The 72,089-nt window shown below is 43.4% G+C and overlaps 1 protein-coding gene and 2 long non-coding RNA genes across 7 annotated transcripts; 2 read left to right on the forward strand and 1 right to left on the reverse strand.

Annotated features, from left to right (window-relative positions):
• Window positions 1-35,548: 35,548 nt before the first annotated feature.
• Window positions 35,549-38,061, forward strand: LOC139062136 (uncharacterized). Of its 5 annotated transcripts, none has more exons than XR_011515723.1 (6): window positions 35,554-36,029; window positions 36,557-36,649; window positions 36,782-36,945; window positions 37,020-37,091; window positions 37,166-37,235; window positions 37,374-38,061. It is a non-coding gene; the product is annotated as an uncharacterized lncRNA (long non-coding RNA). The 5 variants fall into 5 exon arrangements; XR_011515722.1 differs by having other exon boundaries at window positions 35,556-36,029; window positions 37,331-38,061; XR_011515720.1 differs by having other exon boundaries at window positions 35,556-36,029; window positions 37,020-37,235; window positions 37,331-38,061.
• LOC139062139 (uncharacterized) lies at window positions 37,759-38,534 on the reverse strand. The gene is made up of 2 exons (XR_011515726.1): window positions 38,232-38,534; window positions 37,759-37,889 (listed from the first exon to the last, which is right to left on the reverse strand). It is a non-coding gene; the product is annotated as an uncharacterized lncRNA (long non-coding RNA).
• Window positions 38,535-42,999: 4,465 nt separating this feature from the next.
• On the forward strand, window positions 43,000-45,439 carry LOC139061530 (uncharacterized). The gene is made up of 8 exons (XM_070542623.1): window positions 43,000-43,049; window positions 43,131-43,175; window positions 43,311-43,375; window positions 43,461-43,566; window positions 43,672-43,710; window positions 44,695-44,848; window positions 44,925-45,035; window positions 45,148-45,439. The coding sequence occupies exons 1-8, from the start codon at window positions 43,041-43,043 to the stop codon at window positions 45,243-45,245; spliced, it is 627 nt and encodes a 208-aa protein (XP_070398724.1). The 5' UTR covers window positions 43,000-43,040; the 3' UTR covers window positions 45,246-45,439.
• Window positions 45,440-72,089: the final 26,650 nt, after the last annotated feature.

A 72,089-nucleotide genomic window follows, 5' to 3' on the forward strand; every position in this document is an offset into this window, starting at 1 on the left:
ATTTGTTCTCATATCCAGAGAAAATGATTGTTCCTGATTAAAAAGTAAAAGCACAAGGAAAAGCAATTAATATGAAGCCAAGATTCTATTATTATCCAGTTTTCTCTGTGGTCTCCTGGCTGGTTGTGATCCATAATTAACAGTGAAGAGATCCCATTTTCACCTCGTGCTCTGGTTACTCTGTAGACCCGCTCTCTGGAGATTCCATCAGCAAACTTTACACCAACACAGCAGAAAACTTTAGTTTTTTTCTGCTGTGTTCCAATTGTGTTAGCACCATTATTTTTACACCATGCCACAGCAAAAAGATATTTGATAAACCCTCGTGACTTGAACAGGTGGATCTCACAGAAATGCTGTCTGAATGAGTGAGAAGCAACCTGAGAAACCTCACCCCTAAACTGAATTAGATCATCTCCAGAGCTTTGCTTAATCCTGTCAAAACTCATTTTTCACAGCTTCGCTTTGGTCCTGAATTTGTGCAGCTGGGTGTGAAAATCTTAAAATTCAGAGATCAATAAGCATTGTTTCAGACTCAACAGTCCTCAGGGCTTAAATAAACACTTCCTCTTAAAAAAAGCTTCAGTTTTGAATTTTACCTGTATTTTAGGTAGCTGTGCTATGAATGAGTATTGTTTTTCTTCTATTACCACATCTAAATGTGTCAGATCAGCAAGGGTTAGGGTCACGGAGCAGCAAAACAACCCCAAACCATCACACTACCACCCCCATGCTTGACTGCTGCCATGATGCAGAGCCCTGCGCAGGACTTTTCTTTTAATCTTGCACCTTGCCATTCCTGCTGAATTTCTTATCACCCATTGCCATTGAGACCAGTGGAGCTTTGGTGATTTAGTTCTGAGTTCTTTTGTTTTTGAACACCTTTAGAGTGGAGTGTGATATGTAGCTTTAAACATCTCTGAACCAGATGTCACAGATGGAAATGCCGACTGTAGTAGTGATCATGTCTGGGTGTGGCTAATAAAATTGAACACAGTTGTAATTAATGTGGTTATAATCTATGACTCAACAATAGCGTGCCTCACAAAGTACCAGGTTGCTTTATCTATTATTGTTTTAATACTGATTATTTAAACCAAAGTGATAAAGTAGCAGTTTGCTTGATTAATTTGGCTGCAGTGACCATTCCTCCCTGAAAAGCCCAGACAACAGCAGTTTATCTCCATTATAATCAGTTCAGAGCCATACATCAACACCAGGAGATGATAAAACCTCAAAATCCAGCTCTATTGATCAGGGCTGGTAATTTCTTGCTTGATGATGCGGGTTAAATTGAAGCAGATGATGGTTGATGAAGCTGGACACTGCAGAGCGTACGGGAGCGGCGACAAAGTTCCGTTTCATTATTGATTATTTCTGAGCATGTTTCTGACTCATCTTATGAGTCTTTCAACACAGATGATATAGAGATTAATCAGATTAAATAAAGTTTCTGTTGATTTGGTGTTTAGGTGTCCTGAAACTATTTCCTCCCTTCACAACAAATGGTCAAAGCTGATATCAGGAGAATTTGCAACTACAAGGACAGTCATTAAGCTAAAGAGGTTTTGTAGTTTTATGGCCAGTGGGGCTTTGTTAGGAAGAAAGTGACATTCAGTTTTCGCCTGTTGTGAAAAGGTTACACAGAATTTTAAAATTTAGCTCTGAAACATTTCCATGAACACCATGAACAGGTTTGTTTTTCCTCCTGGTTTTACCGTTTAATGATCTTGTCTTGTAGTTACGGCTCTAGAGCTCGGGACACCTGTTGTTTGTCTCAATGAGCCAACCTGGTACCTAATTACATCAAATACTGGATATAGACAAGAATACATTTGCATTGTAATTTCTGCAAAATCAGTTAGATATAATTTGGAAGAAACCCCCACTGAAGGCATTGGTTGTCCTGTTTCCTGACCTGGATAATCATAAAACTGGCCTTTTATTTAGTTTTGCATGGAACAGGGATCAAGATCTCTTCAAAGAAAGCTAGAATAAATTTAAAAAGTTTAAATTAGAGACTGAGAGCAGAGATTATTTAGTTTTACTCAATGGTCTGTTACAGCGTAGATTCCTGTCTTAACCACAATGAAATCAACATAAAGTCACAACTCCATAATGGTGAAGTTACAATGTCTAAAGCCAGCCTCCAGCTTTTGAAAGGGCATCAGTTTTTAATTTTTAAGAATTTTTGTGTATTGTTTTTACTTTGATAAATTCAAATTGTCATCAAGTTTTGAGTCGGAAAAGTATTTTAAAACATTTGACAAATCTTAAGGTGACTTCCAAAGTCCTCTCTGGTTGCATTCTGCTCTGAAACACTTCTGTATTCTGGCAATAAATATGTACAAACTCATGCATACACATACTGGGACAGTTCATTCTTTTTCCAGAAAACTAACTGTATATAATTTGGCCACAAATTTGCTTCATGATGCTGATCCTCCTTGAACCGTCACCTTATCGTGGTGGAGGAGTTTGAGTGCCCTAATGATCCTAGGAGCTATGTTGTCTGGGGCACTTAGTGCCCCTGGTAGGGTCTCCCATGACAAATTGGTCTTAGGTGAAGGGTGAGACAAAGAACGGTTCGAAGGATCTTTCATGGCGGTGAAAACGAAGAGTCGGAGTACCCGGCCCGGAGGGTTACCGGGGTCCCACCCTGGAGCCAGGCCTGGGGTTGGGGCCCGTGAGCGAGCGCCTGGTGGCCGGGCTTTCGCCCATGGGGCCCGGCCGGGCCCAGCCCGAACCGGATACATGGGCTCGTCCAACTGTGGACCCACCACCTGCAGGAGGAACATGAAGGGTCCGGTGCAATGTGAATCGGGTGGCAGACCAAGGCGGGAGCCTTGGCGGTCCAATCCCCGGACAAGAAAACTAGTTTTTGGGACATGGAACGTCACCTCGCTGGCGGGGAAGGAGCCGGAGCTTGTGGCAGAGGTTGAGCGGTACCGGCTAGATATAGTCGGACTCACCTCGACACATTGCATTGGCTCTGGAACCCGAGACCTGGAGAGGGGTTGGACACTCTACTTTGCTGGAGTTGCTCCGGGTGAGAGGCGGAGGGCTGGGGTTGGCTTTTTGTTAGCCCCGAGACTCTCTGCCTGTGTGTTGGGGTTTACCCCGGGGGACAAGAGGGTAGCTTCCTTGCGCCTTCGGGTCGGGGAACGGGTCCTGACTGTTGTTTGTGCTTATGGGCCAAATATCAGTTCAGAGTACCCACCCTTTTTGGAGTCCCTGGGACGAGTGCTAGATAGTGCTCCATCAGGGGACTCCATTGTCCTGCTGGGGGACTTCAATGCTCACGTGGGCAATGACAGCTTGACCTGGAGGGGTGTGATTGGGAGGAACGGCCCACCTGATCAGAACTCGAGCGGTGTTTTGTTATTGGACTTCTGTGCAAGCCGCAGTTTGGCCATAACGAACACCATGTTCGAACATAAGGATGCCCACCGGTACACTTGGTACCAGGGCAGCCTAGGTCACAGGTCGATGATAGATTTTGTAGTCGTATCATCTGACCTGCGGCCGTATGTTTTGGACACCCGAGTGAAGAGGGGCGGAGCTGTCAACTGATCACCACCTGGTGGTGAGTTGGATCAGATGGCAAGGGAACATGCCGCGTAGACCTGGCAGACCCAAACGCATAGTGAGGGTCTGCTGGGAACGCCTGGCAGAAGAACCTGTCAAGACGGTCTTCAACTCCCACCTCCGGCAGAGCTTTGACCACGTCCCGAGAGCAGTGGGGGACATTGAGTCCGAGTGGGCCTTGTTCCACTCTGCGATTGTCGAGGCGGCTGTTGCTAGCTGTGGTCGTAAGGTGGCCGGTGCCAGTCGTGGTGGCAACCCCCGTACCCGCTGGTGGACACCAGAGGTTCGGGGAGCCGTCAGGCTGAAGAAGGAGGCCTACAGGGCGTGGCTGGTCTGTGGGTCTCCGGAGGCAGCAGACAGGTACCGGATAGCCAAGCGGGGTGCAGCAGTGGCAGTTGCCGAGGCAAAATCTCGGGCGTGGGAGGAGTTTGGTGAGGCCATGGAGAAAGACTATCGATCGGCTCCAAAGAGGTTCTGGCAAACTGTCCGGCGCCTCAGGAGAGGAAGGCAGCAACTCGCTCACACTGTTTACAGTGGGGATGGGGAGCTGCTGACGTCAACTGAGGCTATAGTCGGACGGTGGAAGGAATACTTTGAGGAGCTCCTCAATCCCACCAATGTGCATTCCGAGGAGGAACCAGAGCTGGGAGGCCTGGGGATGGACTGTCCGATCTCGGGGGCAGAAGTTGCTGAGGTAGTCAAACAACTACACAGCGGCGGAGCCCCGGGGGCGGATGAGGTTCGTCCTGGGTATCTCAAGGCTATGGATGTTGTAGGGCTGTCATGGTTGACACGTCTCTACAACATTGCGTGGTCATCGGGGGCAGTTCCTAGGGAGTGGCAGACCGGGGTGGTGGTCCCCATCTTTAAGAAGGGTGACCTGAGGGTGTGTTCCAACTATAGGGGGATCACACTCCTCAGCCTCCCTGGAAAGGTCTACGCCAAGGTACTGGAGAGGAGGGTCCGATCGATAGTTGAATCTCAGATAGAGGAGGAGCAATGTGGTTTTCGTCCTGGCCGTGGAACTGTGGACCAGCTCTATACCCTTGCAAGGGTGATGGAGGGGGCATGGGAGTTTGCCCAACCAATCCACATGTGCTTTGTGGATTTGGAAAAGGCTTATGACCGTGTCCCCAGGGGCACCCTGTGGGGGACGCTCCAGGAGTATGGGGTGGGTGGCTTTCTGTTAAGGGCCATTCAGTCCCTTTACCAGAGGAGCGTGAGTTTGGTCCGCATAGCCGGTAGTAAGTCGGACCTGTTCCCAGTGAGGGTTGGACTCCGCCAGGGCTGCCCTTTGTCACCGGTTCTGTTCATCACTTTTATGGACAGAATTTCTAGACGCAGCCGTGGTGTGGAGTGTGTCGAGTTTGGTGGCAGGAGAATCTCGTCTCTGCTTTTTGCGGATGATGTGGTCCTCCTAGCTTCATCCAGCTCTGACCTTCAGCTCTTGCTGGGTAGGTTCGCGGCCGAATGTGAAGCGGCTGGGATGAGGATCAGCACCTCCAAATCTGAGACCATGGTTCTCGACCGGAAAAGGGTGGCTTGCCACCTCCGGGTCGGGGGAGAGGTCCTACCTCAAGTGGAGGAGTTTAAGTATCTCGGGGTCTTGTTCACGAGTGAGGGTAGGAGGGATCGGGAGATCGACAGGCGGATTGGTTCGGCATCTGCAGTGATGCGGACGCTGAGCCGATCTGTCGTGGGGAAGAGGGAGCTGAGCCAGAAAGCCAGGCTCTCGATTTACCGGTCGATCTACGTCCCAATCCTCACCTATGGTCATGAGCTTTGGGTAATGACCGAAAGAACGAGATCGCGGATACAAGCGGCCGAAATGAGTTTCCTCCGTAGGGTGGCCGGGCTCAGCCTTAGAGATAGGGTGAGGAGCTCGGACATTCGGGAGGGACTCGGAGTAGAACCGCTGCTCCTCCGGATCGAAAGGAGCCAGTTGAGGTGGTTTGGGCATCTGGTCAGGATGCCTCCTGGACGCCTCCCCGGGGAGGTGTTTCGGGCATGTCCTGCCGGCAGAAGGCCCCCGGGTCGACCCAGGACACGTTGGAGAGGTTACATCTCCAATCTGGTCCGGGAACGCCTTGGGGTCCTGCCGGAGGAGCTGGTGGACAAGGCCGGGGAGAGGACGGCCTGGAGCTCCCTAGTTGGGATGCTGCCCCCGCGACCCGGACCCGGATAAGCGGAGGAAGACGAGACGAGAGAGACGAGACGAGACATTTGGGGTAGTATTTAGTAGTATGGTATCTCATAGAAAATGACGATTCTGAAAGGAAACTAAAGGTTTTCTGAAAAAAATGTACTCTTTTACGCTGAGCATTGTATGCATCTTCAGAGCTCGCTGCTGCAATCAATGAGTTGCTTTTTCAGTGTGAAAAATTGGAAGTGTGGCGTGAAAGCGTATGAGGACAGTCAAATGCATGTCTCACGCTCGATGTATGAGAGTTGGCAGCATCGGTTGTATGTAAAAAATAGAGCTCAATGACGGCTTCATTAATTCTGAGTCTCACTAAGGATGTAACATTTTACCAGAGCTTCACTAATGCAAATAAAATTACCAAACATCAATGGTAAAATGGACCTCTGATCACATAATTTTAGTTCTCTTGGAAAATGTTTATCATACTTTTATTGCATTTATACAGCATTGCTCTACAAACAACATAAAATTGCAAATAGCTTCAATGTTCTGCTTTTAGCTTTTTACAGAAAAAAATCAAAGCTGTACAATCACAGAGCCTGTTGCTCAGTAAACTTTACTGCCCACCAGTTTCCAGTGAGCAGAAACATGGATGAAATTCCTCAGAAAACCGCAGCGACCGCGGGCCTTTAGGGGGTTTTAGCACAGTAAAGAGCAGCAAGAGGTCAAAAAGAAACAAGATGCTCCTCCACAAAGAATCAGCTCTCCTGTACACACCCACTGATTTAAAGTTCAATGTCTGCGGGGCCAAGTCTTCTGGCCAAACAAAGCTCCTCTCTGAACGACAGCTTCTGACAAAAACTCAAAGCAAGTGTACCCAAAGACCTAACAACAGGAAGCACAGAGGAAAGCGCTGAGAACAGCAGCTCCGAACAATCCTTCTCTTCATCCGTCAGTGGGAGTGTTCTTCCTCCCATGTCTCTGGGTTTCTGATCTGTAATGAGCATGACATTTTTAAAGCTAGAGCGCTGAAGCAGCAGCATTCAGGGATTCTTCAATCCAGTGTCAACCTCTGACCTCCGTTTAGAAACGTTACTACCAGGAAACCCCCTCCAGAAACCAGCTCCCACTGCAGCTGGACACGGTTCCGAGATGCCTGGTGCAGATTTTCTTTTTACTTCTGGATGCGAAATATTCTTGATTCATTTGTTAGTTATGGATCTATATATATATATTTTTTTTTGAGCTGTCCACTGTAGTGACCATTATGCATGAAAGGGTTAATTCCTTTTTCAGCGTTACCCCAGACATATTGTTTGTAAAAGACAACAATATTGTTCAAATATAGGAACTATATGAACTACTAAAGTATTGCGTTAAAACATGATATAACTCTAATTTTATCTTGCACGGATAGCAGATCTACATTTCTGAATATTGAAAATGCTTTTAAAAACCTTTCAGCTGATCATTAAATCTTGTCTGAGCTTAAAAGGATGTTGCAAATAATTCCTTTCTTACCTGCAGTAGGTTCCTGAACAGCCTCTGCTCTGAGAAAGAGTGCACATGCTTCACTGATGACCTAAGGCTAAAACCAGAGTGCTGCTGCCATCTTAGACTCCTAAACCTCACAGAGGCTCATGGAACATTTTATCAAACCTCTGTAGCTTGGACACCATCGCCTTGCAGAGGTGTCTCACTAGAGCAAGGACCATCTCCAGGTACATTTACCACCCAAACCACTACCTTGTTGCCATGCTGCCCTCTGGGAAAAGGTTCAGATCCCTCAGCTGCAGGACCAACAGACTGAGGAATAGTTTCTTTCCTTGGGCTGTTAGAACCCTGAATGGACAGAAAAATTAACTACATTGATACGATTTTGTACTGTCCTTGTTTTTATTGCATGGTGCATATTGTACTTGTTTTAACTATTTTTCTTAGCATTTTTTTGGGGACACCTAATGTGAAGAGCTATGAAATTTAATTGAATGGACAATCATAAAATGACAATAAAGGAGATCTATCTATCTATCTGTCTGTCTGTCTGTCTAGCACAACACATTTCGTGGTCATTTTTACAGAAATGTTTAGAAAGTCCTGCCGTACTCAACCCTGCTCTGAGTGCACTAGAAAGACTGTGTTTAGTTTCTGATGATATTTAAGTTTTTGGTTAAATATATAATAACTGATAAATAATACCAGATTTTCACGTGAATAACAGAAAAATGTGAAACTGATCCCAGTATAAGGGATTTATGAAAGCACAAGCAGAACAAGCAATAACAAAGTCATCATTAAGATGTTTCGAATTATGTACAGTGGGGTGTGATAGTTTGGGCAGACTTGTTGATCTTCATGATTTTCCTGTATAACTCATTGGTTGTTACAACAAAAAAGGTCCAGTTGAATATATCATACAGGAGACCAGGGGCGGATTAAGGACTGAAGAAGATCCGGGGCTTAACACACGCGCGCGCGCACACACACACACACTCGTGCAAACGCACACACACACACGTGACACGCACTATTAGGGTTGCCAACCGTCCCTTGAAAAACGGAATTGTCCCGTATTTAGAAACAAAAGTGCACGTCCCGTATTGAACTCAAAAGGGACGCACTTTGTCCCGTAATATAGTATGGATCAAAATTAGTCTGTAGTCTATTACCGGAATTAACGCTTTGTTTGAAAGCCAGCCCTTCGCCTGCTCTGTGACCAATGAACTGACCGCATGCTTATACACGAATATGACGATACAGATTACCGCTTATTTCATTGGTCGAGGAACGGTCGCTTGGGAAGAAGATACCGGAAGAAAACAGACGACAGCAAACAGCACGGCCAACAGGGAAACTAACGCCGACACTGCTGTACAAGTCTCGAATGACAGTACCCCTCCGAGAAAGAAGAAAAAAGGCTTCAAAAATACAGGGAGGAATGGGAAAAGGAAAATTCCTGGCTGGAAAAACTGCGCGATAACACCTATAAAGCGCACTGCACCGTGTACCGGCGCAGTTTTTCCATAGGGCATGGTGGACTGACTGACCTCAAGCAACGATGCTTCTAGTAGTAGCCACATGAAAAACATAAAGGACGTGAAAGCACAGGGAACCCTCGATCCGTTTGTCGTCCACAAGGCCACGGCAGAAGCAGATATGGTAAGTAAACATTGCTTTTTTAAACCCTCTGGTTAAAGTGAAGGTTTTTAGTGTTCTATGTGGTGCTTCTAACCCAGGTTTACTTCTTATCTCCATTGGCAGGTTAAACATCTCTATGGATGAGCTTTATGGTGAGTGTGTCACTGCAACCAGCCTTCTGGAGCACCTCACCAAAGGCCCTCAGGAGAAGGAAAAGTGGCAGTCCAAGGGAACAGCAGAGAAGTGTATAGAAATTCTTCAGGCAACTGACCTCTCCAACATCCAGCCTGTTGTATCGTTTGTACTCAGCATCCCATCTTCCACTGGATTGGCAGAGAGGATTTTCTCTCTCATGAAGAATAAGTGGACTGATGTGCGGAACAAATGTTCTACTGAAATAATTAGATGTGAGCTCATTGTCACTCTAAATTGTGACATGTCTTGCTCAGAGTTTTACTCTGCAGTACTGAAAGACAACTCTTAAATGCAGCAAGATCTCAAAAGAAATACAAATGGAGAAAATAGTCTGTTTTCACATAATGTAGCATTGAGCTTTTGAGTTCATGAGTTTGGACTTTTTTTTTTACTTCAACCGTAGGCTACAGTCAAGGCCTTTGAGGCACAAATATGTTTACAGCTTCTCCACAGACTTTCTGTTTGCACTTTTCTAATTGCACTAAATGTGCAGTTACAGTGTTGCTCTTTCTGTTGTTTTCTATTAATTTATACAATTTTAAGTTAAGCAGAACAGAGTTGTTTTAAAGAGAGCTATTTATATTCTAAAATTAAAGCATAACAGGCTACCGTTTAAGAAAGAGACCTACTTTTTTTTTGTCATTTTGCACAAAAAGTTGAGCATAACAGTTTTCTGTTTAAGAAAACTACCTTTGTTACTTATAATAATTTTGTAATTTCACGCCATAAATAAATGGCTAAATGATCATTTGTTTCCCATGTTTTCATATCACAAAGAATATGCATATTCTTAAACCAACTTCAAGTCAAATAGTAAAAAAAAAAAAATCCTTTCACACACACAAAAAGAGCAAAAAAAATCACCACGCTGGGAAGGGTGGCCTGGAGCGGCCAGCCCTGCCCGCGAGGTGTCCCTTATTTATTTTTCAGGGAGTTGGCAACCCTACGCACTAGTCAACATATATATTTGTCTTGTACCACATAATTTTTAATCTGAAGCTACATATTAAGCATATTCAGGGCAGAGTATTGTTCCTGTTAGTTTTTAGTGTGAGATGATAGTAAATATTCCCTTTCTTTCTCCAACAACGTTACCTGATAGTAAGCTAACTTTAGGCAAACCAGCACCACAACAAATATTTTCAAATAAGACTCACAAACCTGAGTCAACACCAGTATCATCAAAGCTGGGGTTCTGTCGCAGTACTTTTGGTCTAAAAAAAACGTCCTTATGTCCATCTTCACACATGCGTTTCAGGCAGAGTGTAGAAAAAAACAGGCACTGCAGAAGAAGCTGGCTGCTGAAGGGCTTCTTCTTCAGTGGTGGAGGCTAAGGCAGGCTATACACAAACTACTGCTAGCTGCTCCCTCTCTGTTGGACTTTGGTACTGCATGTTACTTCCAAGTTTGAGATCCGGGGCTTTTGATTAAAGATCCGGGGCTTCAGCCTAACGCCGCCCCTGCAGGAGACACACACAGTGATCTTCCAGAAGTGAAACAAAGTTTATAGGATTTGCAGAAAGTGTCCAATAATTGTTTAAACTAAATTAGACAGGTGCATACATGTGGCACTGTTGTCATTTTATTGATTCTAAGACCTTTAGAACGAATATCGAAACTCAAAATTGATTTGGTAAGCTCAGTGACCCTTGACCTCCAAATACAGGTGAATCCAATAGGGAGCCTAAAGCCTAATTCATACTTCTCTGCCATTATCCATGCTTGCAAGCCTGCTGGAGAGCCCTCTACTTCCGCACCATGTGGCCCCGGAAGAATGAAAAAATGAATGCAAGTCAACATGGCTAAAAACGCTATTTTCTAATTCCGCTTGTTATGTGCCATGGATTTCACATATGATGTCCGTGAAGTTTAAAGATGCATTTTGATACCAAGAACGCACTTATTTTCGAATGGGGAGAAACATTAGTTTAGGTTTTGTGAGGAAATAAGTCCAGGACTACAAATGCGCTTCACAAAATTGATGTCATCGAACCAGACTCAGAGAAAACTGAGGGAAAATAAATGTCAAAGTATGTGACTGGCATGGTCGAAACACCCATCATTACTTTTCATTTAAATTGCAGTACAACATTTGTGCGATCCAGGGTCTAAGGCAAAGCGGATTAGAAAATAACTATTTTAACTCCATTGACTTGCATTCATTTTTTTCGTTCTTCCGGGAATCCATGAGCCAACCGGAAGGGTAGGAGACTTAGGCTCCCTATCATGAGAAAGAGTATTTAAGGGGCCAATTGTAAGTTTCCCTCCTCTTTGAATATTCTCTGGAGGGTAGTAACATCGGGTCTCAGAACGTTGGTTACGTATTGTAACCCCAGATTCTATGAGTCTAGTCGCAGGCCTTAAGCTAGCTGCTTTTGGAAGGATGATCTCAGCATAAGCCAATCATGAAGAGCTTAAATGTACGCCCACCAATGGTGGGCACTCCTGTGGGTATATAAGTGGAGCGACTCCACTTTTTGCCTCCGATGGCTCTTAGTCCTACAGAACAAGTGGGGCCATTTGCTTAAGGGCTGTGACTAGACTCATAGAATCTGGGGTTACAATACATAACCAACGCTCTATTTCGTCTAGTTTTAGCCCTTAAGCTAGCTGCTATTGGAATAATGCGCAGCTGGATGGGTTTATGCCACACTGGCTAGCTCAACCAATGGACACACCCAACATGTCTCCTTTTAGTGAGGGTCGCTGAGTCTCAGCCCAGGGCTTAAAAGGCTGAGGCAGCCAGAGAGAAGAGAGGGGCTCTCACTAAAAATATCACCCACAAGAGGATGAAATTCATTCAAGTAGGGCTGATGTGGTGCCATAATGCTTTCACTCAGCCTGCTGAGGTCCAAGCACTGAACGAGTGATGGATCCTGAAGACACATCTCGTAAATAATAACGAGTAAAGGAACAGGGTGAAGCCCATGAAGCAGCCTGACAAATGTCTTCCATCGACACACCACTGTGGAGCGCCATGGAAGAGGAAATCCCTCTGGCTGAGTCCCTGAGTGTCTCAGGAGGATTCCGCCCTGATGATGTGTAAGCGAGTGAAATGGCGTCACACAACCAGTGTGAAAGACGCTGGGTCGACAGCGCTTGCCCAAGGGAAGAATCTCTGTAGTGCACAAACAGGCTTTGTGAGCGGCAAATCCCTGAAGTGCGTGACACATATCGTGCGAGCGCGCGCACCGGGCAGAGAAGGTGGGAATCCGCCCCCTCATCAGAATTATGGGGAGGAGGAAAATACCCAGCCAATGAAATTGACCTGGATTTGAAGGAATTATTAATGTTTTTGGGCACAAAGTCTGGGTTGGGGCATAAAACAGCGGACCTGCCATCTTCCCGGATCCTGAGGCATGCAGGAGCCACTGAGAGGGCGGTTAGGTTGCTCACTCTCTTGACTGATGCCAGTGCCAGCAGCAAGGCAGTTTTGAGTGACAGGAACTTGAGTGAGACCTGGTCCAAGGGTTCAAATGGGGCTTCAGACAAGCCGCGCAGAACCACCGTTAGGTCCCACTGGGGAAATAGTGGGCGGGACACAGGTCTGTTCCTTCTGACACCTTTTAGAAAACGTTTTGTGAGGGGATGATTGAAAACAGATCTATCTCCAAAACCCTGGTGACAGGATGAGATAGCTGCAGCATATGTTTTAATAGTGCTAAATGCGAGGCCCCTGTCCATCAGTATCTGCAGAAACGATAGGACATCCGCCAGCTGGCAGGAGAGCGCATGAACATTTCGCTCTGTGCACCATTTCTGGATAGCTGCCCATTTAGCAGATAAGATGTGACTGTAGAAGGCACTCCGAATGGTGGCGACCACATCATGCGGCAGCCCAGAAGCCTCTAAGTGTGACCGCGCAGTGGCCAGACCCACAGCCGTTGGCCTACTTCTGGAGGATGTTTGATCATCCCATCCGCCTGGAGAAGGGCGTCCGCCCTCCACAGGAGCCTCCACGGGAAGCCGGACACTAGCGCTTGCAGGTCTGGAAACCATGACGCGGACAAGCGTCTGGGAGCTACTAGAATTACCAGGAGCTGTTCCGACCGAACTCGGTCCAGGAGACGGGGGATCGGTGGGACTGGCTGAAACGCATACAGGAGCGTCTGAGGCCAGGGCTGGTGTGAGAAGGCGTCCGCTCCGAGTGGGGGGGTGGTCCCGGGGACTCAGGGAAAACCACAGGCGACACTGAGCATTTTCGCGAGCCGCCAACAGATCCACAGAGGGTTCCCCGAACTTGATCCATATCTGTGATATCAGTGCGGGATGCAGACGTCAGTCGGTGTTGCGGGGTCCCCCTCTCGACAGGAGGTCTGCTGCCACATTCAGGACCGCCGGAATGTAGGTGGCTTTGATGGACAGCAGGTGGACATGTGCCCAACACAGTAAATCTGTGGCTACGCGCAATAGGGATCGAACTCCCCCTTGGCGATTTATGTAGGCTGCCACCACCTGGTTGTCTGTGTGAACTTCGACATGACAGCCCTCGAGAAGGGCAGCGAAGTGTCTGATCACATTCCTCACTGTCATAAGCTCCAACACATTAATGTGCTCGTGCGTGTGGGAGGGCCAGCGATCTGCCACCGTATGGGACAAGCACGTGCCCCCCCATCCCAACAGTGACGTATCCGTAAACAAAGATACGTGTGGCGTAGGGCGTCTGATGGGGACCCCGTGTGAGAGGATGCAGGGATTCCCCCAGTGAGCGAGGTCCCTGCCCACTGAAGGGGGAACCCTCAACATACATCTCTTCTGACGTATCGGGTGTACCCGAAGGCGGATGAACCAACGCTACAGGCGCCTCGTGTGCAGTAAACCTAACGGCACCACAGCATGGGCTGCAGCCATCATGCCCAGAAGTTTCATAACTAATAGGGCTCTCACGATCTTGCAGGGTTGCACGCGGGAGATCACCGTGGTGAGATCTGCCGCTCTCGCCGGAGATAAACGTGCTCTCATCAGGGAGTCGTTCAGCTCCACCCCGAGAAACACAATCGACTGGGATGGAAGGATGGAGCTCTTTTCCCAGTTTATGGAAAACCCCAAGGTTGACAGATGCTCTATTAACTTCCTGGTTTGCTCTGACGCCTCGTCCTTGGACCTGGCGCATAGGAGCAGATCGTCCAGGTAAAATAAAACCCTCATTCCCGCCCTGCGCAATGGCTGCAGAGCGGTCTCCAGACATTTGGAGGAGGTGCGCGGGGCTAGCGAGTAGCCGAAAGGGAGACGATTGAACTGGTATTGAACTCCCTTGAATGAAAAGCTCTGGAACTTCCGGTGTTTAGGAATTACTCGGATGTGGAAGTAAGCGTCTTTCAGGTCTATGGACGTGAACCAGTCCCTGGAGCGCACGCATTCTAGGACTTGCCTCATAGTTAACATGCGGAAATGCGCCACTGCTATGGAGTAGTTGAACAGGCACCGGCCACCTTGCGACCACAGCTAGCAACAGCCGGTTCAACAATTGCAGAGTGGAACAAGGCCCACTCGGAGTCAATGCCCCCCACTGCTCTCGGGATGCGGTCAAAACTCTGCCGGAGATGGGAGTTGAAGACCGCCTTGACAGGTTCTTTTGCCAAGCGTTCCCAGCAGACCCTCACTATGCGTTTGGGTCTGCCAGGTCTACGCCTCATCTTCCCCTGCCATCTGATCAGACTCACCACCAGGTGGTGATCAGTTGACAGCTCCGCTCCTCTCTTCACTCGAGTGTCAAACATACGGCCGCAGGTCAGATGATGCAACTACAAAGTCTATCATCGACCTGCGCCCTAGACTGCCCTGGTACCAAGTGTACCGATGGGCATCCTTATGTTCGAACATGGTGTTCGTTATGGCCAAACTGCGGCTTGCACAGAAGTCCAGTAACGAAACACCACTCGAGTTCAGATCAGGCGGGCCATTCTTCCCAATCACACCCCTCCAGGTCATGCTGTCATTGCCCACGTGAGCATTGAAGTCCCCCAGCAGGACAATGGAGTCCCCTGATGGAGCACTATCTAGCACTCGTCCCAGGGACTCCAAAAAGGGTGGGTAATCTGAACTGATATTTGGCGCATAAGCACAAACAACAGTCAGGACCTGTTCCCCGACCTGAAGGCGCAGGGAAGCTACCCTCTCGTCCCTTGGGGTAAACCCCAACACACAGGCAGAGTCTTGAGGCTAACAAAAAGCCAACCCCAGACCTCTGCCTCTCACCAGGAGCAACTCCAGCAAAGGAGAGTGTCCAACCCCCCTCAAGAACTTGGGTTCCAGAGCCAATGCTATGTGTCGAGGTGAGTCAGACTATATCTAGCCGGTACCGCTCAACCTCTGCCACAAGCTCCTGCTCCTTCCCTGCCAGCGAGGTGACATTTCATGTCCCAATAACCAGTTTCCTTGTCCGGGGATCAGACCGCCAAGGCTCCCGCCTCGGTCTGCCACCCGATCCACACTGCACCGGACCCTTCATGTTCCTCCTGTGGGTGGTGGGTCCACAGTTGGACGAGTCCATGTATCCGGTTCGGGCTGGGCCCGGCCGGGCCCTACGGGCGAACCATGGCCACCAGGCGCTTGCTCACGGGCCCCAACCCCAAGCCTGGCTCCAGGGTGGGACTCCGGTAACCCTCCGGGCCAGTTACACCCAACTCTTTGTTTTTACGTCCATGGAAGATCTTCTGATTTTGGTTTTAGTTTAGTTTTGGTAATTTATGCATCACCTGTTTAACTGACATGTTTTCTGTTTAATTTCAGTTTGCAACTTCACCAGGGTCATTCACACACACCCTCACCTGAGTTCATGCTGTGCATTTTTAAAACATTTTTTGTACATTGTTATACATTTTTTTAAACACAAATTTTGTTTGAATGCTATGCATATATAGCTATTTTGTTTCATTCATTGATGAGCTGTGTTACACTTAAATTTCTCATTTGTGGGACAATAAACATTTATTCCATTTCTGTTTACCTATATGTACTCATTTGTAAAATATCCCATGAGCCATTGGATTGATTTTGATTAAAAAGTGAGTCACACAATGGGTGGAGACTTATTTCACGCACCCACACTTCCTGTGGAATGAGAGAGCAGCACTGAGCAGAGTGTAAACCTGAAGATGGATGCATAATTATGGTTTTTGGCTGAAATATTACATTTTAAGTTGAGATGACCCGATCCGATCACGTTGTTTCAGACTCGATCGGAATCAGGGGCGGATTTAGCAATTTGGGGGCCCAAGGCGAACACAGACATGGGGCCCTTTACACTAAATTTTCGACAATCTGACCTTTAACTGGATTTGCGAAACTCTCCCCTCTTCTGACATGAGTTATTTTCACTTTTTATTAGTCCTACTCTTTTTTCCTGTTTTTCTCTCCCTTTGAGTGCCTTCAATATTTGCTCTGCTTTCTTCTTCCTGTCAGTGCTCCTGTGCTTTAGCCTTAGTTATTTTTTTTTCTATTTTCCATTTTGGTCTATGTTTTACTCCCTTGAAACATTTTCTATTGTCTTTCCTTTCTGCTTCCTTTTGATGTTTACAGCGAAAAATGACGTCACTTTCAGAAGTGAAAATAAAAGCTTTTTTGAAGCATGCAGCTTCTTTCTCTTATTGGAGCCACTAGGATAACTCCATGTCATGCTTCATGTTTTGACTATCGCTTTGGGGTTGTTACGAATGCTCCCGCCTCTCTTCTTCTTCGTATTTGTGGTCTTATGGCACTTGGCAAACAACAATTCGGTGCATTACCGCCACCAACTGGATTGGAGTGGAATGACTACCAATCACTTCCTGTTTGTGCATCGCCGTCTTAATAACCCTCTTATGACCATAATTATAACAGGGCCGCCTGTTATTTTTTTAATCTTGTGGCTGTAAAATTTTAATAAAAAGCGCAAAGTGTGTGTAACTCTCTCCTTTTTTCAGAACAACCTCAGCTTTTAGTGTATGGTTTGTATTTAGAATTTATTTAAATTAAAGCCTTTAAAAAATCAGCTTAAAAGTGAAAAAAGCAAAAAACGGATTTGAATTTTTTACATTTATTACTGAACAGGAACTTCAAAATTACTGGGCAAACAATCAAAATTACTGGGCAAACAATTTAAACTTTGAACTGAAATGCATCTAATCTTAAAAAGTTTGAACCTTGGTATCAGTTTTAGCAGTTTTTAAGACCATTTATTTTTGTAAACTTTCAGACATTTTTGTTTGATGTGGTAGACCTTGAAGCAGTTTCTCTCCAGCTGCAGGCAGAGTCCCACTCTGCACACCTCACACTGCCATGGGGTGCTTCTCTTGCACACCGTGCACTGATATACCAAAAACTTTTGTTTTAGCAAAAATAATTATTTATTGTAAAAAGATAAATAATGCTAGAAAGAAGCTGAATCTTACAATTAGCAAATAGTTGAGGGTTGTTCAAATAAAAAAGTAAAATATAAAGACGGAACTATCATTCATACCCTGGTTCACCGGAGATCTGTCCTTCTTCGTGGGCACTGTCTTCAGATATAAGCCTTCTGGGACACCGAATAGATCAAGTAGATTTTCTTTGAGGCATTTACATAATTTCATGCTGGCTTTTTATGCTAATTAGCTTACCCGTTCCATTATCCGCTTTCACCGCGGCGCTGCGCTCCGTTTCAATCAGGCTGTACAGCAAGATTTCCCTTCGTAGCAATATTTTGCCTAACTCTGATTGCTTCATGCTATAGATCGTTGGAAAGCTGCTTTTATGTACTTTTAGGAACCGATGGAATTATTTGAATCTGACCAGCCATTCAAAAGTTATAAAACGGCGCATTTTGGATGACAAACTCAGCACGTCTCCAAATCTGTGTTGTGATTCGGTGCGCTCAAGACAGGGAATCCCGGTGGCTACCGTAATGTTTTGTATATGCACGAAAAGCCCCATTTTTAATCTTTTCAGCACTTTTGGAATTTTAATGATATCTTGAACGGTTCAGGAATTATGGTAATGAGAAGTGCACATGTCCAATCCCGTCTGCGGCCACAGGTTGGTAATAAGAATATTGTGGCATTAACAGAGGGGTGCCGGCGTTCAGGGCTAGGTGGCCCCCCAACACAAGGGGGCCCCAGGCGGCCGCCTACCTATGCCTAATGGTAAAACCGCCTCTGATCGGAATTAGTCGTTACGTCCCGATCTGGACTTGGATCAGTGGTAATTTCGTTGTTTAAATATTTTGCCTAACCCTTTACAAATGCATTTTTGTGGACTGAAATTGAGACTAAATAAAACAGGCCTCTAAAGACTAAATTATGAACATTATCATTGCAAAATTCATGAATACAAAATGACGACTAAAACTGACGGAAACAAAAATCCAATCAGAAAACGGAAAAGATGGGAGATCGGAAAAAAGAACCAATTAGCAAATAGAACAGGCGGGACTAGACGAGAAAAGAACCAATCAGAGTCCAGAGCCAGCTGCTGTTTGAAGAAGCTACCGCTAACCAGACATCATATATTGATGTTTATGCCAGTAGAAGTTATGACTAAAGGGAGAAAATGTCTGCGGCTGGCGGTAAAAACAGTAGATGTGACCGTTTCAAAAGTATTTGCTTGGTGAGTACACATCTGGATTTTAACCTGGTTTAAAAACATTAGGTGTTGTCAGCAGCAAGCGGAGGCCGGAGAGGTCAGAAGTAGATTGCTGCTTGAGCTCAGTTGTTTTCCCTCTTATCTAACTCTGGGAAAAGATGTCAACAGACAAAATCTAAATTTTGGGTGGAATATCCCTTTAAACCTTGGCTTTACCAACAGGACTTAACCAAATTACCTTTGAGTTTCTTCTTATGCAGACATGTGGGAGATGGAAATTTAATATTTTTCCTGACAGTTTTAGCCTCTCTCTTCATGCCTTCGTCAGGAGCTGTGACTTTATTTGCATGAAATGATCTTGAGTAACGGTCTTTCAGGTTTGCTGAAGGTTATCTTGAGTTTTTTTGGGACTAAGGTTGGTGAAACAGAGAAATTTTATCATCACATTGTTTTAGTAGCGGTAGAAGAAGAAGAATAAAAAAAAAACTATCTTTTGTATAGCGCGTCTCTGTCTCATGTTTGGTTTTGGTTTCACAGAATATGTTTATGTGAAGAGATTGGGTTGGAAAATCTACCCACAAGGACAGATCCATCTAACGCACAAATGAAAGCTTCAAAAGACCAAACATGCCAGCTAAGTTTTTCATTTGGTAACTATTTTATTTTTATTTGACCTTTTATTTAACTCAAACACATCATGTTACAGAACAGGGCTGCAAATCTAAATAAATATAGAACATAACCTTTTTCTCACTGAGAATGTAGTGCAGAGTGCAGAAGAGTGCAAACTCAAACAGGAAAGTGAAACACACACACCCTAAACTTCTCCGGTGAAACCTGACACTGTCCCATAGAGATGACAACATCGCTGTGTGCTTGCCTAAAGGCCGCAGATGTCCAGTAGCCAGCTCTGGGCAACGAAATGGCTCGCTCACTCACATAGCTTTACAGTAGCACACAGGCACTAAGGGAAAACAAACAGACTTTGGACACACACACACACACACACACACACACACACACACACACTTGGCAGGTGTTCTAGCTGAGTGGCAGAATTTAGCCTGAAGACAGCAGACGTCCTTCCTGAAAGCTGCTCATTAGATTCAGCAACAGTCTGCAGTAGTGGTGTGCATCTCTACCTGCCTCACGATTCGATCCGATTCCGATTATCTGCCTAAAGATTCGATTTGAGTCTGAAATGCATCACGATTCTTCACACAAAAATTTTCATTACTTAATAAAAGCAGTAGAATAATTTTCAATTTCTTTTTGATTTCGAAATCCCTGAAAAACAGAACATTCATCTATTCACTATAGTGAGCAATAATGTTTCAAGTGTGCTGCCTATAATTACTTAAATAATATAAGAAATAATGTTTTCGGTAGAGCAGCTTTAAGATAGAATATTACTGAACTTAAAAATAGTAAACAAATACTGTGTTAAGTGATTCTTTCACATCCAGGATCCCAAAACCGAAATTAGCCCAGACATCCGATTTAAATGTAACGGGTACATCTTTGATCACTGGTAATGTTGGCCCTGTATCCCTGTCCGCCATTTCTGTTTTAAATTGGCACTAGGGCAATGCAGTGCGCATGTCATTGCAACTCTGCCCCCAGAAGTAATTGTAAAACCTCAAAACTTTATTGTCCTCGCATAGACATAGACAGGGAGAAAATCTCATCATGTCACGTTGCTGCATCGATGCGGAATCATGCACGGCTGAATCGTGATGCATCTTAGAATCGATCATTTTTCCCACCTCTAGTCTGCAGGACAGTGAGCTGTAACCTAATCAAGTCCTATCCCTTTAAAATAAAGCATTACATCTTTCTCTTGGTGTTGGTTTCATTTAGTCCCAACATACATTATTTACATCTTTTTATGTTCCTGTAACTGTTGCAAAATGTTACCATCAAACAGCTGCAGCTGAAGCAGCTCCAAGTCTGGTCAGACTGTTCGGCTGAAGGGCTATATCTTCAGGTTACCCCTGGAATTGAAGTAACATGTTCTGATACTCTGGGGGGGGGGGACCTCTAAATGTCTTGTATAGGTCTTTGAGGGCAGGACTGTGGCCCTTCACACTCACTATTGGACACTCCTGTGGATAAATTTCAAGTACACACGTGCATGTACACACACAGGTGCTCACATGGTGTTCTCGCTAGAATGGACTCTGGTGTTTTTCTAACCTTGGGCTGTGGTTGGCACTAAATATAACATAAATTCATTGTAACCTTGTGCTGTTAAGGAAACTTTGTTACTGTTATAGGAGGATCTTTCGTGAGGTCACTGTTTCTTGCATAGAATCATGGAATTGGTTGCTAAAACAGCATATTTTGCATATAATTATATTTTTTCGCATGTTTAGCAAAATATTTAGTCAAGTAGATATTTCATTCTTTCCGTGTGGTTGATTGCTCAATCCGTTGAGAGCTTGAAAAAATGTTCTCTTGGAATTTCTTCCGTACACGCGAGACATGAACGAGATAGTTGCGAGCGACCCGGACGCTGAAGAAAGCCTGATGTTTTTAAAAACATTCAAGTTAGCATATTTTGAAAACATATTCGTGTTCTGATCATTTCCAAAAATAATGAAATCAATAAATAATTAATGAAGACATTAATCAGTCTTAGTGAGGATTTTGCCATTCTCTTTGGGCAATCAACCACAGCTAATGGGAATAACACAACCACTTATTTCTGTGTTACAGAAGAGATCGGCCCAACTTCCCCTGAAGCAAAGATAATCGTAGGCCACCTTTCAAAAGCCTTTAATTTAATTTTGCTTACAACCATCAACATATATATTGGACAAATAATTTACATAGGCTCCAATTATACATTGTTTCAAGTTGATTTCAAATGGGAGGTTCCCACCAACCACCATTGGGATGGATCGTTGTCGCTGGTTTCATCATCACCCAGTTACCCATCACATTTAGTGAAGTGGACCCAAGCTTTAGCCTGCGTTCTTTCTACCATGCTGCTCTGTTTACAACTGGTTCGCAGCGAGCGACGACAAAATGCTCTTGCGCATGCGCAGCTGTCTTGGCAAGTTCTCGTTATGATGGACGGGTACCGAAACGAGGCACCGTTTGAAATGACGTGAATCGGTGCTCAGTCGGTACTATGGAATTTGGTCGGTACCTTAAAAAGTACCGAATTCAGTACCCATCCCTACCCTTGAGTAGGTCTGGGTGGGGGCCTGGGGGCTCGGGGTGTGGGGTTGGCCGGCCCCATGTGGGGATCTGGGCGGGGCCTTGGGGGTCGGGTCCTGACATGTATGCTCCCGGGAAAAAGGCGAGAACATAAGGCAGTGTGTGGCCCGGGCTCAGGGGCCTCGGGTAGACCTTGGCTCCTCTGCTGTCTATCACGGGGAAGGGGGATGTCCACGAGGGGGAGGATCCAACCTTACCTGGATGTCCTATGTCTCATATATTCTGGAAGCTGTGCAAATGCAGAGATGGGAGTAGATATTCTGCTGGGGTGGAGCTGCGTTGGTTCCCCCGGACTCCGTGGAGCTCTGCAATGCTGCTGCTTTGGGACTTGGCAAAATGGGCTGGGATCTCCATGCCCTGGTCAGCATTTTGGCAACAGGGATGCCTATTGGGGCCAGTGGGAGAGCTGGCTCCCTGGAGGGCTTAGGCCAACCAGCCATTCCTCCCCATCCCCACACATTTTTCTCCTCCTGCTCCCTCACATCATCACACAAACATGCACATAGGACTTTGGGGGGTGGAAAAGTCAGGGGGTGCGGGTATGGCCCCTGTTTCCGCATTCCTGTGGCAGCCTGCCCCCCAATTTTATTTGCACATTAAACACTTCCACCGACAACATTCCATGCAAACACACACTTAGGGCCTTGGGAGTAAGCACATACAATGGCATTTGGCAAGGTGATCTTTCCGCCTCATCCCAGGTGCCGCTGCCCACTTCCAATTTTAAACTGCACTTAGACACAGAGTGCTGTGGGGGGAAGAGGGTGGTGTGGTGGCATCAGCTGGCTTAGGCCAGATGATGCCTGCTCTGCCCGCTCACCACAGCCACAAATACACCTCATCACCAAGCACCAACACTGTATTGGAGCAGGCGGAGGTTGACTAGGGGTCTTAACACACCTCTGTTGTTGCTTGACTTCCCAGGGCTGGAGGCTAGAAGGGGGGCCTGGCCGTCTGGCTGGGGTCTGGGTGGTGGGTCGCTTTGCTCGGTATTGGGTGGGGGAGCGTGCTCATCAGCACCCCAGCAGAAAGGGTTAAACCCTGGGAACCGGTGATACTTGTACCCTTTGTACAGCAGTACTGGGACCAGAGTGAATAGGGTGTGTATGGGGAGTATGAGTGGGTGTCTGGCATGCATTTTTGTGAGTCTTAGGTTGTATGTGTATGTGTGAGCATGAGGGAGGGAGTGTGTGACTGTGTGTATGAGTGTATATGTCAGGTGGGGCCTTTGACTCCTCCCCTCTCCTGGGACTTCTTTTGCTGCTACACATCTTTGCCTGCCCTCCCCCTGTCACACTTGGTGTGAGTGTGGTGCCTTGGTCTGCCTGAGTGTTAGCGGCTCCTGGGTCAGGGGGTTTAAGATCTTTAGCGTCTGCCTGATTAATCCCAGTGGCTGACTGGTGGGATCTGGGTCCCTGGCCTCTGTTGGGTCCCCGGTGGGACTGGTCGCCCCTGGGTCCCGGGTCGCTGGGTTTCGGGCTCGGCCGGCTTGGAGGTGGGAGGCTGCTGGCGGGCCTGTGGGCTTGCCGCTGATAATCCCCGGGACTCTGCTGGCTGCTGCCCTCCGGGGCAATCATCTGCGCCTCTTGAGAAGGGGCTGGGGCTGGGGCTTTTCTGGTTGCAGTCTCCCTGGGGTCCCTGCGCTCTGGGGCAGCTCTCGAGTCTCTGAGACTTGGAGCTCCTTCCACCTCCTACGCATCTTTGGGGGGCAGATCTGTGGCCCCTCACACTCTCTATTGGATGCTCCTATAGAGAAACTTTACATACCGTAAATCCTCTAATACAGGCCCGGGCCTGTATTTGACTCAAGCTCATCAAGCTCCAGGCCTTTATTGGAAGGAGGACCAGAATTAGAGGCAGGCCTCAATTTCTATTCGAGCAAAATGAACTAATGGTTAGCTGGAGTTTTTGACAATTAAAATTGTGCCCACATTTTCAAAGTTAAACACATTTCTTTTAACAACGGTAGTTTCTGCTTCAGCCCTCTCCCCCCTCCCCCTGCGCAGCGGCCTCAAACTCACTGATGCGCCTGCAGCCTCTCAGAGTTCCTGCTGCTCTAACCATTAAAATAATTATTTCATTTTCTGTTCCTCACTGATTACCTTCAATGGTGTCTGTTTGTTGCAACCACCAGGTACAAAAACTAACTTGTTTTTATTTGACTACCGTAAATCCTCTAATACAGGCCGGTATTCAATTAAAGGCCGGGTCTCCAATTTTGGCCGGTGTCGGAGTCAGCGGAGGTAAATAATGGCCGGTCTCTTATTGTGGCCGGGTGGAATGTGATAACAAGCAAGATGAGCGTCTCAGCGGCAGGGTTATGGTCCCCAAATCAACCAGCAAGAGGCAGTAGAGGTTCACGCAGACCTTTATTAGGCTTTTTCTTCCACGCTTTGTAACGCTACAGACACGATCCTCTATCATGCTCCTACCACACAGAGTCACGGTGTCAGTTAACCATGCTAATTCAACCCGCTCCACAGAACACACATCACCTTCCCTGTGGCTTACATAACACTCACACAACACGCAAATCAGCACATAAGAACTAGCAGAACGATAGGAAACACATATAATACAATACCCAGAATGCATCTGGCTTACAACCCCAGCCAGGTCATTACACTATCAAGTTCAAAGAGAACGTGCTGATTATGCTGCAGAACACTCTGGAGAGTGCAGTAGGGGTTGTATGAACTAGTCAACTTCACTATAGTGACTTTTTATGCCTGTCGTCGACTAGTCGCTGTCACGTGATAATAACCGGCAAGATGCAGCCCTCGGAAAAGACAGCAGCCTGCTGTCAGCAGGTGACAAGCTCCTGCGCTCGGTGGGGGTGGGGGTGGGGTGGGGGGGTGGGGGGGGGGGGGGGGGGCAACGCGCTGTGCCAGACCGTAGGTACTGACACGCGATCGTTCATGTCGGTTCATTTCCTTTAATGTTTTCTGTCTTTTATTTGCGCCTGATGTGTATCGCTGTTGTGGAGCGGGGCGCTTCACCTTGTCCTCCGACGCACAGATCATTGATACGGCCGCCAAACAGCGAGCGCTCCGGTCGGTAGATCTGCCTCCTGCGCACGGCCACAGTAACAATTAGGTGTCGCCACCTCAAAAACTAATTTAACACGCGATCGTTCATGTCAGTTCATTTCCTTTAATGTTTTCTGTCTTTTATTTGCGCCTGATGCATTTCGCTGCATGCTGTGGAGCGGGCGCTGCGTGCATCACCTTGTCCTCCGACGCACTGATCACTGATACGGCCGCCAAACAGCGAGCGCTCCGCTGTTTTAGCGGTCGGTAGATCTTTTAGAACTGCAGTTCAAAGGTAACTCATGAGGTGAATATATATGAACCCAGGTAGCAGTTTTTCTTTAGGATTGAGAGGAGATGCAGGAAGATAATAAACAGGCAGGACAGAAAAATAGTCAAATAAAAACAAGTTAGTTTTTGTACCTGCTGTTGCAACAAACAGACACCATTGGAGGTCATCAGAAGTGAGGAACAGAAAATGAAATAATTATTTTAATGTTTAGAGCAGCAGGAACTCCGAGAGGCTGCAGGCGCATCAGTGAGTTTGCGGCCGCTGCGCAGGGGGAGGGGGGAGAGGGCTGAAGCAGGGGGAGGGGGGAGATGGCTGAAGCAGAAACTACCGTTGTTAAAAGAAATGTGTTTAACTTTGAAAATGTGGGCGCAATTTTAATTGTCAAAAACTCCAGCGAACCATTAGTTCATTTTGCTCAAATAGAAATAGAGGCCTGCCTCTAATACTGGCCCTCCTTCCAATAAAGGCCTGGAGCTTGATGAGCTTGAGTCAAATACAGGCCCGGGCCTGTATTAGAGGATTTACGGTATTTTTCTGTCCTGCCCGTTTATTATCTTCCTGCTTCTCCTCTCAATCCTAAAGAAAAACTGCTACCTGGGTTCATATATATTCACCTCATGAGTTACCTTTGAACTGCAGTTCTAAAAGATCTACCGACCGCAAAAACTGCTGAGTGCGCGCTGCTTGCCGGCCACGGGAGGCAACGCACTGTGCCAAAGCGCCGGTGCTGACACCCGCCCTAAAACGGACATTTAACCAAATTGTGACGTTTACCCTCTTGCAATTTAACATTCCCCTCACCCCCATCCTAACCTTAACCAGCTTGCGCATGCAAAGCTCTGATTGTTGACGTGCTCCAGACATCTGCGTCCTGAGCACGACCACAGTAACATTATCAAATCAGGTGTCGCCACCTCAAAAACCAATTTAACACGCGATCGTTCATGTCGGCTCATTTCCTTTTATGTTTTTTGTTTTTTTATTCTTTTATTTCTGCCTGATGCGTTTCGCTGCTGTGGATCGGGGCGCATCACCTGTCACCTGCTGACAGCAGGCTGCTGTCTTTTCCGTGGACTGCATCTTGCCAGTCATTATCACGTGACAGCGACTAGTCGATGACAGGCATACAAAGTCACTATAGAGCGGTGAAGTCGACTAGTGACTAGTTCATACAACCCCTGCTACTGCTCCCCAGAGTGTTCTGCAGCATAATCAGCACGTTCTCTTTGGACTTGATATCAAATTTTCGCCTCCTCTTCGTCTCCGCATGGTTAAAGTTACCCTCGCGGTCTATCACTGGCAAAGCAAAAGTGAGACGGATGACACAACCGCCCCCCGTACTTGCTTGTTACCACATTCCACCCGGCCACAATAAAAAACCGGCCATTATTCACCTCCGTCGACACCGGCCAAAATATGATACCTGGCAGCTAATTAAATACAGGCTAATATTAGAGGATTTACGGTATACAAGCGCGGGTACGCACACAGGTGCTCACATGGTGCTCTCATAAGTATGGACTTGCGCACGTTCAACACATGTCGGCTGTAGTTGGCACTCAATGCACTGTGATTCGTTATCATGATTGTTCAGTAAACCAATGTTGATTTTATATTTCCTCATCAAGTTGAAGCAGTCATAGCTTTCTCCTGTTGTATTGCTTATGTGTCCCATTTTTTTTTCTCTCCTTCTGCAGGTCTAGAAGCAGACTCTTGTTAATCATTGATTGTTTGTTTTTGTGGGCCCATGCTGAAAGTGATGAAGACTACGGAGCCTCTAGATTCTGGAGTGATGAGACAAAGATAATTGCTTTTGGAACTAATGGCTTCAAAAATGTATGGTATCGTATAGGGATGAGCCGGATACTCGTTTCAGACGAGTATCCGGTTAAACAACACCCACTTCCGGGTTAATCCACGCCCACTCCTAGTACAGATACAGATCGTTTCAGACGAGTATCCGGTAAGGATAAAGCATTTTTGACAAATACGAGCAAGAAACGAGTAAACCTCGTAAATATCTGTAATCGTGCTGAAGGAAAATCCTCATTGGTTAACTGACTGTCTTCACGCTCTGTGATTGGCCAGTCACATAGAGCGCCCGCCCCTCCCTACACACAAAACTCTCTAGCCGGCCGCCCCGGGAGCGCAGTCCGTCCGGTGTCGGTACAGTATCTGCTCGGGTGCAAGATCGGCTCGGGGTCCTTCGACTGCTGATGACGTCAAAGTAGTTGATTGGCTGAACATCCACGTTTGGAAGTTACGTAATCACGTTATGGAAGTTACGTAATCACGTTACGTCGTTATCAAGTTACGTTGGTCCAGACAAATTTTCTAGATGGACAACTTTTACAGAGAAATCCATTATTACCTTTTAAAAGGGACTTATCACAGCCTTACCATCGCCTCTCAACATCCTGAGAGCAGAAAGGCCACCATTCGAAAGGCATCGAAACATTACACAATTAATAGTAAGTATGATTGTGACCTGTTGATTTTTAGCGACTCTTTGAAAATACACTTTTAGCATAGAGCTGCATGTATATTAGGGCTGAACGATTAATTGCATGTGCACTTAAATTGCGATGTGACAAAAGGAGATTTTCTAATCGCAAAGGCTGTAATTTGATTGGCAGCGAGTGGTTAGCGCAGTGCTAATATACATGGAAAAACCCATAGAAATGCTAATGCTAATATAACCGATTTCATTCTTACAAATTATGAACTAGAAACGTGCCAACTGATTACATTTGGAGTCTAATAGAAAGTAAAACTACCATAAATCAAATAAGTACAGACAGGTATTTTAGTAAATCCAGAAAACTTTTAACTCCAGAGTTTTGGCTAGCAGCTATGAGCGTACCTGAACTACGCATGGACAAGAGGTCAAAAACTCTAAACACAAAATACTTCAATAAACGGGACACACTTCTTTCCTGCAAATACTATTTCACAGGTGTTGCTAATACCTATGATCCTTCAAGGGATGTGCTCCTGCCTGCAAAGCATTGCACCTTCAAATACAACAATGTGTTTGTAGACAAATAAACGTGTAGATATGATATGTAGATAAATATGTAGATACATAAACTTGTTTATATTCAGTACAAGTTACATAGAATTTTTTTGCTTCTGTTAGTTGAAAAATATGAGAAAAGCCTCTTGAGAAAATAATTGTGAATTAAATCGCAATTGCAATATTCAAGAAAAAAAATCGCAATCGGATTACTTTCCAAAATAGTTCAGCCCTAATGTATATATAGCGCAACCAGTTGTGCTTAAGCGCTAAACAAATGTTTTATTTCCCTGGTGCATTAGATGGACACCTGTATTACAAGTCTCAGAGCAAATTCCGCTTGGTGGTGTTTCAGTCGCAAATTTGCGATGTATTGAGGAGTTGCCATGACGACCTTGGTAGTGGGGGACATCCTGGCAGACGCCGTACACTTGAAAAGGTGTCATCATCCTACCACTGGAAGACCTTATTCAAGGATGTCAATAAATGGGTGACAGTTTTCTTCTATCCAGTTGTTCTTTCAAACAAAATTTGGGCTACTCTGATGGGGGGAAAAAACAACTAAAAAAAAAAAACTACAGTGCTGGTCCACCAGTTAAACCAGCACCAAAAGACAACATATACTGGTAACCACTTATGCTGGTCTATGCTGTGTTTTTTTTCCCCTGCTGAGTATGCTCAGTGGAAGTGGCCATTACATCTGATTAGTTCTATGTAAATTGTGATATATTTAATTTGGTGTCATCACTACATTGCTCCAAATAAGCTGATGTGTGTCAGAAAATGAACCAAAATTAATATAGTATCTTTTTTAATAGGTTGATGAGTGTCCCCGCTGTCAGCAGCATGAAACATTAAAGACTGTTGCACCTGTCCTTCATCCAATCCAAGTTCAGGGAGCATGGAGTGTTCTTGGAATAGATCTGATTGGTCCCCTTCCTACCACTGCAAAGGGCAAAAGGTTCATAAGATTTTGTGTTAAATATGTAACTGTCTTTGAAGTTTGTAAATGCAAATAGTTTAGATAAAACAGAGAACATGAAATTCATGCAATATAAGTTTTGAACAATCTGCATTATATGTTCCAGGTTTATTCTTACAGCCACAGATCTCTTCACAAAGTGGGTTGTGGCAAAATCCCTCTACACTAAAACAGCAACTGAGGTGTCAAAAAAAATTGTCAATATTCTTCTTGATTTTGGACTGGTAGAGAGGATCATTACTGATCAAGGACAGGAATTTGTAAACGAGGTACAATAATGTACTTTAAAGCCATGAATTAGCAACTTAGATTATTTGTAATGGATAATACTGTATTTTTAAGGTGTACACTAATGTGTCTGCAGGTCAATCGTGGTGTTTTTGAGGCTTTGAATGTCAAACATTGCATTACATCAGCCTACCATCCCCAAGCCAATGGACAGGATGAGCGCACCAACCAAAATATAAAGACAGCACTGGCCAAATACTGTGGGGAGGATCAAAATGATTGGGACATCCATTTAAGAGGAATTGTGGCGGGGATCAACACATCTAAACAGGTAATATTATTTAAGAAGTTGTGATGGAACGTTATTCACCAAGATAGACTGTAAAATGTTATTGATTGTATTTTTTTAACAGAGATCAACCAAGTGCACACCTTACTGTGCTATGTTTGGAAGACAACCTCGCACACCTGGTGTGATAAACATCACCCAAGAAGGGGGGGATGACAGATCAGTTGTTGTAGAGGTAACAGAGGATCATCTGGAGGCCAAGACTGCAGCAGTTGCTGATCTGCATGCAAAGGTGATTATGAAATGGAAATTATTTGTCTAAAAAACTACAATGTAATGTTATGTTTTGAATAATCATTTTATGAGCATTTTATATTTTCTCAGATTTACCAGAACATAAAAAATGCACAGGACAGACAGAAGAAGGAATATGAGTCCAGAAAAAGACGTCATGTGAAATCCTTCCACTTCAAAGTTGGTGATGAGGTCATGAAAGCAAACAAACGAAAGGAAGGTCGAAAAGGAGGGCGGCTGGAAGCCAACTGGTCTGGGCCATATGTAATAGCCTCACTTTCAGAGAAGGGTGTGGCAACGCTGTTGAACAAATCAGGGAGTCAGTTGAAACAAAGCATTAATGTTTCACAGCTGAAGCCTTTCATCAGCCCTGAACTAAGAGGTATTATCATTGTTCTTATAAAGACACAATGTAGTCTGTGTAGATCTGTGATATTTGCGTCATCTTCTCTTCAGAGTCCAAAGAGCCAGACATGTCAACCACTCAAGGTGATATCTTCCAAGGTATATTTATGAATGCAGTTTAGTCAGTCAGCATGGGTATAGTAGTAAGGAACAGAACCTATTTGTACTCAGAAGAAATGTCTTTTTGAATTTTAACTGCTAAAGATTATAATTTTCAAGTGTTTTAACCACTAACAGCAGAACAGGAGCCAGGTTCTAGTCAGCTGGTAACGCAGCAAGCTACACATGATCATGACTACGTGACTGGTCAGGGATGTAAACAGACTATCAACCCAGTTCAAGCCATGCTGGTGGGTATTAATGTCTACTGTGAATGAAATTTTTGAATGTATATTGTTTAAATCTCACAATGTGTTTTCTATTTTTAAAAGTACATTTTGCAATTTATTATTTTAAGCTCAACTATGTACTTGATAAAAACCGATCTGGAACAGAGATTGTTGTCAAGGATGGGGATGTCTGTCTGACACGGGAAGACTTCTGGAGCTTGGGCCTTCCTCAATGTATGGAAGCCAATGTAGGTATATTAAGACTTTTATTGGGTTGGAGAGGAATCCAAAAGGTACTTACTTTTGTTACTCTGTTGCAGATTGGAAATGCATGCTTCAGACTTGTCAAAGAAGCTGCCCAAAGACATGTACGTTTTTGCTGTGTATTTAAACCAACATAATGCCCTTGGTGAAGTAGGCCCTAATCAGTTTTTATTTTTTGAGTGGCGTATTCTGATTAATGACACATACATGTAGCATGACACATGTAATCAAACTTTCCATTTTTATCAATGTAGGGAATAGATGTCCACATTCTAGACATGTATGCTGTTCCAACATTGAAAACAAAGATCGACGACCCAATGACGGTTCTACCTGTAAGTTTTTCCTTGTTATCTGCTCTGTTCTTTGATGGAGCTTGACAGAATATTATGCAAATTTACTTGTTTAAATGCCAGGGTGACATCTTTTCAAAAGATGTTATAATCATCCCTGCCTGGAGTCGACAACCCGGAAAACCTGACCACTACTTGCTTTGCATGAGTCTGTTTCAAATCTTATCAACAGTCGAACTACATTTTTACTCTTAGTTATTTTCAACATTTATTTATTTTTAGAGTGTATCTAATTTTCTTTTGGAAAATGGTTCACAGGTACTGAAGCCAGCAAAGAGAGAGCTTTTTTTGCTGGACTCACTCAAACCAGATGGCTTTAGCAACAGTGGTTTCCATACCATCTTTAGGTTTTTTCAACATAAAAATCAGCCCTGTTTTGTGGCTTGTTCAGTCTGGGAATTCTACAGAATTCATAGTATTCCAAAAATGCAGGTACACAACTCATTGGCTTTATCTGGCAAATGACAAAATTTAATTTCTAAAAATTATTCTTAAAGATCACATCTGCTTGAGGATACTATGAATTTCAACATTTTGCTTGAATAATAATGAACACAAAGCCTCGTTCAAAGGCTGTTTTAAAGTTAAGCCTCGTTCAAAGGCTATTATAATTTTAGTTTTGTCTTGGTTAAGCCCTGTTCAGTGGCTTCTTTTTAAACACAAATAAAAGTATAAGGTTGCTAATTTGTTTTTCTGGTGATTTTGACAGTGACCTAGCTCATCGCATTGCTCCAGGCAAGTGGGCAACAAAGTTTGGAAGAGACATTGAGGTACCCCAGTGTATCAATATTGTATTTTTGTGCACATGTCTTTAAACCTGATTTTATCCTAACGTTTTATACCCAACTGTTGGTCTTTCTTCTGTTAGACCAAGCACGGGTACGGAGAAGATGGAGTTAAACACCTTTTGAGTTGGCAGAATGTGGAGACAAATGATCAGAAGTCCAGTCACTGTTTTCACCGCTCATGAGGGGGAGAGCCTTTGCAACATACAGCAGGTCCCGCGACCTGCTCCCGTCAGTTGCTTCGGACAGACTCTCGCCGTTCTGCTGAAACGGCTGATTTTTATTGAAAAGCACAGGAATGTAACATACGCAGTTTGCCATACACACACGTAATTCTGCCATCTGCACCTGTAGACGCACGTCAGCTAATAGCCTTGTTAATGAAAGACCAAATCATCCCAATTACATGCAACCTTGAGATGACCAGGACACATCCTGCAACATCCTTTGCTAACAAAGACAGTTGTTCTTGTATTGAGGAACTGAAGGAAGGAACACTTTCACTCCCTTTTGGAGTTCCTGCAGCTGTTTAGAGCTCATGCAGGAGAGAAGCACAGAGAGGCCTTTGATATTATAACATGATTCCATAATGAAAAAAGTATCATATAACAATGAATAATAAAAGAGCTTATATGAGAGTTACATATATTTTCAATCCCCCTTTTGAACTCTTTTAAGAGTTCAATAAAGATATAAGAAAGCAAAACAATAACACCAAATTCCATCAAAAAGAATCCAATAAGCAAAGTTTTAAAATACAAATACAAACAATCAATCAGATTACAGCTTCTCATATTTCCAGCAGTAAAGTAATACAAAAATCATGATCATATTTTTAACTGAACATGTTACAACATGAATGGATCGCATGCTCACCGTATGAGGGCGAAAAACCCTAATTATCGTACGTCAAATAGGGAAAATTCCCCCATGTCCCCCCATTTTGGAGCGAACACCTTTTGGCACAGAGTGGGCATGCCTAGGTCATCAATTATCAAAAAATAAAAACAACACAATCAAAAAACTCATAGAAATGAACAGGTGAAGGGATTGTTACAGAAATCACTGAACATTCTCACACTCTAACATCATCTTCTTCATCATGAGAGTCATCACTATCATCAGAGGGTTCCCTTCCTAAATAGATGTTAGGATTGGCTAGTAACAAGGGCATCTGGATAATTGGGTCAGCAGGTGGAGAGATGGCAATGGTGATCAATCCTTGTAAAATAAATGAGGGTGTAAAATATAACCCTTGTAGAATGTTCGTATGGTGGTTACTTCTTCCCCCTGTTGAGGTCCCTCCACTGGCTCCAGGCAGCTGCAGGGGGTGATGATGTCACGATTCTCGTCCTGCAGGATGTGGTGGCAGCTTGGCATGCTACCTCGTCCCGCAGAATTGGTAGCTTGGCACGCTACTGTAGTCAGCTACTTCTCTTCCTGGTTTTTGGATCCTTTTTCTGGTCAGGCAGATGTCGGCTGCTTCTCTTCCAGGTTAGGCTCCTCTCCTTGTGACAGGTTCTCTTGGACCTCGATCAGGGTGTGGTGTGGCTCTTCCGCTGCAGCACACTGGGTCCAGTGGTACCAGGAGTCTCCTTTACCGTCCAGCCGGACAGCGTGTGACGTCCTCTCCGTGATCCTGTATGGCCCGGTCCACCTTGGTTCCGTCCACTTTCTTTTGGTGACCTTCAGCAGGACCCAGACGCCTGGCACCGAAGGCGAAGTATCTTCGTGTGTGTGGTTGTGGTCCAATGAAGGCTTTCTCAGCTTGTGCAGTCCAATTGATCTCGGCAGATAGTTGGTAGGAAGATTCACACTCTGGCCGGACCAGAAGTTCCCCGAACCGATCGCCTAGGGATTAAAGGTTATGCACAAAAATGTCCTAGCTCTTACTGACCCTAGCCTCTGATACTTTCAACATCAGATCCATACAGTTACGAACAGCAAGCGCAATTAAAGGTACAGTGACATCACGACATGGACACACACAGACACACAAACACATACACATGCACATACACAGAGAGAGAGGGAGAAAGAATGTGTGTGGGAGAAAGAAATGAGTGGGATCCACTTTGCCACCAGCATCTCCACCTGTGTCACAGAGAAAAAATTACAAAGAAATTAAAACACAAAGCAAACAACAATAATTCAATGAGTATAAATGATCAAACTAAAATATACAACCATGCATGGGTTTTATAACAGTTCCGGCAACACTGGAGAGGAAGCCTTGTACAATGAATTCTTAAGATGTCCTTCATCAATTAGAGGTTATAGCCAAATTGTTTCAGGATCCTGAATTTGAATTGGTCAATTTACTCAGAATAGTCCAATGGCTTTGTTGATGTTTCTCAAGGCTCGGCCATGCCCATATAGATAAATAAACAAACAAACAAAACAAACACAGTCAAACACACGGTCCATACACGTCTCTGTGCCCTCACACACCAAGCAAATGTCAGACTGAAGCGAAAGTGTGAAAACACTTAACCTAACGCTAAATCAGTGGAAAGAAAAAAATAAGACCTAAAGCGTGTAATCAAATTAATCCAACAAAACTTCCCATAACTGCCGTTCTAAACTCATGTTGCGGTGTGATCTCTCCAATTAGAAATTAGGACAACCACTTTTACTATCAATTCAACCAAATAGTTTCAGGTTGTCCCTTACCTAAACTACCTGTCTTTCTTACCTTCTTTCTTTCTTTCTTTCTTTTTTAAGAACACTACTCGCACAAGAAATCCTAAGAATTAATTCACTACTTAAGGTTAATTCATAAATAACGAAACTGCAGTTACAGGTTTGTTTGTGCATAGTATTGGTAATCAGCAGTTTTTTTCCTTATCTCCTCATCTAGAAGTGTGTTTCTGTGCTACTCCTCCATCTATAACACAAGTTAGTATCATCCTTAAAGCATCTGAAATTAAGCTGCATTGCTAAATCAATAACGTGATTTGTGCTAAGAAATACTCCCCTATCCTCTTCCTTTTTCCAGTGGCACTGAATGACAGATTTTAGATCAATTTAACGTTTTATTACTATTACGTTTCATTTAATTAATTTTGCTTTTTCTCTCTTATTTTTATCTATTTATTTATTTATGTTATTTACTTATTTATCATGCCATCCTGTGATGATAATCTTAAAGAGCAAGTAACGTCTAAATTAACTTTTTTTTGCTGATGAACTGTATAAATGAGTGTCTAATAGTGTTTTAAATGTGTGTATTCATTATTTTAGCATTTTGGTGCATTTTCTTAAAAAATTAAAAATTCTGCCTAAATACCACAGTATAGCTCCACCTTCAGCTTAAAACATAGAATTTGACTCATTTTGAATAAATTTTAGCCAATGGCTAAAGAGTAAGATACTACGTAATCCAGTAGAGTACTACGTAGCAGCTCTGTGTCAACGTTATAAAAGCATCGGGAGTCTCGGCCACGCCTTGTGGCAAGTTGGGAGTTGGATTTGCATGAGAGTGTAGGAGGCTAGCCGTAGTTCAGCATTAGCATATAGCATTAGCATATCCTAGTCTTTAGCATAGCTTTTAGTGTTATACATACTTATTTAGTGTTAGCTTGGCTGTTGGATATTGTAGTTTAGTTACTGTTTGGCTGTTAGTGTAATTAGGAAAGTAGTTCGGGTTTAGTGCTCCATATCGTGTTAGCATGGTGAGATGGTGTAGTGTAGTATGGTTGCGGAGCTCTGTCGGGTTTCACTCCTTTCCGCTGGACTTAGAAATTAGGCGCCAGTGGTTGCGTGTCTGGAAAAGATTCAGCTCCCGCCTGGTGCTGTAGTTTGCAACCAGCATTTTACCCGCGATTCTGCACGTCTCCGTTCCAAGAGGGAGGCTGTGCCCACCGTGGCTCTTCCGCGATTTAGATGCAGCCCACCGACTCTGCTCCCCCACCATGACGGGCTACAGTCTGAGGTGAGTAAGCTAAATGAAAGTTTTAACATCTTCTAAAGACAATTTCCTACCTAAATGCAAAGTTTGAGAGACGTGGTTCACTCCATTTAGCTAATATCAGTCTGCACTGCCTTCGGGCTATTTTGTCAAGTTCACAAAATGTGGAACGGGATGTAAGGGTAGAATCAGCGGCGAATCGGAACATATCTCGAAGCCCTGGCCGACAAAACGGTCCACATGACTGTCAGGCTCAGAGAAAATTCGGGTTGTTTTTGTGTCAGTCGGTAATTCAGCAACAGTGACTCTAAACTGACGCAGCACTAGTTGACAGACAGCATTACAGCGTGAAATCTAGCACAGCGTGACCCGGTTCCGTGAGGAATTCTGTTCAGGAGGTCGCATTTCAGGGTCTCCACATCATATGTGACTGACTTTTACTTTATAATAACATCACACACTAGGAATGTTATAAAGCGCCTATATGGGACAGTTTCTTTTGTATTTTATCTGACTTTATAAACATCAATGTGCTTCTATTTTTTTTTCAGGCTAAATCTACCCAAGACACTGGCTGTCAGACTGATTTAGTAATCTGCAAGAATGCACTTGTCCAGGCTGACGTGGTGTTACCCGTAGCAAAGGTGAATTATTTTTAATAATCTTCTATGTAAACATTTTATTACCTTCTAGTTTTAATTTGTTTTACAGATTGTTACAAGTGATTTTATGCTCTTTTAAACATTTATAAATGTGCTGCTTCTTTGTTTTTATAGAGCTCACAGCCTCAGTGTCTTGTGACACAGGGACCATGACAGAAATTCATCTTCCAGAAGGTCCCAGAGCATCCACACCTCCTGAAAAGACCACGGTGTGAGGTGTCTGCTGTTGATTCCAGCTTCCACCTCAGTGACAGTGCAAGCTCAGTGAACTGTTCAAGGTAAAAAAAAATTAAAACATTTCTGAATTTTTAAGATATTAACAATTAAATAAGTATGTGATTACATCATGAAGGAGGCTACTGATTCTGGCCCTGTGACACTTGGTGGTCACCACCAGGTGGTGACGTGTGAGCTGATTCACCTGGTAAATAACTTTTAAATTAAATATTTTGTTTTTGCTATCAAAAGTAAATTAACTAATAACCTGCATTACTGCAGGACACTCAGCAAAATATGGACTCTACACCATGAGGCAGGCACACGTTAATACTCAATAAGAGCACATAAGGTAAGCAACACCACATATTATTTTTATTACTGTACACTGTCCTGGATTTGTTTTCTTTCTGCATGATTTGTTTTCTTTCTGCATCTCATCATTAGCCTGGCTGATCACCTGATAACTCCTGTCATCTGGTTATGACAGCATGAGGATGTCCTCACACACCTGTAACCTACCAGCTCATCTGGCAGAATAGAGAGAGAAGAGACAACACCACATCTCCTGTTCCTGGAAAGCCTTCAGCCATCCTTTGATGACTGAGAACCTCCATTAGCTCTGTCTCCTGTCTGCCTACAATTATTATAATAAATATTGTGTTTGACAAGTTTTTTTGTGCTGCCAAATATCTCATTTTGATTCCAGTTTTGATATTTTAATGGATATTTATAAATTACATTAATTGAATTATCACATTGTCGCATGTTTAACTAGCTCTATTGTGATGAATTAAACTAGCACCTCACTGTTAAAAGCTCGTTTTAATTTCAAGCATGTTTAAGTATTTATGGACATGAACAAAAACAGGAAATATATAAATTGAGATTTATTTAATTAATATAACAAATAAGGGGGAAAGAGTCATTGAAAGGCACATTCTTCTGGAAGCTCCTGATCCCGACGACATCAGCAGGAGACCAGCTGCAGACACCAGAGGATCACCTGCAACCAAGAGCAGCTAGTATCAGTAAATAAATAATGAAATCAGGGCAGTTTTAATGGGCTGAACACATTACAGAATAATTTTCTCATGGGATATTTTCATAACTTTATGCAGCAGACTAGCTTGAGCCCAGATCTGGAGAGCTGCTATCCAGCACGTTTCAGTGGATTTTCCTGCTTTAACAGGTTAGATAAGCTGTTAAGCAGCTCAGCTGTTTGTTGCTGATTAAAACCAGGTGTGTTGATGCAGTTAAATCTCTAAAACATGCTGAATACTAGCTTTTTAGGGCCATGGAGACAAACCCTGCAGCTAATCCAATGCTATGGCTAACGGCTACTTACGTTCAGAGATGGGTCTGTTGGGTCGGTTCCAGTAATTTCAGGCAACTCACAAGCTCAAAACAATAAGGCTCATGTCCGCTTGTCTCCTCCAAATAGACTTGGTCCCTTTCTTCTCGAGTGTCTGGGTAAGGAGGGGGAGAAACGTCCTCCACTTCTAATGACTGCTCAGAGTGAAGGGAGCTAGCTTCGTCTAGTTAGCCGTCTCTTCGTCACTGCCACGGCTCCGCCCTCTCGGTCCTCCAGGCAACGCCTACTAATGTTGCAGTTTTCAAAATTGATACGTGGGTGGGGTAAGACTCTGAGGCACACTTGACATGCACTTTAAAGACTTTTTAGCCAATTGTCGTCAAAAAGGCCAATTAAAAATATTATGTTAAAGATTTCACAAGATAAAAATGTGAACATAATTTTTATCGAATGAGGGGTACCATTATTCAATATTTTTGTAACATTATTTTCTACGTTAGAACTTACAGCTGATAGAAAAATATAGGATCAGCTAGGTTTGGCTAGATCTGTTGGGAAACTCAACGGAGCTGAAACAACACTGTTGTCTCGGATGAGATGTTCCATGAATCATTTAGTCAGCTGAATGCCAAATTATTCATTTAATGTTTATTTTTATGCAATGAATGGAATGGGATGGAACGTTACTATAAACTGTCCGGAAATTTGCGCATGTTTGCTCTAAGGAGAAAACTGTTGAAGCCTAAAGCGTTCTCCTAGACTTATAAATAGACACCGTTTCCTTAACCAATGAAAATAAGTGATGACGCTGATGTATTCCGTTTTGAAAAGAAAATAAGGCTTTACTGCATGTCCGCTGCAGCTGAGAATCCTAAGACAATAAAGATTATATTGACGTCCAATGGTGAGTTGGGCTGAAATCCAGGTTACTAATCCTATTATTTATTTATTTATTGATATTATTATTATCTTTTTTTTTAGGCTAACTTTCTCAGTTAACTATGTTCTACAGTAGTTTAGTAAATTTTCCACAGTTCTGACATTTCATCAATTCAACTGGTTGTTGCCAAAAAGCCTTGTTCATTACCTGACTGCAGCAAGCACTCTTTTACTGGGTGTAACCATAGGAAACAGTCTCTTTTGAGCCTCTCTTTGTAAGTCCAGGATGACCACCGTCATTGATTAAAGTTCACATGTTAGCACACATGCTCCCCCTTTTGTACTTTGTTTCATCAGCAGCAGGGCAAATAAGTTTCTGCCTCTTTGTCCATCTTGTAGTGCTCCCCGTCTTGATGTTATAAGTCACAGTTTTTGGTGAGGGCTTCCAGGTTCTCTTTGTATAGAAGTCAGACCCAAACATTCTTTGCAGCTGGTTGTGACAGGCCCACCCAGTAAAGTTCATGCCCACCACAATGCACAGCAAACGTTTTCCTTAAATATGTTGATTGGGTTGAAATGACAGAACTTTCTCTTTTTACAAATCAAAATCAATGATGGTTTCTAATAATTAGTCAACTTTATTGACCCAAAGGTAAATCTAGACTACTTCCTATGCACAATTTGTTCTGAATCATCAAATCAGTTCTACACAGGTTTTAAACATTAGGCACAATCTATCCCAAATGCAAGATCCCTCCTTTCATTTTTTATTTATCTATTTTTATTTTAGGAAAATAACTACCAGTTTTTAACTCAAAACAGCCTGGTACAGTTTCTAGCCAGGTTACAGGAAATAATACTTAGTTTATCTGTTTTTTCATTATTCAGCGTCCCAAAATCCAGCCATTAACGTTAATGGTTCTTAAAGTTGAGGCAAGACAATTATTGGATTTTGTTTTATAGCAAGATTTAACAAATATTTTGTTTCTTGACTGATTATTTGTTAATTTTATGGTTTTCATAAAGATGATCCTGAGAAGTTCAGAGCTGCTTTTCGCAGCACCCTGTGCTATTTTTAGACTATGGGATTCTTGTGTGTAAAAGTGGGTGGAGTCAGGTCCCCAGGCTGAAACTCCAGTCATTCTCACTAGATCTGTCCGAGAGGAAGGATCTCCTGAATACCCTAACCAGGAGCCTTAAGGTACGTCCAAAACACCGAAAAATATCCTTTCTAAAGTCACAAATTGCTTAAAACTGCATGTTACACAGAAAAACAGAGAGAGCGAGGGAGTCCAGCTGACTCCACGGCCCATAATCAGACAAAATACTTCCTTTATAACCACAACCATGCAACTTTTGTATTTTAAAGGATTTACTTGTCATCACACTAACGATAAATTCTTTTTCTGTTGTTTCCACAGTCTCTTGAACTAAATAACCGTCTAGCAAAAACATGGACCGCACCGTTTCTCAAGCAGCTGCTCCCTCTATTAAAAACTGAGTCATTTCAGGAGAAGATCCAGCGAAAGCAGCATTTACTTCTCATGCAAGAAGACACGCATCCACTCATTCACAAGGCACAGAGACATTCTTTGTTTGTCACAGTCTTTTTTTTTTTTTTAAAGTAAGTCAGTCCGTCACTTATTTATTCTCTCTCTCTCTATATATATGTAATATTTTAAGCACAGAATTTATTTAACACTGCACTGGTTATTTTCAGAATTTAATGCTTACTATGCTTTCAAGCAGGCCTTATGTAACATTAGCGCAAATCCAATTGCAATTTTTTTGAGAGCGCTCTGAGGAATAGTTTATATATTTATTTTCTGCAGATCTGTTTTGATTTTACTGTTTAGCAGCTACCTGACTTTATGTATATGTATATCCATATATTTCTGAAATAAAGCTGTCATATACAACCTTACTTGCATTTCTTATTGTTTTTTTTTTTCCTTTTTTATCTCCAGGCCACTTAACCCCCAGATCGGGGTCCCTCACATGCTGCCCCGCACACAAATGATTATCACGCTTGTACACTACATATGTATATATATGTATACACATATACATACATACACACATACATACACATATGTTACTTTAAAAACCTTTTATTTATTAACTTATGGTGTTCTGTTCAAAGACTGATCAGAACAGGGTTGCAGAATTTGAATTTTGCGTAGCTCCAAACATTAATTTTAGCACTGCAGTGTAATTTACATATAAGAGTTGCAACTTTTTAAAGCTCTTATTTATCTTATTTATTTATTTTCTGGTACCGCATCAGGCCTTCACACACACACCCAGCGCTGTACACACACACGCACACACGGAGCTCCCAAAACTCTGCTCTGCATTCTGCACTCTCCTAGTGCTGCACTTTCAATCCAGAGCCGTAAGCAGCCTCTTGCTGTGCCTCACACACACAGGCTGAACTCAGCTTACACACACAGTGAAGCTTGTCTACAGCTGTGCCTTTTTCTCTCGATTCTGCAGCCTTCACTTCCCAAATCTTGCTCCAGTTACCTCTACTGTTAACATCTACCCCTTTTTCCTTCATCGCCTTTTCTGCTGACTTTCTCAATAAAACCTTATTTCTCATGGCTTCAACTGGGCTGCTTGTCATATTTAAAACATTGCTTATTTTATGAAAAAACAGTTACCTTAGAACATTTTTCTCATCTCATACAAAAGGTCCTCGACCTTTAAAATCTAGGGAGCTCTCTTTAGCCTCCCCTGCCCTTAACCCGAACCAGGTCCTCGACCTGTGCTTTAGGGAGCTCTCTTTAGCCTCCCAGGGCCTCAACACAAACCAGGTCCTCGACCTGTGGACTTTTAGGGTTCCCACACCTATGGACTCTTCGCCAAGCTCTTATATAACCTCGTTATATTTCTATTCACTCGTCAGCAAATAGTGTGGTCAGCCACGACCTGGAAAATGGAATTTAGGGCTTCTCTAATAACCCTGGGCCTCCAACCCTTCTTCTGTACTATTTCCTTATCTCATTTATCATTAAACCATTGTAAAATCCTTATCTTATTTCACCATTAAACCATTACAAAAAAAAAATCTCTTATTTTTCTGCACTTGTCTCCACTTTCTTCTCCAACTATTATTTTAGGACCACAGCTACTATGATTCTGGACACAAAGGCTTTGGATAAATCCAATGAGCAGTTTTTAGAAATAAGGTTCTGCTCACCTTGTTTTCCACCGCGGTGTTCTGTGCCAAGATCGTTCACTGGGTCGGTTGGTCAAATTGTCCTCCAAAAACTCCTTTTTCTTCAAAAAGAAAAAATCCTGTTCGTGACGCCAAATTTGTTGGTCTTTCTTCTGTTAGACCAAGCACGGGTACGGAGAAGATGGAGTTAAACACCTTTTGAGTTGGCAGAATGTGGAGACAAATGATCAGAAGTCCAGTCACTGTTTTCACCGCTCATGAGGGGGAGAGCCTTTGCAACATACAGCAGGTCCCGCGACCTGCTCCCGTCAGTTGCTTCGGACAGACTCTCGCCGTTCTGCTGAAATGGCTGATTTTTATTGAAAAGCACAGGAATGTAACATACGCAGTTTGCCATACACACACGTAATTCTGCCATCTGCACCTGTAGACGCACGTCAGCTAATAGCCTTGTTAATGAAAGACCAATTCATCCCAAGGACATGCAACCTTGAGATGACCAGGACACATCCTGCAACATCCTTTGCTAACAAAGACAGTTGTTCTTGTATTGAGGAACTGAAGGAAGGAACACTTTCACTCCCTTTTGGAGTTCCTGCAGCTGTTTAGAGCTCATGCAGGAGAGAAGCACAGAGAGGCCTTTGATATTATAACATGATTCCATAATGAAAAAAGTATCATATAACAATGAATAATAAAAGAGCTTATATGAGAGTTACATATATTTTCACAACACACAGGGTTTTCCTCACCAAACAACTGGGAACTCTTGCGGCATCTTCATGTTGATGGTAAATAGTTTTATTCTGTTCAAAAAATCTTTGGTGTTATTTTAAACTTCCATTTCTGAAAAACTTTAATTTTTTTTACAGTATGCACTCAACATGACGACAGGCGTTCCATTTTCATTCACAGAGGTCAGAATTTCTTCTGAATAAGAGGAAAGTATAAAAGAGGGCCATAAATGAGATTTCATACATAAAGTCTTTGTAAGGCCAAGCATGAGCTAGACTTTACCCTTTTATTGACTATTTCAAGATGATTTATTTTAGAGGGACATGGCACACATCCGAAAATGGTGGTGCATTAGTCTGATGGAACGATTCCAGATTGATGGGTAAAACAACTATTAATATTATTCCCAAAACAAATTCCACATTACTTCACTTCTTTTAATCTGTCATTAATATATCACTCGACAGTCATGGACAAAGATTTGCATACTGGACTAATGAGGCTAAAGCATTGCTCCAAGGGTCACTGCAACCAATATACAGGATCCCAAAGGCCAGAAATGGGGACAATGAGGTGAACTTTGCGAAAGCATCTAATTGCATGTCTGTTTGTGACTGAACCATTCACAAACTCCTAATGATTTCAAACAAAGATATATATATTGTTTTACACTTTTAGGTTCAGTTTGAAAAGGCCAACAGATGCTTCATACTGGAGGTAATCTCAGTTTAATTATTTTCTTAAACTTCAACCATTGAACACAGCTGAACACACAACATATGCACATTTCATCCATCTCAGGAACATTTCAAAGCTGAGTCCCATTCTGTCCCGCTCTGAACTCTGAGATTGTTATCCACCCCTTCATCTCCTCACGCTCAGTGTTGGGAGTAACACGGTACAGAAGTAATTAATTACTGTAATGCATTGCTTTTTGCTGTAATGTGGTTATGTAAGGCATTACAGGGAAAGAAAAGCAATAATATATAAGCATTTAATGTTTCTACATGTGATAGAATCAGATCGCCGAATCAAGGCATTTGGGGACCAAGGCAAATATAGGCTTGGAGCCCCCACCACCTCACATCCTGCTCAGTTAATCTAAGATGGCAGCATGCTGAGAGTACAGTTTGTTGTTGCATTTATTTAATGAAGAACCGTTATCATATCTGACTGTTTTTAACAGCAATCCTAGCTCAGACACCACATCACTTTCCACTGGAAGTGTTGTGAGCTCACTGAGTGTCACATGACCTAATTCATGTTGAAATTGTTTTGGTGAAAGCAACTTAAAGTAATGCAAAAGTAGTGTAATGCCTTACGTTTTAAAATCAGTAATATTGTAATGCAATGTATTACATTAAAATGAGGGTAAAAGGTAATAATGCATTACAGTTTTGAAGTAACTTGCCCACACTGCTCATGCGTAGACTATTGCAACTCGCTTTTCACTTGTCTGAGCAAAACCTCCCTGAATCGTCTTTTATTTTTTTTATTGTGCTCATGAAGTGCTATCTTATTCTCATGTTGAAAGGTGTTATACAAACAAAACCTTTCTACCAGGGGAAATACAACATCGGAGAAATGTATAATGCTGTTTTTTTTTTTGTTTTTTTTTTTTATGTTCACGTTAAAAACTAATTATGCACAGTTGGTATGACATCCTTAATATGTTTTATTTGCCTAACCAATATTTTACAGTTGCCGGATTGTGTGCTCTCAGAAGTCTTGAAGGAAGTGATCCTCCTGGAAGGAGATAAGGCATATTTGACACTGGCTCTTGTATGCACCACATTCAGAAACACTGTGTCCACTATCTCCTTCAGGAGACAGGCACATTTTCTGTGGCTTGACAGTAAGTAGTTCAATTAAGGGTACAATGGTATACAATACAGTATATTCAAGAATTTTTCACAATTTTTTTTCCTCAGGTGTTGCTACATGGAGCATGTTTTCTGCATCACACAGAAAGGCATTCTATGCCATGTACAACATTGAGACCTGCTTTGAATGTGGAAAGCTATATAAAAACAGCACACCTGGTACAACACTAACACTAGATGCTCTTCATTTTATATCATGGGAAGCAGTATTCATGTCATAGACCACATGCAGAAGGTAATGGTTGTTGATTTATTTTTATTTTTCTTACAGGATATGTTGGAACAGGAAAAAGAGGAGTACTGCAAGCCTTTTACTCTGAATGCCCCCATCCAGGATACTGCAGTCACTTCTGCAGGCAAATGCAATAGGAAAACAAGATATTACACACACAAACACAAAAACACACAAAAGCTTCACTAGATTAAATTAACTAACTGAAGAAGTGTATCCAAGAGGATGGTCTAAAAAAGAATTGTTATAAAAGTCACAATAAACATAAATGACAACAAAAAATCAAATGTTAATTTCTTTTTCATCATACATTTGATTTGTACAAATATTAAATGGGATATGAACATCTCAGTTGTAAATATAATAAAATTATATAAAGCCTGTTTTTGTTGTAGCTCCACTTCCTGCATCTCCTCCCCAACTTGCTTGCTGAGAGGAGTCAGACCCTGGGATCCTCTGTTTTGGACCTTTGTTCTTATTTGTTACTCATGAGTACTATATTGCTCTAGTGTTTGTGTTTTTGATTTAAATAAAAATTGAACTATGAAAAAATTTGATCAACTCAAATTTTGATGAAATGGATTGAAATATTAAACATAAAACATTAGTAACAAAATAGAAAGAGCAATTAAACATTATGAATACAATAGTGTTTTATTTTACAAATACCATTATAAACACAAACGTACATGGTAAGAAACATTATTTTGAAAACGAAACTGCTAAGTTCTTTCTAAAACCTGAGTGAAAGAACAGTATAAAGCAGATGTGAAGTGTATTTTGTCCAACTAAACACAAACGTACATGGTAAGAAACATTATTTTGAAAACAAAACTGCTAAGTTCTTTCCAAAACCTGAGTGAAAGAACAGTATAAAGCAGATGTGAAGTGTATTTTGTCCAACTAAACACAAACGTACATGGTAAGAAACATTTTAATAACGAAACAGCTAAAATCTTTCCAACAGTATAGATGTGTACTGTATTTTGTCCGAGTGGGTTTGCCGTACTTTGACGTCATCGGCAGTCGACGGACCCCGAGCCGATCTTGCACCCGAGCAGATCTTGTACCGACACCGGCTCATCCACGCACACACACAATGACAGTAACGGATCTCGCTGTGATTGCTTCACTGTTGCTCACGTTTCTTCAGTTTTCCCTAGGTTTTCTTCAGCTCGCCTCTTTTTCGGTTGAATATTTAAAGTTACTTTTTTCGTAACTTACATGGTGCATTTGACAAGACAGAGATGACGTGCTGCATCAGTCACTCACTACCTCTGCTCCGGTCAGTTTTTATTTTTATTTTTTTTTAACTCCATCTCTCTCCCTCTCACCCTCTCTATCTCTTTCAGACACACACACCTTAATCAACATTGTTTTGTTTAACTTTGTGTGGGGCAAAATGCCAAGAACGTTAAGAAAAAAATCAGTTTAATCAAATTAAAATAAAAATATATGCATAAAGTTGTATCTGGTTCTAGCATTTCATATTTCCTAGTTCCTACTGCATGAGTTCGGATGCATTAATTCATGCACTTAAATATTAATGTTCTGATTTTATTGAAACACTTGTTCTGAAATAAATCCTTTACTATTGTAATCAAAAATATTTAATCTCAATTCTGAGGCTGCTCTGTAAATAGTTTTCAAATAAACAATACACATATCAACTTCTGATCAGTCCATATCAATTTCAGACTTAAAATAATATATTGATGTAAACCATGCCCACTTCCGGTTAAACAACACCCACTTCCGGGTTAATCCACGCCCACTCCGAGTACAGATACAGATAAATTAGTTGGTTGAACAGATACAGATAGTGGTGTACTCGCTCATCCCTAGGTACAAGTGTTTAGAGGTAACTGGTACGTGGGTTTGTCCTCATTCTGAATTAAACTGTTAACTAATAAATATGATAAATAACAGTAAGATGTTTTTGTGTTAATCTATTGTGCCTGTATAGCTTGGAGTTTGTGGCTCTGCTGTGTGCTGGGAAGTAAAGGGTGTGGTCTGGGTAGCTTATTGATTATTGTTGTGTTTAACGACTGCGGTTGTTGTAAATTGAAATTATGGCTTTTGGCTGGAGGTGGTGCGTCGCTGGAAATGGTGTGGGAAAGAATAATTTGACAACTGTCGAGCAGATTATAAAGTTGGGTACAGGGATCAATTTGTTGACTGTGCAATTTCATTTGTGCCTTAATGAATGATTGTTGCATTTGTTTCTGAGCGTCCGGTAATCCATTATCTCCATACGTGTAGCAGAACTCTGCTTTGAGTGGGCCATAATAAGTCCTGATATTGTCAGGAGGTAATGATGTCAACTGCTGCATTGGAGGCCTGGCTGCAAGGCCAGGCTCTTCTCCCCCTGATGCCTGTATTAATGCAGGGTCCCTCTGGACCAGAATCAGCTTTTCTGCAGGTTTTTCACTGTCAGGATATTTTACCTGCTGAACAAATGCTGGTAAACCTCTTAAACCCATTCTGCCTCATTTCTTTCTCTCCTCAGTTTCCCAGGAGTCCCAGAGGATTTACCGGAGACAAAGGCAATATTACTGACTATTAGAGCCCATTAAAGGTTTCCCCGTCGTTATGGAAATTTTATGATTATTTCTTGATCATTGATTCAATCACCTGAGTGTAATATGTATTTCTCTATGCCTAAATGCATGCTCATATATTCAGACACACCCACACTCACACAGACATTCCCACACGCACACATTTTCTTACCTCATGTTATAAATAAACTGAGAATTCAGGAGCTCGGGGCAGTAGCCTTATAGCTTCTGCCTCCTCATTGCAATCTGGATACTTGTCTGTCATTTGTTTATTTTTCTCTGGTTGCAGGCACTGGGTTGTTGATAAAAATCCTTAACACCCGTGTTGAACATGTTTTAAATATGGTGAGTCATAACTACAGAGAGGCTGAAGACCAGCATTTTCTCAATTTTAAATCATAATTAATACGCAGCCAGTTTTAAATGGAGTCAGTTCTTTTATTTTCTCTCTCTCTAAGGAGTGTTTCCATTGCTGGAACTTCAGGGTAAATTCTGGGAGGGGGAAACTGACCGGGAGATAAGATGTCCTGGTCCTCTCAGCTGTTGTGGTTCCATACAAATTCAGCCCTTTCAGGACAGATGTCAGCACATCGCGACTGCTTTGACAGTGAGTGATGACCAGAAACCATAAAAGTAGTAATGGACAATATATCGGCTTCTATATCGGTATCGGCCATTATTTGTCATTTTTTAACATATCGGTATCGGTCCGATAAATAAAACCAGGCCGATATTAACAAATGATCTTTTTTCCATCTCGTCTCCATTTGTTTGCCTGTTTCAGAGGGTGAGGGGGGTGATGTGTAATGTTTTAGTCATGTGAACAGTGAATGTAATTATCTCAGAAGCATAAATGTGTGTGGTGTGTGTGTGGCAAGGTGGAGAAACGAGGGCCCAGGCTGGATTTGATCCCCAGACTCCTGGGTGAGAGTCATACGCTCTAACCAGTCAGCCAAAGGGACATCCCCTTGGCCAAATAGCCAGGGCGCATGATCAATCGGGACACTGTAACAGGACACTCACACTGCCACATCTTCCCCCCTCTTTCCACAAGCACGTCCTCGTGCTCCCGCGCAGGGTGCCACAAACTTCACATCCATGGACCTACTTGACAGTACTACATGGATCCTGCCAACAACGCCAAATGTGGCAAGGTGGATAAACGAGGGCCCGGGCGGGATTCGATCCCCAGACTCCCAGGTGAGAGTCATACGCTCTAACCAGTCAGCCAAAGGGACATCCTCTTGGCCAAGTAGCCAGGGCGCATGATCAATCGGGACACTGTGACAGGACACTCACACTGCCACATCTGTACATAATAATAAAAATTCAGCTTTAATAATTTTCATTTTGCTGATTTTAGAAGCATTAATGTCAGCATATCCGTATCGGCAAATATCGGTTATCGGCCATAACAGTGATATTAAAATCGGCATCAGCACCAAATTTTCATATCGGTGCATCACAATTAAACGTTTTATTCTGTCAAAGTATAGCATAGTTTAACCCATTTGGAGGACAAGAGCTGCTGCATGATGTAAAATGTGGTGTTCAATGACCAGAATAAGCAGCATTTTGTACGGTACTCTTTGAGACAACAAAGCCTTGTGAATTTCAACGTTGTGGGGGAATTATGCTTCGTTTTTCTGCGTTGGGACTTTAGTAACAGCTATTTTAAAGCGGTGTGATCGAGCTTATTTGTTGTGCTTCCATTCCGCTTCACAAGCCACTCTTCTAATTTTAATCTAATGCTGGTTGTTTTGGATGGCGTCTGCTGATGTCATTTCCTACTGGGTTACAAGCAGTCAGTGTGAGTTAACCAAAAGGTCCGCTCATCACCTCCACCGGGAAGCATGATTCCCCTTCTTCAGGCAAAGAGGTGCAATAGTGTCCAGAATGACCTTACAGGTCTCATCAAAATAACTAAGCAGTACATCCAGAGATGACCGGTAAGCCAAATAAGGTGTTGCTGTACTAAATAAAGAAAACTGTCCAGAGGTAACAGAGTTACAGGCAGAGTCTATCGGGCAGCAGATTTAACAACACTACCATGCACAATAGTATCAAATAATACTGGCTTGTGGTAAGAACAAACAGAATCATGAATGCACAGGTTAGACACAATACATCCAACTGAAAGCCCAACGTCCAACGTGTGAACTCATACCTGAGTTTCCCCATTAACCAACTGAGTGAAATTAAGAGTTCATAAGATTGATAAAATCCAAGACCAGCGATCTTCCAGGACAACAAACGTGAATAATAAAGTCTATAAGTAGCACAAGCCGGCCATAACAAGACGCACAGTTAGCTAAAAACTCTGAGAACTTAAGCAATAAAAATCCTTGTGGTACCTCGGGGGTCAATAGACCACCGCACAGAGCAGTGGTTGTGGATGACCAAGTTCAAACAAATACAGTTCAAAGCTGGTATTAGAAGACCAGGTAGGGAGAGATGTTTACTCCTGAGATTAGCTTTGCAGGTAGCTGCTAATCCACCACCATGCCTAGCAGCTCTCGGCACAATGATAAAAACACAGTCAGTTGGCCCCAGTTCATTAAAAAAAGAGGACCAGGCAAAACCCATGATTCTGTTACACAGAGGAAGTCCAGGCCATGTGTGGTAAAAACAACTCATTCAAAATAAACATCTTGCTAGCTGCTGACCTAGCATTGACTAGGCCCCACCTCAACAATGATGAAGCAGAGACTCCAGTAATAGATGGAGCTCTGGCTACCGGTCCCTCCCATAACCCTGTCTGACAGACCCATCATGATGGTGGACTCATGTTGCTTCCTGGGCACCACCATCACCCAGGACCTCAAGTGGGAGCCCACCATCAATCATAAAAAAGCCCAGCAGAGGATGAACTTCCTGAGGCAGCTGAAGAAATTCAACCTGCCAGTGCAGCCAATGAGACAGTTCTACACCACAGTCATCGAGTCTATCTTCACCTCTTCAGTCACCGTGTGGTATGCTGGAGCTGCCACCAGGGACAAGAGGCTGCACCATGCTATGTGCTCTGCTGAGAAAGTCATTGGCTGCAAACTCCCCTCCATACAGGACCTGTACACTTCCAAGACATTGAGGCATGCAGGTTGGATCACAGCAGACCCGTGTCACCCTGGAGACAGTCTTTTCGACTCGCTCCTATCTAACAGGAGGCTCTGATCCATTCACACCAGAACCTCTCGCCACAAGAACAGTTTCTTCTCCTCTGCGGTCAGACTCATGAATGACAATCATAGACCTGCCCACTCCAGCTGCTTTGTTTCAGTCACATGACCTTGAGTTGTGTTTGCACCTGAACTGACCTGCTCTGACCAGTACCTACACTGACTTGTATAAAGTAGCTGCTTCCCTAATTATTGATTCTCTATATTATTATAATTTAATTTTATTTATTTCTTAATTCTAATTTTACTTATCATTTTTTTTTTATCTTGCACCAAGTACCGCAGCAATTTCCTAATGTTGTGATTCTCGCATATACGGCAAAACAAACCTCTTTTGATTCTGATTCTGGCTGAAGACTCAGCAGACTCCTCACCAATTAAACTATTGGAATGGAGGGGTTATTCCCACAAGCAGCCGGCAACAAGAACGGGCCACAAACCCACTAGATCCAGCAAACGCCACGGCACCACAAACCGAGCAGATGACCACAAGACCACTCGAGAACCACCTGAAAGGACATTCTTCAGGGCCATCAATTTGATAAGCCGTCCACCAGAGAGCCCCGCTTTCCGTGTTTCCTCCTCCAGGGGAGAGGTAATGACGCAGTTTGCGCCTATGCCACCGAGCCATCCAGGTAAGGAGAGGTATTCCGATACTCTTCAGCTGCAGATGGTAAAAATCCAGCAGAAGAACCTATTCTAAGAAAGGTCTGGCGATCATTCACAAATCAAGCTTCAACACAAAACACAAGCTAAACATAGTATATGCACAAAAAGTAAAGATGCTGACAGAAAGCAGGCCGACAACACTGGCACCATCTTGGTCAGCCCTGCTTGGCTAGCAGTTAGCTTTTTCAGTTCACCAACTGTTATTAAAAAGCACAAGAAGAGGAAAAAGAATGTTCCTTTTCTGTTGGTATCATAGCAAAGCCTAGAAGTAAAAAGAAAAGAGTACTGTCTTTGGAGGTGAAGCAAAGAGCTAAAATCAGAGCGAACATCGGCCCGCACTCGTTTGAGGGAGCTGAAGGAGGCTGCAATTGTGGATATCGGGTAAACCCGATTTTCGTTTCTTCTCAATCCAACCTTTTGTGGCTGCTTTCTATTTGCTTCATAAACTTCTAAATTTGTGAACAACTATCGTTTTTATGGAGACGTGGAGCTCCCACATGCTCAGAGTAACATTAGAGCAACAAGAGGTACTTTTATTGTTACTATGCATTTATAACGTTTGTTAGAATGTAATAAATGTACTATATCCTGCAAACACATTGTTCTTTTTTTTTTAAACAGAACAATAATAATTTACAAACATGACATTACATGATGTAAAAAAGTGTGTATATTGTAAGGTTTGAAAATGATATTTTTGGAGCAGAACAGGAATATTCTGTCAAGATAAAGAATAATTTCCCCTTTGCATGGGTTCTAGCTAGTTCTAGTTCTAGCTCTACTTTGCCATAATCTGTCTATTTGATCATAATCTGTCTCTTTATAACTAAACTAGCATTTGTTTTTTCTCAAGTAACTATAGATTGGACGAAATAATCAGATTACTAACTGCAGTATATTGAATGCATGTAAATGAAACAGTCATATGCACATAATTATAGTTTATTAAGATACTGTTTGATTAAGATGCTGTATAATTTCTTAAAATTTGTGGACTTAAGGCATTCTTTAAAACTTTCACTCTTAAAGATAAGCATTGATACAAACTTGTTTTTTCAGTCTCAATCCATCAAAAATTAAAACAAATGTCAAAATCAATAAATCATTACATTTTAAGACATATTAAAATCATTACAGGAACCTGGTTTACATATGCACAGAAAATAATTGCCCCGATCTCAAAGATTCATGGATTTTATAGACCCTTTTACTGTTTGTAAACAATATGACATCAGCGAGAATGCGCGTGCAGCTTGGCAACAGAGAATGGCGTTGTTTCAGGCTTTATCAAGCTACGCTGCGGGGTTATCACCGGCAAATCTTGAATGTTATATTATTAAACTCACTTTAACGAATGGCAACAGACTCCCAGATCCCTGTGGCATTACGGAATGGGTGGAAGATGTAGGTGCGTGGCCAGATACCCAGTGGCCCGATATATATACATTTTTAGTGGAGAGGCCCAGTAAGTACACACGTGAGAAGCTACGGGCATACAAATCGTTAGATGCATACAACTATGTTGTCTGTGGCCACATACAGAAAGTAAAATATCACGACATAGCCTCTGAGTTTTGCGTCTTGAAGGCAGAAGTCCTTCCTAGCCAAAGACAAGGACACAAGACTGCTATGTACGAGGCTTGGGTCATAGTAAACAAACCAGAGAACTACTGTACGTCTTCACAGCCAACTGTACCTGCATGGCAGGGTGAGTATAGCATAGGTTTCTTTTTTTAGCAAGGAGTCCAATGACACCTCGCCTGTAAATAAATAGACTGGTAAAAGCAAACCAGCAAACGCAACTTACTTTATTTAATAGAACACACGTTAACCAGCTTTCTGGTGTAATCTTAGTACATAATTACCTTACCTGATATAAAATGGGCGCTACAAACTCGAGCATTTCGGATCGTGTTTTCAGTCCAGTTTTCATCAACACTTTTGATGGCCTGCAGCCACAGACGCCTCCGATTTTGTTGAAATGGATGTGCTCCCTTCGGAATTCTGTAAAGTTTCAGTCCACTGCTTGAAGAGAAGCGATTCTGGCATCCATACACGCAACAACCTGACATTTTTATGTGCTCAGAACTTCAAAACAATGGGTTTAAAACGCTGTTTTATTATCGAGTGTGAATGAGGAAGCCTCCACTCTCGTTGCCAGGCTGCGCGCGCAACTTTTGATGACATAGGTAGTAAAAGGGTCTATTCATTAATCATTTGGATAGGCTTCACCCCTCCAGAATTCTGTGATGCCCTCCCTTCCTGTCTCACATGTGTCGTTCCTGCAACTACAGTGAACTACCTGCATTACACTGTCGGGAACATCCAACTGTCAGATTCCCATTTTCAGTGTGCCAGCAGGTGAAGGGGCACATGTTTTATCTTTTAGAGCTGACCCTATTATACTTCCATTCCTTTGATGCCAGATACACAAGGTCTTGACAAATTGATACGATTTTCAAATTCAGATTATCCTCAATGTCAACATACTGGTCTACTGATGTTTCTTCAGTAGCATCCACAATAAAGAAAACCAGATTGAATAGTTCATGTGGCACAACAGACTTAGCTACAGCCAGGTTTGGATAATCTCATGTGAGTGGCCATGGACACGTTATACCCGGAGAGTCAGCCAGAACAATGCAGCCGTATAAAGATCAGCATTTCTGTCGACACCGTCTCCACAAAAACCAGCTCATGGATCTTACTAGGGGCATGAAACTCCAGCTAATGGAAGTCATGGGTCAGCTCCTCTTCAATGTGTCCTGCCTGAGAAACCTACAGTAAAAGTTTGTTAAAAGGATTAATTAAGAATATGTTCACATTGACTTTAATTCTTTTATTTGATTACACTTCAGAATACTCTGTGGAATCTATTTAATGTAAGCTGCTGAAGACAAATTGAGGAAATTATATTGGTACAGTAGTTCAAGAATAAAATGGTGTACAGTGAATGAAAATATATAGATGTAAAACATATTTCAAAGATTGAATTGAACACATTTGAAAATACTGTAATAGTCTGGCAGAACTTATTGCGGTCACCATCCTGCACATGTTAGCAGTTTCTTTGCTCCTACACACCTTATTGAAATGAATGAGTAATTAACAGAGTTAAACGTGGTAAGAAGAAGATTCAATTACACCATTAAGGTGTGGTCAAGCAGGAAACACAGAAAACTAGCAGGACGAAAGCTCTTGAGGACTGGAGTTGGTGACACCTGGGGTCTGATGAGCTTTGAAAGAAAAGCGTCTGGACTTCTTTGAGTTGCTTGAAGACGTTTCACCTCTCATCCGTGAGGCTTCTTCAGTTCTAAGGTCAAATGGTGGAGAGTCCCAGATTTAAACCCCGTGGGAGTTTCCCCCCGAAGAGGGAACAAAAGACCCCCTGATGATCTTCTACATAAACACATTGAGAAGATGTAGAAGATCATCAGGGGGTCTTTTGTTCCCTCTTCGGGGGGAAACTCCCACGGGGTTTAAATCTGGGACTCTCCACCATTTGACCTTAGAACTGAAGAAGCCTCGTGGATGAGAGGTGAAACGTCTTCAAGCAACTCAAAGAAGTCCAGATGCTTTTCTTTCAAAGCTCATCAGACTACAATGACCTGGATGACTGAGAACCTTCACAGACATATGACACCTGGGGTGTTTCTTATTGCCAAGGCACCTGGCCTCACAAGGTTTTCCCTTTTTCCCACCCCGGTTGCCTAAGAGATATTTCATCAGGAACCACCAAGGCGCGTTACAGTGTTCATGTTCTACCGAGGCATCTGTTCTCCGTTTGTTAGCCGTTTAGCTAGCTGAGCAAGGATACACGGGAAGTGCCTTGTAGCCTGGCCTTGGTCAAAAATTTCCCAGAATACATTGCGGTATTTTCAAAAGGATGGTGGATCAGAAGCCGGCAGCTACTGTAGGGGCACATTTCCAGTTTAAATGTAAGTCAACTAACTGTAGCAATCGGGTTGATATCTGAAATGTTTTTTAATATCCAAAGCAGTTAGCTATGGTTGGTTAATTCCTTAGTAGTTGCAGCTTTGGTGGCTAGCAGGTAGTAACTTGCTGTCATAATTTTATTTACCCAGTACATACACAATTTAAAAAGTAAATGGCTTGTTATATATTTATATTAAATCTTGTATGTATAAAATATAATGTTACCTCGTGTGTCACGTGACTGCCATGGAAGCTGCAGTTGCGTTTTTCAAGGCTGTTCCATTTAACCGTTTTCTTTGACCAAGAAAGGACAGTGCCTCGCCTGGCCTCACAAGACATTGCCTTGCGAGGCCAGACGCCTTGACATTGAGAAACACCCTTAGTTTTTGTGAGACATGCACAAATTTGCATTTTGAGCATAGGTTTTGCAGTCTCGGCTTGTTAACGAAGACTCCTGTACGTCTCTTCAAGTTTTTAGTCACCAAAGAGCCATTTTAGCTCATCAGTGTCTCGTTTCTGCTATTAAAAAGGGGGCGTCAACTAATTCAATTTGTCATTGTTAACGAAAACAGCCCTGGTGTTACCATTAGCCTATTGTTAGTGCTAGCTGTAGTAGGGAGCAGAGGGGTTGTTTACAAAAGGGGGCAATTCCGTTTTTAACCAGTGGGAGGCAGATGTGGGACAGCTATTGTTGTTTAAAGATTACTAATAAGATGGTTTACTTTTTAAATCAACAACCAGGAGATGAAAAGACTCAAGACTAGAAAACATCCACACGTCTCCTTCAGGATGATCTAATGTGTAAATGTTCAGTCAAATCACAAATACATCAGTTGTAGATTCTAAGAGCGGAAGTAAAAGGGCTGGAAATGCTAAATCCCATCATGTTCCCAAACAAGCACCTGAGAAAACACAGTGGTACTGAGCACTGCAGAAATAAAATCACAGCAGGAGTGAATTCTCAACCCTCACATACAAACACTGCAATAAACCTTTACAGCACAGCACAAACACAGAAACAATAGAAGGTAATTGTTTTGAGATCATGGGTCAGTGGGCTGTTCTGGGATTTTCTTCTTCTTTTTGCTTCATTCTTGAGGCTCAAACTGCAATTACCTGAGAAGGGTGGAGAAGAGGAGGAGGGGGAGGTAAAAGATGAGAAGGACAGGAATGATTTAAAGGAGGCTCCAAGGACCCTAATTCTACAGAGCAGTCATTATGGAAGGGCCATGGTGGCCCTCCAGGGACAAGCTTAGGAGCTGTGACAGTAGTGGGCTGCATTTTATTTCCCTAACCCTGAACTAAGAGCTGCTTGTTAAAGCCCAGAATGAAAGAAAGTACTGGAGTAATCAATAAAGGAATACAGGGAGGAAAGAGTTCAACATAAGAAGAAAAGGTAAAGGATGAAAATGCTGAGAAGGCAGCAAGAATCAGTCAGTCATCTTTAAAGCACCTGTTTCTGGAATTTAAAGCTAAATGTTCTAAGATGTTTTTAAAAGAGTCATAAAATGTTATTTTAAACCTTTGAGATCAAAGGTAGGCACAATATATGATAAAATATTACTGTTGGCACTACTGAGATGTCATTTATTTTAAATAATAGTAGTAGTAGAAGGTATTAAATTGTAGATGTCAAATCTGTCAATAACTTTCCAACTTGACTGAAGTATATCACTTTCCCATGAGGCCAACTTGACCCCCCCACCCCCACCCCCCCATTCTAATTTGCCTTTACCTGCTCCGTGGGGTGAACTGTTGTTTCTGATGATTCAACTAGCTCAACAAGTTAGAACACTCTAAATGACCCGGAGTCCATATCATTTAACTGTGAAAGAAAATCCACATATTAACTCATTCACTGCCATTGACGACTAAAGTCGTTATTTGCATTTTTTTACTGTTTGGGCATCGGAACGACGCTGAGAGAACAAATATCTGAGCTCTGAAGCCGATCTTCATCCACATACGTCAAATGTCACATGATCAGGAAGCAGAAAATCCATGTGTTAGGAGATCATTTTGGGCCGTTCCTGTAAAAAAAAAAAAGTGAGGTGCGTACCGGAAAAGCGTCTGCCGTTCACAGTTCGACAACGGATTATGAAAGAACGGATAACACTCGAAACACGCGGATTCTTCTTGATGTAAGAGGTGAGTCTCCTCCTTGTTTTGGTTGTTTTGGCATCGACATCTTCCTAGTGCGCAACGTTCTGTGACTCTTAAAAAAAACAGTAAAACAGTGAGAAACGCTGGCAGCGAAGGCTTTTAGCAATCAGGAAACGGCTGGCAGTGAATGAGTTAAGCTCTGATAACTATTAGTTAACCTGCTTCTGCTTCAATACACAAACAATACACTGAGTGGCTTATTACAGCATCAACAACTCAATTACTTCTGATGGCTAATGACTTCCTGTGTGGAGCCTCCCTGCTGCTGGTCAACGCTATGACACATAATACAGCTCCAGGATCAGATAGACCAGCTGTTACCTGAGAGAGAGGGTGTGTGTGTTTGTGTGTCAAATAATCCAAAAAACAAAAAGAAGATGGTTTTATTGGGTGTTTGCGTAAGATATCTGATTAACACAGAGTGAATAAGTGACTGAGTCTAGTTATCAGATTACTGCAAGCCGAGAGCAACATGGCTGCCCAACTCCATCAAAAGCTTTAAATCAGATGGTCTGAAGGCCGTGGAGCATGAAGAAACAGCAGAAACAGTTTTCAGAAGAAAACTGTTGGTTAGCGGTGATTTTCTTTTGCAGGATGGAGCGTTTTCACTTGTCCTGCTGCTGGATTTAAATGAAAATCATAACAAGTGCAAGCAGCTGATTTGAAAACCATTTCAGCTACGGCTTCTTCTGACTTCCTCATTAACTACAGACAGCAATGTTTAAATCATGCCTCCAGTTGATCATCCATCCATCCATCCATCCATCCATCCATTGTCTGAACCCGCTTTGTCCATGTAGGGTCCGGGGGGGTGGGGGGTGGGGGTGGGGGGGTGTTGGTGCCTATCTCCAGCAGTCAATGGGCAATCACGCAGGGTACACCCTGAACAGAGAGTCAGTCCATCGCAGGGCTCCAGTTGAACAGCTTGACCAAATTATTGGTTTGTTCAAATCAAAAACAGAGAAAGTGGGTTATGTTTCCATAATGTTTGTGGGCTCAATTCATAAAACATGAATTTATGAATAGAAACAATTCCAGGACTGTCCTGATTTCTTTCAGAAATTGTGTCTAAAGGAACAAATTACCAAGCAGATTTTTGTTTTTCTTCTGTATCTAGAGAATAAGCTACAGAAGACTATGATCATAACATCTCTGATCCTTTTCAAATCTGAGTTTTCCAGGAAACCTTCATGTTTTATGAGAAGCTGCTTCAGGTCTGATAATTAGCCGTGTGATTACTCAGTACACAATAGCAGGACTTAAACATGCAAGGACAGTGTAAGAGAGGCCATCAGACTCCGCTCCAGCAGAATAAACGACCTGAACACCTTCTCCTGCTCTAATGTGCTGGTAACCTGCAGCCAGTTCAGGTGTCGAAACATCCAGTCAGGGTGTGTGTGTGTATGTGTGTGTGTGTGTGTGTGTGTGTGTGTGTGTGTGTGTGTGTGTGTGTGTGTGTGTGTGTGTGTGTGTGTGAACACAGTTCATTCAGCTACGGGCTAAGTGAAAGCATGTTGTTGTGGTCTGGAGATCCGCTCCCACGTGAGCGTGTGAGTTAACTGAGACCAAATGGGATCCATATGAATGTTGCAGGGAGAGCCTAACCATAACCCAGTCTTTTTCTTTTTTCTTTTACTTGTTGATGAGTTTTGTCACACCCTGTCCTGTCTCCCCGTTTTGGTTCAGCCTTGTGTCTCGTTTATTGCTCCCTCCTGCCTCTCGTTTTGCCCAATCACCTTAGCTCCCTGCCTTTGTGTATTTAAGCCCCTTCTGTTTTGTGTCTGATGTCGGTCCATTGTTTCATTGTCCAGCGTGTCTCAGAATAAATCATCGTAAGAATTCCTACCTGTCTGCCTGTTTCCTCCCCGGTCTGGATCCTCGCCTTTCCTCGGCTTACTTCACCGGCACGCGTGACAGAATGGACCAACCCAAACCAGTTAAAGGATCCAGCGGGGAGATTCTACCATGGGAGTGCTTTCTCCGGTTCCTGTCAGCCGATCACCGGCCGGCCTCTCTTCCTCCAGCCTCGCCTCACTGAAGACGCCGTCACTGGCCTTCGGCCGCGGCATTCCTCCCCACCCTCCCAGAGCGAGAGGCGAGTGTGGACCGGGAGCCGCTTCCGGATCGCTCCAGTTTTGTTGGCACGAGCCTGGCCGTCTGTTCCCCCGGAGTTGGTCCACGGCCTGGGGAGAAACGCCAAGCTCCACCACAATCCTGTGTCACGGGATGGAGCTGTGAGTTCGCCGCTGCCCGAAGCAGCAGCTTGGACCCGCCCCCGGCCAGGTCAGCAGTCCCGTCACTGGTCCAATCGGCGCCCCCGTAATCTACAGGTGGTGGAGCAGCACCCGCAGCCCAGCTGATAGAGCTTCAGGCGGAGCTTGGCTGGATCCGCCAGCTCGTCGGCCACCAGGAGTCTCACCTGGACACTCTTTCATCCTCGAACCACCAGGAGAGGGCCTCGGTCCAGCCGGCAGCTCCCTCATCTCGGAGCCAGAAGATCGAGCCCGGGGTCCACCCAGCGGACTTCGCCGGTCTCCGTGCTGAGCTGGCCCAGCTCCATCGGACCCTCAGCCTCCAGGAGCGTCAGCTGGACGGTCTGTCCTCCCTGCTCACACAGTTTCCAGCACCACCAGTTCTCTCACGTCCAGTTCCAGCGGTGGTCCCGGAGGTCGCACCGCATCCGGTCCAGCCTGTCCAGGCAGCTCCTCCCGCAGCGGCTCTGCCTCCGGCCCAGAAGCTGACGGTACGGGCCCGGAAGCAGGCGGTCTCGGCCCAGAAGCAGACGGTTCGGGCCCAAAAGTCGGCGGTCCAGAAGTCGAAGGACCAGAAGCCGACTCCCCCGGGCCAGAAGCCGACGCCCCCGGGCCAGAAGCCAACACCACCGGACCAGAAGCAGACGGTTCCGGTTCTGGTCCAGAGGCCGGCGGTCCAGAAGTCGACAGTCCAGAAGTCGAAGGACCAGAAGCCGACGTCCCAGGACCAGAAGCCGACGCCCCCGAACCAGAAGCAGACGGTTCCGGTTCCGGTCCAGAGGCCTGCGGTCCAGAGGTCGACGGTCCAGAAGTCGAAGGACCAGAAATCGACGCCCCCGGCCCAGAAGCCAACGCCCCCAGACCAGAAGTCGATGGTGGTCGACGCCCCTTCCAGTTCTGAAGTCGACACCTCCTCGTGTTCTGAAGTCGAAATCTCCTCTGAAGTCGACTTCTCCTCCGTCGACCTCTCCTCTGTCTACGTCTCCTCTGAAGTTGACGTCTCCTCTGAAGCCGACGTCTCCTCTGAAGTCGAAGTCTCCTCTGTCGACGTCTCCTCTGAAGTCGACGTCTCGTCCGAAGTCATCTCTGATGTTGTCTCTGGAGTCGTCTCGTCTGAAGTCGTCTCTGAAGTTGTGTCTGGAGTCGTCTCTGAAGTTGTGTCTGGAGTCGTCTCGTCTGAAGTCGTCTTGTCTGAAGTCGTCTCGTCTGAAGTCGCCGCCTCTTCTTAAGTCGCCTTACCCACTCCAGAGGTAGAAGCTCGTTCCACTCTAGAGGTCGATGCTCGTTCCACTCCAGAGGTCGACGCTCGTTCCACTCCAGAGGTCGACGCTCCCTCTGGTCCGCCGTCTCCGGTTCCAATGGTGGTTCCGGAGGTCGCTCTGGTCCAGCCCATCCAAGGGGCTCTGACTCCGGCCCAGCCTGCAGAGACTATGTCCCTGGCCCAGCCTTCAGAGACTATGTCCCCGGCCCAGCCTGCAGAGACTATGTCCCCGGCCCAGCCTGCAGAGCTCCTCTACCACAGACGCAGGCCTCCTAGGGCCCGTCGCCTCCTCCTCTGCCGCAGGCGCAGGCCCCCAAGAGCCCGTCGCCTCCTCCTCTGCCGCAGGCGCAGGCCCCCAGACTCTGCTGGTTCCTGCCTCCTCTTCATCGGGCCCTCGGTTCCTCTTGGCCCTCCCTCCGGGTCCCCCTCCTCCCACCCTGCTCCTTGCTCCTGTGGGCGTCTGGAATCCGCCCTTTGGGGGGGGGGGGGGGGGTACTGTCACACCCTGTCCTGTCTCCCCGCTTTGGTTCAGCCTTGTGTCTCGGTTATTGCTCTCTCCTGCCTCTCGTTTCCCCAATTACCTTAGCTCCATACCCTTGTGTATTTAAGCCCCTTCTGTTTTGTGTCTGATGTCGGTCCATTGTTTCATTATCCAGCGTGTCTCAGAATAAATCATCGTAAGAATTCCTACCTGTCTGCCTGTTTCCTCCCCGGTCTGGATCCTTGCCTTTCCGCGGCTTAATTCACCGGCACGCGTGACAAGTTTGGTTAATTTCTCTTCAGGCCTTTGTTGCACTTTCTTGAATTCTTTATCTTCTTGTTCCACCATATGTTTGTTTATTTGTTCTCCTGTTTCTTTATCCAACTATAGGTGTTTATGAGGTCCCGGTACCTTTTTTCTTCTGTTTTGCTATGATGTTCCTTATCCTTTCCTTGAATAATGCTTTCTTGGCTCTTTCCATTATGTGTTGTGTTGTGCTGTCTTCGTTTGGATCGGTGGTTTCAGCTGTAGGCTCATTGGAGTTATGTCTTCATGCCGGCATCTTATGTTGAAGCAGATGGTTCCTTAAGCGTGTGCATTTTAGATGTAACTTTTCCAGCCGTCAGAAGTCTCTTGTTCCTTGTTTTCCATTTTATTTTTTTAAATGTCTTAGTTACGTTCGTACTGTGTTTGTTTTCTGATTTTGTTTTTTTTTAGTTCTTTTTTGTACACTGTGTGATGAGGGTTTGTTTTTACCTTTGCCGACATGTTTCATCGTCACTGCTGTCTTCGTCAGGATAACCACATAACATCCTATCATACATAAAATGTCCGTAATCAGAACACTTTACCATCGAGCAAACATAATAATAGAAGAAGAGGAATGCAGACAAGAGGAACAGCACATACAAAACGCTTTAAAAACCTGTGGGTACCCAAAATGGGCAATTAACAATGGGAAGTAACAAGTAACAACAAAAAGAAAAGATGAACCAAAACAAAAAACCAGAAAGCACAGAGCCAAAACCAGCAATAACCATTCCATACATCAAATTCATAACAGAAAAGATTGTAACAGCAATAAAAAACACAACATAAACACACACCAACAAAACTGTATATGACAGTTAGGAAAAGACAGGTACACCCCAAAGACAAGATATCATCAGTGCAAAAATGTGGAGTCATATATGAAATCCCTGTATACTCTGTAAGCAAACACACATAGGGGAAACCGGACACCAACTCAACACACAAACAATAGAACATAGAAAGAAGTGTGAGAAGGCAACAAGTCGAAGACACACAAGAGCAGCAAAACAGGAAGCACAGAGCACAATAAAAAACTGCCATAACAGATCACTGCACAAGAGAAAACCGTATAATAGACTGGGATAACACACGGACCATAAACACAGAACAACAAAAGTTTAAAAGATGGATCAAAGAAGCAGTTGAAATAAGGAGGCGTGGACCCAGGACCATGAACAGGGACAAAGGAGTCTACACGCTGAACCATTCATGGGACACTGTGATCAGCGGAGATGGTGCGGGCAGCAGAGGACGAAAACGCCCTCTGCTGCCCGTGGACATAAGGAAGTGATGCCACCAACATCCGGCGGTTACCCTGACGAAGATGGCAGTGATGCCGAAACATGTTGGCAAAGGTAAAATCAAACCCTCATCACACTGTGTACAACGAAGAACTAAAGAAAACAAAGTCAGGCCGTTTATTCCCCTGAATTTGAGCAGGAGCTTTCTCGCTCTCATGACTATCAGAACCTGCAGCATTATTAGCGGTGCAGCTATGAAGTTAGCAAAACACACGACTGAACTCTTCAATGCCTTATTGTCAACAATGTCATTCACTGTTCCCTCTGTCTTTTCTTTCTCTTTTGGGCACAAACTTGTTTTCTTTATTCACCAGCCACTCCTACAGGCTAGCTACACAAACATTAGCCCTTAGCTGCAGCTAGCAACTCACCCAGATGCTAATGTTAACTCTTTTGAGTAAACAGTAATAAACACAGAGAGATTTTGAATTAAACTTGTTGTAAAATCACACTTTTATATTACAATATATAAGTAAATGTGTAGATGTAAAAGTAATAATTACCAAACTTCCAGTTTCCGAGCGGCAGTTCCTCGTGGAGTCTTGAATCTGCTGCGGCTCTACCCAGCAGTAGCCACTGTTGTGGACGCTGTCTCACCTTCTTGTTGACTGCCTCTGCTGTGTACTGACGGTACTGCGATGGGCAAGGGAGTCAGTTTGTTTTCAGAATTGCTGGGGACAATAACCATACACTTGAATGGGGTTTAAAAATTGCTGGGGACAATAAAGGCAGGCTTTTTTGAAAGTGGGGGGGGGGGGGGGGGGGGCACAGCTGCCAATCACAAATTTTGCCGGGGACATGTCCCCGGTGTCCCCGGTTAAAATGACGCCTATGGCGATGGGCTTCAGCTTGACCTTATCTTTGCTTTTGAAACCCATCTTCTGATCACTCGTGACTTTCATTGTAGTCCTCCTCACGAAAATGCGCACAACACACTACGGAGCTAGAAGATACTCTCACTGCGATGAAATCTTGCCATCCAACTTGAACAAACCTCACCCACGCTCGAAACGGAAATCGACTAACTCATGTCTTGACAGACAGGAGTTGGAACAACCTCCACATGAATAAACTTTCACCAGTTAGACTGATTTTGATACTTTTGTGAGCTTTATGCTAATGCTGTGGTGACTGTGTTAGTTTCCGCTGTCTTGCCCCTCCCACGTCACGTGAAAGAAATTTGCTAGATTTTTGTTGAAGCTGCATTTTTGCACGGCTAAAGCAAAATTATAATATCTGAGAGTTATTCAAACACTGAAAAGCGTAATCAACTTTATTTTTTCACCAAATAGAAAGATTTTAATTATCTTAAAACAACTTAAAAGATGGACTTTAAGGCGTTAAAACGACAAACACACAGCGGAGACATAGGTTTTAGTTCAACAAACGGACATCAGGGGGTGCTAAAAGCAAGCCAACATTGCCTAGTTTCCCTTTCACCACTGTACCACCAAGCAGAGGCGGAGCTGGCCTAAATGGCGCCCTGTGCGAGATCCCCCTGTGACCCCCCCCCCCCACACACACACACACACACACACACACAAGAAAAAAAATTACACCTACAACTTTGTTTCAAATTGCGTGGAGTGTATTGTACATAACAACGTTTGCTAACTGAATACAACATCCAGCTCCTGGCCACCTTCTCACCACTTGTCAAAGTTCTACTGAAATAGTGATGATGACAACACCTGCCATCGCCTTCATTCCTGGGAAATATGAAAGTAGTTGGCACCTTAGTAGGTCCTCTTCGAACTAGCTCTGTGCATATGCTGTCGGTAATTGGTGATGGCCACTTGGTTGGGTCTGAAGAAAGAGGCACACCGTCACCTTCAATGGGACTCATTGGTTGATCAGTTTCAGGCTTCTCTATTGACAGAAAACAGAAGCATAACTCAACACATTGCTATGTGGACCATTTCACATATTCTATTAAAATGCAATATGTGACATTCAAATTTCTCTAATGTTTGCAGGACACAAACACACACACACACACACACACACACACTTGTGCAAAACTTACCTGACATATCTTGTTGGGGAGACGTGGCAGCTGGCTGTCCCTCATCAAGTTCACATATACTGGTAGGTCTCTCTATTGACAGAAAATGGAAGCATAACTGACCACATTGCTATATGGAACAATTCCCATATTCTGTGAAAATACTATTTAAATGTCTGTAGCTAAATGTTTGCTGGACACACACGTGTGCAAAACCCACCTAAAGTACCTTCCTGGGGAGATGTGGTGCCAGCAGACTGTCCCTCCTCGAGTTCAAATACTGGCCTTCTGGTATGAGCAGTGGAGGTAGCTGGCTGTTCTTCAGTGGCAGCTGATGTCATCCCAAAATATCTGCGTAGGGTTCCTGATGTTGCATAAAACAAACAATACAATCTTCATGTCACGTCTGTTGCTTTAGCATTTTAATTAACATGTTACAATGAGCATTTACAGTTTTCAGCAGTGGTGGAAAGAATTCTGAAAATCTGTACTCAAGTACAAGTACTGTTACATTGCTAAAATATTACTCATTTACAAGTAAAAGTACTGGTGTTAGTGTCGCGATGTGTGGCTGGAGATGGTGGACCATGTGTGGTGGTGGGTTCCGGAGGCAGAAGAGCAGGCACGGAGAACGTAAAAACGAATTTAATCACAGAACGGGAACGGCAGGAACAAACACAACGGTGACAACAAACAACAATGATCTGATGAAGGAACAGGAGCAAAACATGTGGTATAAATACACGAGGCTGATTGGGAACACGTGGGCAGGTTAACGAGGGACAGGTGAAAACAATCTGGACTAATCGGGGCAGGAGAGAGACACAGTCAAGAGGGAAAGGGCAGATCGTGACAGTTAGAGAAATACTCAAGTAAAAGTACAAAGTATTCATAAAAACCTCAGAGTATTATTTATTTTTAACGGCTGATGTCACCATCACTTCTCCAGACCGGGGCTGCCTGGAAATTGTGTGTTTTCTTTTACCAAAAGTTAAAACACCAACAATCAATTAATCATTAATAATTAATAAGATACAAAACAAGTGTTTTTCCCTAAGTTTTTTGTCATTTTAAGTTTTAATTTCCTTATTCAGCAAATGTCTCCGGCAGACAAAAATCTAAATGACAAGAGGAGCCACGACTATTGATTAAATATCCATGAATCCATTTTAACTGGTTAAATTCTTTAACTCTCCCGCGCTGCTTCTTGGTCACTGTGAGTTTTTAACATAGCCGCAGCGTGCAGCACACTTAACGCAACTTGATGACATCATCGACTTGTACAGTACAGATGTGCTGAAAGGCGAGAGTCTTAACTTTCAGCTAAAAAAAGACCACTCTAGCTATTACAGTTTTTATTTTATGGTAGTTTACAGCTTAAACGGGATCTTACTAGCAGGGCACCTCCAGCGGCCCGCTGCCGCTCGGTTTTTCAAAGCTCATTTCCCGATTCCAAAAAGAAAGGCGAATGGCGCGAGGACAACCTGCCGTGGTGAATGATCAACACTAATATCAATGTATTTCAGCAAAATTCTCGAAGACTCATTTTTATTTGATAGCGTTAGGTTATCAGCCTTTCGGTTTTCCACTCTTAGCTTTTCATAAAAGCTCATTTGACAAAGAAAAAGTTAGCGGTTGGAAGTAGTTCTAAATACATGCAACGTAAGAAGCTAGCAAAAGACATTTGAAAGGATCATCATAGCACCATGCAAAACGTACAGATTAGAGAGGTTAGCTAATCAATAAGTTGGGGGACAGGCGGGAAAAATACCAACTAAATAATAAAGACACTCATACCTGCATCTTTTCCTCGTTTCTCCTCCTCTTCTTTTCTTTCTTTTTCTAAATTGGGCACCAGATGGCTTCGACCGTTTCTTCTCCATTATGTTTGTGAGTGGTGATATGTCAAACGGTACCTGTATCCCTCCATCATCATTCTCCGAGATTCCTCCGCCCCCACCTGACGAAGGGCGCTATAGAGCACACTATCCCACCCTGCATCCACAGAGGCGAGGCGGACACAAGGGGGTGCAATAAAATCACAATATAAATGCAAACAATGACTTCGTTGTGCTTTTATTATAGAAATATTATAATTTAGGAAGAAAAAAAAAAGGAAATTAAATGCCGCCCTGTTCGGCCGCACATGTTGCACAAATCAAGCTCCGCCCCTGCCACCAAGGCCACCAATGCAACAGCAGACTTGCTTCTTCATGCATCTCATCTCAGTCCTCCAAAACCTGCTGCCTGACTTCCGACTTTTTCACCTCATGAGTTACTTTTGAACTAAGCAGATCCAATCCAATCCAATTTTATTTATAAAGCGCATTCACAAGGCATTACAACCAAACAAGGCACTGTACACTAAAAATGTTGGTTAATTAAACCGGCATTATCAAAGGGATCTACTGACTACAAAAATAGTGCAAATGAGGTGAAGTCACCAGAGCACGGGTGATGAGCTCCGCAGTAGCAGAGCACGTCGGGCACAATCAAAGACAGAAAGCACCAGAGAATACGAACGTGTGTGTGTTAATCTTTTTTTTTTTGCTTATGCTACTTTGAGAACATGCTGTGTGCGGGACACAGGTGCCTGGAGCGCATTAACAATCAGCGCTCTGACTCTCTCCATCCTCTCCTCTTCACTCAAAAGAATCCCTGATACGAGACCATATAAATGATGTCATATAGGTAGAAACAAAATCTTACTTTGGGTTCCCCCTGGGTGTGTAAGTTGAGGGCCTCTAGCACCCCTGTAATTTGAATTCTACTTCTGAATGAAAAACCAGATATTTTCATCAATATAAGAAAGTTCAATTTAAGTCTCAAGGTCAGAAAAGAATTAAAGAAGAATTAAAGCCTCCTAGGAAAATGGATTTCCTGGGAATGTGTCCAGAAGCAGCTGAGATTTGTTGTTTGCATTCCTTGTATTTGCATGGGTTAGATTCATCAGACAGAGGGCCCATTATCAAATCTCAGAACCATTCTTCCTGCTCCACCAAGGTCACAGCACCGGACGCTGGGCCTGGCTCCTGTTACATGCAGGCCTGTCGGACACAGAGTCCAGATTAGCCTCAGAGTGGTAATTATCAGATCACCTTTCCAGCAGCTGACACACGGAGCTCTGATAATGCAGCATTAATGGGAAACGTATATGAACGCTGCGATCGATGGACAAATGACCCGAAATGAGGCGCAGGACACTCCACCATTTATAGATGCTGTGATAGGACAGGCTCGGTTTTTCCCAATCAGATGTTCCTAAAAATCATTTAGAAGAAAAACTGTGATTATTAAAATCAGACACTTAGGTTCTGCTTGTGTTGTTAAAAAGCATGTCAAGTCCTGGTTGGTCCTTCCTCATGCATCTCCACCTCCTCGCCTCCACTTTCTGAACTGTGTAGCGTCCAACGTCTGCAGTTAAACAGTCACTTCTCCACTCTGTCCATCAGCAGGTCATCCTAAAATATCACCGCATTCATTAAGCGGATCATAAGGCAGAGGAGGGACTATTTAGTATAATTGGAGATCTAATCTGGAGCTGAATAATCAGTGAAGCTCACAGATCATTAAATGTGATGGAAATGTTCAGCGGGTCTCAGAATAGTCTCAGCTTAAGGTTCTGTCTGGGGGGAAGGTTCTGGACAGGGACGGTAACACATCTAACTTCCTGTTTCCATTATTAGGGCATATAATCTTCTGACTCAGGTTTATTACAGAAATCTGTCGACCTGGTCAACCTTTAGACTGTAAGATCAAAGCTCATACAAGATGTATTATTCTTGTTATTCTTATTATATAATAGCAATAATAATTATTATTATTGTTACTATATAATAACAATAATAATAATAAATTTAACTTCTTTTTATGACCATTTTTAATTGTTTAAAATAAATTTTAACTTTACAAAAATTAATTTGATTTTATGAACAAAAACAAAAAATAATCTTTGCTCTCTAGAGGTAATTTTTTTCTGCTCAACAATTAAAAAAACATTCAATATTCCAGGAAAGAGAACTAATGACTATTTCTACAGCAAAAGATCAGTAAATCTAGGGCTGAGACATAGAAGAGTTTTGAATGTTTTGTTAAATAAAATTAAAGCATTGGATTCTCTGGATCTGGATGATTAAATGTAATTTCTTATCAGCAACAAGAGCAGAATCTGAGGCACTCGTCATTCAGTTAAGGGTTTATGAACGGTGCTTTTAGGAACGTCTGTGATGGTTAATAAAAGTCAAATCATTCAACAGTTATATCTCCATCTGCATCTTTTCAAGTTTCTCACTCATCTGGTAAAAATTGCAACGTAAAACAGGTCAACCTGGTGACAGGTGTGTTATTCTGCAACATTGATTTGCACAGAAACTTCCCAAAGTAAAAGCCCTGAGAGAACTGGGATCCTGCATAAACAGCAGCGAGCTTTCTCTCCAACTTCTCACTTAGCTGAGATGAATGTGACAAAACAGGAAGATATTCTATCCGGAGTCCGTCAGAGTGGGTAAGTACAACCTTTATGATCGGTTTTCTATCTGGACAGGTCTCATGGACTGCAATGTCTGCATTTTGGTCTCCAGTTCCTCCCAAAGGTGTCTCACATTGGTACCATGTCTCGCCCACCCCACAACCTGCTGCTCCTATACCTGGATCTTGATTGGCCAGCTGAAGTTGGACACATACACATAGAAGGTGATGTTGTGGTAGAGTCTGGATTTGAATTTCTCACATGGGAACCCATCCCGGTGCTCCTTGATTTTTGTCCACGTTATGATAGGCATCTCCTCACTAGAAAGGGTGCCAGCTTTAGGAAAAGAGGATGTATTACACCTCTTTTAAATTGAAGCAAGTAATAATAGTTCTGTGGTCCATACTAAACATTTTTATTTGTGCTAAATCCCTTTCACATAAAGCCAAGTCAGCAGTTTTATTCTTGACATTTTCAGTGCCTTCCCAAATGAGCCATTTCAAGGCTCTGCCACTGGAAAACACCACACCCATCCCTTCGCTGATTGGCTGCTATGAGGTGGGTCGCTTGAATATACAGAAAAGGCTCAAAGGAGAGCTCCTGCACCTTCGGTTGACGGGTGAGGTTTAGTTCTATGCTAACGTCATTAATTGTGATGTCATGAGTTCCTGAAAGGGCTTCTTTTGGGCATCCCTGTAACCTAAGCACCCATCGATCCCTTTCAGCTGCTCATTGTAAATGTAACTCATGAGTGAAAGATTTTAACTACTCATGGTTTTCTATCATGTTTATATTGAGTTAAGAAAGGCACATGGGATTAGCATACAGTTAGCCTGCTAAGCTAATTACCACAGCTTTTATGTGGCTTACATATTAGGGTCAGTATGGTCGGGTGAGGATAGCGTCAGTTCGGTCTCATATGGGCGGTGTAGTGATCACATGTAGTTCCAATGGACTTCCCAGGAATGCAGAAATTCCAAACTAGTAATGTTGCGCTGAGAGCAGGAGGTTTGGACCCAAAATGCAGAAGCCCAGACAACTCAGGCAGGAATGGTTGAATGAATGAAAGTCCTTTTATTAGGATGAAGGGTAAATATCCAAAGGGGCAGGAAGCCAAACCGAAAATCCAGAAAAAACTGAACTACAAAAACGAAGCTCATTTATGAGCAAGAACCTGGAGTTCCTGAGGAGGACAGAACAACGCTGACAAAGACAATGCACCAACAAACACTAGCCACGTTTACATGCGCATATTTAATCGGATTGAATGCCCATTCAGATTGAAAATTCTGCATGTAAACATGTCAATCAGAATATTCTGATCCGATTCGGCCTGATCGGATTGAAATTTCAATCCGATTGAGAGAGGTGGTTTATTCCGTTCTTCATTCCGATTGACGTGCATGTGCACAGCCATTCGGATTGTTGGGGTAAAACAATGCCCACTGCGCATGTGTGCAACAGCCTCTCCGCTGTCATTTGGACTGCCTGACTTCAAAAATGACGGTGTAATTAACAAGCGGCGGCTTTTTAATCCGACAACAAGCCGTCCCGTTTCAGTAATATTTAATTCAGAACTTGCATTTTGTGGAAGTAAAAAAAAAATCTGATTATTGCACAAATCATTCGACAAAGATGTTCAAATCTTTACTGGAAATACGCAGGTTTATCGTGGGGGTTGCAGCGCACGGATCCCCGTTTCTGTCAGCTTTGAACACAGCAGCTTCTGCAGCAGGTGATGGAGACACGCTTGTAAAGAACACAGGATAATCTGGGTTTTACAGACCTGATTGGAGGCTGATGTTGGGTAGGAAAACGTCCTCGGTTAAATACTCTGGACGACAGTAAAGTCCGTGTTCGTTAAAAGCACGTAAACGCAGATGACCTGAGATGCGGTTCGTTAATGATGAACACAGGCTTCTAAACTTTCTGAACATCTTCTGTTATTTTGTTTGAACAGATTTTTCTCAACAGTTTCAGCTGATCGTCACATGTTATTAATAATAAGCCACAACAGAGCTCAGTAATAAAACATGAGGCTAACCCCCCCCCCACCCCCCACCCCCGCTCTGTGCCGCAGCGCAGCGCAACAGCTGTCAATTCAGACCTGCGGACCAGCTGATCAAGAGGCAGACATAACCCTCCCTTATTTTAATCAACAATAAAATGCAGCAAAGCATATATGTGCAGTTATTCACTGAAGAAAACGTAACTTCTATGAGCTAAATAAAAATATTAAATTGAATAAATGGATCAGGAAAGCAGGAAGAATAGTTATTTCTGTTTTTACATTTTTCTTTTCGTTTCATGGCGTTTGTTTACAATTTTTCTTTCGTGAAAGGCAACTCTGCGCATGCTCAACCTATTTAATCGGATTAAATGCTTGGTGCATATGT

The sequence above is a fragment of the Nothobranchius furzeri genome, chromosome 12 (genome assembly GCF_043380555.1).
Source record: "Nothobranchius furzeri strain GRZ-AD chromosome 12, NfurGRZ-RIMD1, whole genome shotgun sequence".
Taxonomy (NCBI): Eukaryota; Metazoa; Chordata; class Actinopteri; order Cyprinodontiformes; family Nothobranchiidae; genus Nothobranchius; species Nothobranchius furzeri.

Excerpts from the sequence above, each read along its gene's own strand:
- LOC139061530 (XM_070542623.1), top strand. Across the intron at positions 43,567-43,671 it reads CCAGAAATGGGGACAATGAG|GTTCAGTTTGAAAAGGCCAA; the intron begins GTGAACTTTGCG and ends TTACACTTTTAG. Across the intron at positions 45,036-45,147 it reads ATATAAAAACAGCACACCTG|GATATGTTGGAACAGGAAAA; the intron begins GTACAACACTAA and ends TTTTTCTTACAG.